Below are 64,078 nucleotides of genomic sequence, written 5' to 3'. Positions count from 1 at the left end.
CCCCTTCTAAACCCCACTCCTGTGTCTGCTTTGTAAGTGGTCCTCTTAGCAGGGTTCCCAAGCACCCCTATAGGGATATGCTAAAAGGGTCATCTATTCCTTGGCTTAGCACACTGTTAAAAAGTCCCTGTCTTCTACACTAAGATTAGGCCTGCCTGATTCAGGTTTCAGAAAACAATGCAGGAGATCCATAGCTTCATGAATGTGAGCATGTTAGCAAAAACTGGAGAATAACACTTTGCTGTATTAAAAACAGACCACCTCCTCTCTTGACCTTAGTTGGTGTTTCCTTTCTGCTTACTTATTTTTGGTGCATTTCAAGGTTGTGACACTCCTTTCCTCCTATTTATCCTTCCAGCTTTTTCAAGATAACCCCTCCTAAGAAAGAAGTTGGGAATTGATTCCAGGCGAGTAGACAGCATTGAACTTCCTAGCACTGACCACCAGATGGTGATGTTTCCATAGTCTTCATCTACCAACATAGTAAGGCATCATGTCAAAATAGGGAAGGGGAGAGAAGTCACTGGCGACTTTCTTTAGTTTACTGTGGTTGGGCCTGGTCAACTGGCTGAAATAGCAAGATTGATGCCCTCAGAAACACACTATCAAGTGTGTGTTTGAAAACATGCACTCACGGAGATACATGTGATACACTAGAGTTACCTTTTCCAGCAGAGCAGGAAATCCCCACCCAAAGATAAGAAAACCTCAGGTAAAACTAACAAAGAATGTCAAGTTGAAGTCAAGATATAGGATGTTTAGCATCTTTGATATGAAATCTTCTGGGAAGTGTTTCCTCAGAGTCAGCACACAGAAACTGTGTTCCAGAGGTGGCCAAGATTGTACCAGGCAGCTGAACTTGGTACTGTCAGAGCTAGTTAGGTTGTACTGTTTTTGAAGACATGGATAGAAGCTGATGCTGGGCACTGTGAGAGTCCAGGAGAGGCCATTGGTGACAGCCTCAGTGACAGTTAAAGGCCCAGGATGAAAGGGGTTATGCAGAGAAATTGAAGTTTGGCACCACGAAGATAGCCTATGAGAGGCTATTGGGAGAAAGTGCATCCAGTTGTAGCAGAAGTCTCCAGCAGTTTGAAGACACCAGTACCATGGGATGACCACCAAGATGAGCAGCAGCTATGGAGTGGAACCAGATAGAGCCTAGAAGACAAGCTGTGTGTGTTACACAGGGCAGAGCTAGAGAAGTGACTCAAGCCCCCTGGAGGAGCCCAGAAGATCATGAGTGAATCCCAGACATTGGACGTTGAGTTATTTACACTTTTGGCATATGTTTTTGTCCTAGTTCTTCCCTCTTGAAGTTAGAAAGTATTTAATTTAGTTTTGATTTTATAGGAGCTCACAGTTGGGAGACTTTGAATTTTTTTTTTTTAAAAATGGCTATTTTAAAGAGATTGAACTTTCAATGTGTTTAAATTTGTAAAGACTGTGGGATTTTTAATGTTATTCATATTTTTAATGTGAGATCTTGGGGATAATAAGAAAGGAAAGGTTGTGGCTTAAAGATGATGTGTTTTTGTGTCAAATTGACAAGGTGTCAATTGTGCTGGACAATTTTATGTCAACTTGACACAAGCTAAAGTCATCTTAGAAGAGGGAGCCTCAATTAAGAAAATGACTCCATCAGAACATGCCATAGGCAGGACTGTAAGGCATTTTCTTAATTAGTGATTGTTAGGGTGGTGCCATCCCTGGGCTGGTGGTCTTGGGTTCTATAACAAAGTAGGATGAGCAAGGCATGAGGAGCAAGCCAGTAAGCAGCACCCCTCCATGGTCTTTTCATCAGCTCCTGCCTCTAGGTTCCTGGCCTGTTTGAGTTCCTGTGCTAACTTCCTTCAAAAATTAACAGTGAGTAAATGAAAAAGGTCTCTGTAAAAGACTTATGTGCCAGTTCCAAGTTTCTGACTCCTAACTGCCAGGAGAGTTTTAAGCTGATTATTCTTTTAAACCAAAAGATAAAAAAGAGAGAAAATTGAAACTTTATGGGTTCCTCTAAATAAAATAATATTGACTTCTTACTTGCCAATCTTGTCTTGACATGGTTCAATGCACTGTTGTTTATTTTTCTTCCACTACTAAGTATCTTTAAAAATTCTTTGTGTTGTTATTAGCATCAAATTTATGAAATCCACATCACAGAATAGCTTTTTTTTAAATAAAAACTTTATTAACGCTATTTTCATTGCCTTTAGCTTAAAAACATTTTAGCTCAGATTCAGATATTACGATATCAGACAAAATGGTAAATGATGTTTGGGCAATAATACGTTCTACTTCCTAAGACAATTAGTATATGTTTAGAAATAGAATATGTACATTCTTGGGAATAAAGTATCTGAAATGTTGGTGTCTGCCATTTTTAAGTACAGGGATTTTGAGAAGACAACATTAAAATTTTGGCTTATTGCTCCTTCCACTGGGATTTTGGTGTGCTTACATGGTGACTGGTATTTATCAAGTGATCCACGAAGTTTTGAGGTAAGAAACCAGTGAGTTACATTTCAAGAAATACCTTTTGAAGGAGCTTATTTCACATGGTCCAAGCTTGCTATACAGTTTTGTTCACATATGGAATCAAAGTAATTTCATTTCACACATCAAAACATGTATAAAAGCCAAATCAAAGTGGATTAAAGATCTAAATATAATACCTAAAACTGTAAAACAGCTAGACAGCAACATGGGGAAAGCTCCCTGACAGTGGTCTCTGGGTAGTGTTTTGGGCAGGTATGAAAGTCAAAGAACAGAAACAAGAGTGAAATTGGGCAGCGTGATTCATTGTACTAAAGCATCTCAATAGCAAAGAAGAAAAAAGGCAAGAGGGTAAAAAGACAAACCAGCTACTTATAAAACATACATCTGCCAAGCAATTAATATCCACAACATATTAAGAGCTTAAACAATCCTATGAGCAAAAAATAACCTGAGTTTCATATGGGCAAAAAGGTGATGGAGATATATATTAGTTGGTGAAGTACTTGCCATGTCAAGAATAAGGACCTGAGTTTGGATTCCACATCTATGTAAAGATGGGTATGTTGAGTAAGTCTGTAAATGCATTAAGTAGAATTTCAAATATTTGCACCCCCATAGTTAGAAGATAGAAAGGTGTTTAACAGGGGCTGGAATATGGACAACATCTGTGGATATGTTGGTCAAAAGAAGTACAAAATTTCAGTAAGATAGGAAGAATATATTGAAGAGATTACCTCTGTACAATGTGGTGCCCATAGTTTATAAGAGTATATAGGATTTTGGAACTTGGTGACAGAATAGATATCACTGGAAAAAAGATAAGTGTGTGAGGTAATGAATATGCAAATTAGGGCACGAACCATTCTACAATGCATAAATAACTCAAAACATATTGTACATGATAATATATGCGATCTGTGTCAATTACAAATAGAAATGAAAGATATTAGCTGAGTTCCATTTTAAAAAGTATTGATAGATGTTAAATAGTGAACCAAAAGATAACAAATTAGACATTCCCTTTCTTTTACTTTTTTTTTTTTTTTTTTTAATTTTGCAATACAATTAAGTTCTACATACAGGCACAGATTCCCTTGTTCTCCCCCCTCACGCCCCCCTCACCTTCCCCCCAGCCCGCCTCCCATTCCAATCTCCTCCAGGGCAAAGCCTTCCCCACAGACTGAGATCAACCTGGTGGACTCAGTCCAGGTAGGTCCAGTCCCCTCCTCCCAGGCCGAGTCAAGCGACCCTGCATAGGCCCCAGGTTTCAAACAGCCGACTCATGCAATGAGCACAGGACCCAGTGCCAGTGCCTGGATGCCTCCCAAACAGATCAGGCCAATCAACTGTCTCACCCACTCAGAGGGCCTGATCCAGTTGGTGACCCCTCAGTCATTGGTTCATATTTCATGTGTTTCCGTTTGTTTGGCTATTTGTCTCTGTGCTTTATCCGACCTTGGTCTCAACAATTCTCTCTCATACAAACCCTCCTCATTCTCGCTAATTGGACTCCCAGAGATCCACCTGGGGCCTAGTCATGATCTCTGCATCCAGATCCCTCAGTAGTTGGATGAGGTTTCTAGTACGACAATTAGGGTGTTTGGCCATCCCATCACCAGAGTAGGTCAATTCGGACTGTCTCTCGACCATTGCCAGCAGTCTGTTGTGGGGGTATCTTTGTGGATTTCTGTGGGCCTCTCTAGCACTTTGTTTCTTCCTATTCTCATGTGGTCTTCATTTACCATGGTCTCCTATTCCTTGTTCTCCCTCTCTGTTGTTGATCCAGCTGGAATCTCCCACTCACCCAAGCTCTCTTTCCCTCGACCCTCACCCTTCACTACCCCCACTCATGTCCAGGCTGTTCATGTAGATCTCATTCCATTTCTCTGTCATTGGGCGATCCCTGTGTCTTTCTTGGGGTCCTGATTTCCAGGTAGCCTCCCTGGTGATGTGAGTAGCAGTCCAGTCATCCTTGTTCCACATCTAGTATCCTGTTATGAGTGAGTACATACCATGTTTGTCTTTCTGAGTCTGGGATACCTCACTCAGGATGATTTTTTCTAGGTCCATCCATTTGTCTGCAAACCTCATGATGTCATTGTTTTTCTCTGCTGAGTAGTATTCCATTGTGTATATGTACCACATTTTGTTTATCCATTCTTCAGTTGAAGGGCATCTAGGTTGTTTCCATGTTCTGGCTATTACAAACAATGCTGATATGAACATAGCTGAACAAGTGCTCTTGTGGTGTGGTTGAGCATTCCTTGGGTATATGCCCAAGAGTGGTATAGCTGGATCTTGGGGGAGATGGATTCCCAATTTTCTAAGAAATCACCATATTGATTTCCAAAGTGGTTGTACAAGCTTGCATTCCCACCAGCAGTGGAGGAGAGTTCCCCTAGCTCCACATCCTCTCCAGCATAAGGTGTCTTCAGTGTTTTTGATCTTAGCCATTCTGACAGGCGTAAGGTGGTATCTCAGAGTTGTTTTGATTTGCATTTCCCTGATGATTAGGGATGTTGAGCAATTCCTTAAATGTCTTTCAGCCATTTGAGTTTCCTCTGTTGAAAATTCTCTGTTTAGTTCTATAGCCCATTTCTTAATTGGACTGTTGGGCATTTTGATGTCTAATTTCTTGAGTTCCTTATATATTCTGGATATCAGTCCTCTGTCAGATGTGGGATTGGTGAATATCTTTTCCCATTCTGTAGGCTGTCGCTTTGCCTTGTTGACCGTATCCTTTGCCCTACAAAAGCTTCTCAGTTTCAAGAGGTCCCATTGATTGATTGTTTCTCTCAGTGTCTGTGCTACTGGTGTTCTATTTAGAAAGTGTTCTCCTATGCCAATGCGTTCAAGACTACTTCCTACTTTCTCTTCTAGCAGGTTCAGAGTAGCTGGGTTTATGTTGAGGTCCTTGATCCACTCAAAGCAATTCCACTAAAATCAGGAACGAGGCAAGGCTGTCCGCTCTCCCCATACTTATTCAATATAGTACTTGAAGTTCTAGCCAGAGCAATAAGACAACATAAGGAGATTAAGGGGATACAAATTGGAAAGGAAGAAGTCAAGCTTTCCCTATTTGCAGATGACATGATAGTATACTTGAGCAACCCCAAAGATTCCACCAAGGAACTGATACAACTTATAAACACCTTCAGCAACATAGCAGGATACAAGATCAACTCAAAAAAATCAGTAGCCCTCCTATATACAATGGACAAAAAAGCGGAGAAGGAAATCAGAGATACATCACCCTTTACTATAGCCACAAATGACATAAAATACCTTGGGGTAACACTAACCAAGCAAGTGAAGGACCTATATGACAAGAACTTTAAGTCCCTGAAAAAAGAAATTGAAGAAGATGTCAGAAAATGGAAAGATCTCCCATGCTCATGGATAGGCAGAACTAACATAGTAAAAATGGCAATCTTACCAAAAGCAATCTACAGATTCAATGCAATCCCCATCAAAATACCAACACAATTCTTCACAGACCTGGAAAGAATAATACTCAACTTCATATGGAAAAACAAAAAACCCAGAATAGCCAAAAGAATCCTGTACAATAAAACAACCTCTGGAGGCATCACGATCCCTGACTTCAAGCTCTACTATAGAGCTACAGTAATAAAAACAGCTTGGTACTGGCATAAAAACCGACATGTGGACCAATGGAATCGAATTGAAGACCCTGACATTAATCCGCACACCTATGAACAAATAATTTTTGACAAAGAAGCCAAAAGTGCACAATGGAAAAAAGAAAGCATCTTCAACAAATGGTGCTGGCAAAACTGGATATCAACATGTAGAAGGCTGCAAATAGATCCATATCTATCACCGTGCACAAATCTTTTACTTGTTTTTAAGGTCATTGAAAGTTTGGTAGTTATTTGAGTCTTTATTGTCTGTCATGTAACCTATTTTTTTTCCTATTCCATCATAGGCATAGAACAGGTGAGTGCAGAGGCAGGGGTCAATGTCATTAGGTGTCATACTTGTTACATCAGGCCGATTAAGTTGGTAGGCTGAGCGTGCATTGGCGAGGAACAAGAAAGATGGTCTGATGTAGAAAACAGTGACCTGTGCTTACAGTTTTGATTCTGATTCTATTTCCCTCATTGTACCTCCAATGTCTGATCACTTGGTACAGGTGACTGGTATGAACATGCTTGCAGATGAATCCAGAAATTTTAGCTTAGGAACCTGTCACTGACTGGTAGTTAGTTACTTTTAAATAGGAGAGATAAATTTGGAGCTTAGATGGGTTTACAGGCATTCTAAGGATAGATACTTAGCACCACAAAAACTCAGTAGTTGTCAGTATATAACTTTCATGAGGTCATACTACAGACTATCAATGACAGATGAGCCCACATTGTAATATGAATTTTAAAAGGTCTTATTAATGAAAAACCCAGAGCCATATATTGGGGTGAAAATTGAGAGATCAGAGGAATAGGACAAGCTACAGTCAACCTCATGTTACCAACTCCTCAGCTGATCTTGTTTCCTCAGACTGAAAGCCTCTGAGTCCCCACCCCAATGGATCTCAGCTGAACTGCTGATAAAAGGCACTAGTTCTTGGTTATCACACCTTAAGAGCACAAGTTCTTCTTTCCTCATGCCTTATATATCTTTCTGTGTCCTGCCATATTACTTCCTGGGATTAAAGGTGTGTGTCCTTTCCAAGCAAAGACTTGAGATCTCAAGTGCTTGAATTAAAGGTGTGTGCCACCACTGCCTGGTTCTGTTTCCAGTGTGGCCTTAAACTCACAGATATTCAGACAGATCTCTGCCTCCTGAATGATAGGATTAAAGGCGTGTGTGCCACTGCTGTCTGGCCTCTATGTCTAATCTAGTGGCTGTTCTGTTCTCTGATCCCCAGATAAGTTTTATTTGGTACAGCACAAATAAAATATCACTACACCACATAGTCTACTTCTTTCTCCCCACCAAGAGAAACTCATCTCTCTCTAGTATGGTTTATCTTTAATATATTTTTTCAAAAATTAGAATAGATTTCAATAATAACATATATTAAGCAGACAGCTCCATTAAAAGTAATTTATGGTGATTTGAGGTTTGCTATTGAAAAACATTTTGTCAACAATAATAACTGAAGTATTTGACTTACCCATCTGACCATTTAGAAGGGTCAGACACAAAGGAAAGAACACACATTATTTTGAAAAGCTGTCTGCATTCTCTAGGAGCTAACTTCAAGATCCTGTGGGTCATCCTTCTTGTTATAGATTGTAAAAAGGTATAAATAAAAGTTTGTAGCCACACCAGGTGTGGTCTCTCTTTTTTTTTTAAATTTTGTGACTTAAACCTTCAATGTTCTCTTCAAGTACTAGTGAAAAATGGCCATGATCCTTCTCTTCCATCTTTCAGGCAATAATTTTATTAAATATGAAACATTACTTACTGAAATTACCCCGAATTTACTCCTCAGCACATATGTGTTTGTTACCTCTTGGAGATGGGCTAAGCCAAGCCTTCCAACAAATAAGCAATCTTTTAAAACTCAAATTTCACTATACTCTGTACCTTTAAAGTTTTTTGAAAGTAACTTTGAAAAATTTCTGCCATATTGGAGAAATTATGATACAAAGCTCTCTTGTCCATTGGTGTCTTCAAGAGAACTTTTTTCTTTTCTGAGACAGCATTGAATTTTGTAGCCCAGGCTGGCCTTGAGCTAGAGCTCCTTCTGTATTATCTTCTGGCATGCTGTATTGATGGTTTTGTGTTACTATCTGTATAACCAAATCATATCTGCAATGATTGTTTTATAAATTGATCTCAATATTTCATTACAAAAGGCTTTAAAGCAAATAATGTCTTGGATAAGACTTTGTCCAATTAAATCTATAGAAACTAAATCTGAGTGATTAAATTTCTAAGAGTCACACTTTTTATGCCATACTCAACTCATCAGGACTAAAGAGAACACATAAGAAATAATTCTGAAAACAGCAGAACAATGACAGCTTGCATAGCCCTAAGTTCCCATTGAATTTTCAATCTGGAAAGAGAGTTTTACTACCAGAGAGTGTTTAAATGTAATACCAACTAAAATCAGGTAGTGCAATATGATGAGGGGAGAAACTGAATGACTGGTGAAACATGGGAGAGAAAGACAAGCATTGGTCAAAATTGAGCCTTTCTTTTAAGACCATGCTTGTGACACCAACGAAGAAATAAGTGTTACCACAGCCTATGAGGTTATGAGGGCAAGAGAAACACTGATTTTTATCATGAAAGAAAAATCAGAATGATGACAATACATGAGGCTGTGTGTGATAACTGCCTTGTAGTTTCAGAGCCTGAGAGAAAAGAAAGCCAGAGATCAGCCTGCATCTATGTTTACAAACTCACTTGTGAGGAGAATGATTTTGGCTCTGATTGTAGTTGGAAGGTTTCTCTGGTCCTGCCAGGCCTCTGCAGTCCACTTATAAAATAATTACTCAGAAGCTTATATTAATTATAGCTGCTTGGCCATTAGCTCAGGCTTATTACTGACTAGCTCTTACACTTAAATTAACCAATAATTCTTACCTATATTTAGCCATGTGACTTGGTCCTTTTCTCAGTTCTGCCTTGTCATCTTGCTTCCTCTGTGTCTGACTGGCGACTCCTGACTCAGCCCTTCCCCTTCTCAGCATTCTCCTTGTCTCTTTACTCCACCTACACTTCCTGCCTGGCTACTGGCCAATCAGTGTTTTATTTATCACCAATCAGAGCAACACATATTCACAGTATACAGAATGACATCCCATAGCACCTAATTGCCTATAGTACTATTCCAGAAGAATTTTGATAGGCTTTTTGTACCATTTGCAACTTTGGTTGTCACAAGGTTTACCAAGTTGAAAGTGTATACCCAGATGTTTATGTGCTAATCAGTAATTCAAAAGCTCTCCTCCCCTAAGGGGCAGCCTTTTTGAATCTCTTATCACTGACCCTTTCTCACCTAAAATGGCTAGCCAATGCCATGTCTCATAAAATAGGGTAGAGCCATCATTATAGTTATCATCTATCCCCTAATGCGTTTTTGAGACTTTACAGAGCTGATAAGCATCTGTCTAGATAATACTATCAGGTTTTATTAAATAGATGCTTTGTTATACCTGACATCAAAGCCAATAAATTGTTATAAGAAAGCAGACAATAATAATCATTGATGTTATATCTACTTTAAAATAATCTTTCTTCCTGGAATTATACATATGTAAATCATAATTTGGTACCTAAGAACTTCCCTTCTTCAGGGGCATTTTCCCAACATTCTGTCAATAATTCTTTGGAATGATCTTAAATTATGGTTATACTATAATTTTTTCTAAGAATATATTTATCTGTCCAAACTTTTCCTCCCAGGCACCAAAGAATCTTCTAACTTTCCCTTGTATAAACTGACATCAAGGAGATGCTAAAAAGACTTCTAGTTTCCAGCGCATAAAGATTCTGACAATATAGAGGTGTATCTTTTCTTAAAATTACTCATCATTCGATCATTCCTAGAATTCTGTTCTTTTTTAAAATTAGTTTCTTATACTCTCTCCAAACACCACTGAATATCATTACTTTATAACCTTCTTTAGTCAAAATGATGTTTTCATTGTCCTCTAATTTGCTTTGCATATCTTGTCTCAAGATCTACTACTATTATTCTGTGAAGTGGACATAATAATAATCTGCTAATAAAGTTCGTATCTTTATAATAGATTACTGAACCTCTCAATAATCATCAGAGAAGCATCTTTTAGCAGCAAATGGTGATTAATACAGAGACCCACGGCTGGACGTCATTCATATAAGAAGAGACTGTGGAGTTCTTGACTCTAAATGGGACATGTACATCACACTCATCTCCCCAAAGCTCAAAGATCATTGTAGGAGATGGACCAGAACGATTGTTAGAGCCAGAATTTGAGAATATTTGTAGTGAAAAAGTATTTGCCAGACATGACAGCATGGCTGCAAACATGGACCCACAGTGGCTGCATAAACAAGACCTGTACAAGATCAAAGCAGACAAAATTCCCAGGGTTATTAGCAGTTGATGTATACTGGGGGAGTAAAAGCCAGTTTCTTTAGGGATGCAGCCCCTGAAAGGCTGTATGTACTCCAGTAGATGATTCTACACCAATATACATGAGTCAGCACTAAATAGACACAATGAGTTTTTTAAAAAAGGACACATGAATTTGGGAGGGGAAAATGGTGAAAGAGATAGAGAAGAAATGTTTAGACACAGGGTATTTTATGTGATCCTGGATGTCCTGGTACTCACCCTTTAGTGCAGACTAGCTTTAAACTCATGACAAATCTTCTGACTTCTGAATTATATTCATACCCTACCATAACAGGCTCTTTGCGTGATATCATTTAAAGAGCTTTAAGTTCTACAGAAGACAAATCATATATTCAAATATTATATAATTATTATTTTGGGCTGTCCATTAAACTCTTTACTGTTCACAAACATTTTATTTAATATCTAAAAGTAGCTTTCAGAGAAAGCACTTGTGTGTTCATTTTACAAATTCAGAACCTGAAACTAAGGAATCCTTCCAATTTCCATTCCTAATAGGTAGTAAGAAGAGTTTGAACTTTAACAATTAGGTGGTTGTGAGTCTCCATAATATTGTCTTATTACTAGCTTCATACTTTATACCTTCAACTGGTTCACAAAAAGAAGCAATGAATCATCTACATGGCACTAACACAATTCCTGAGAACCAGAAGCAAGGATGGAGGCTGCTTCCAGCTGATATGATCAGGGAATTCATGTTGAAACCAACTGAGAAGGATGCTCAAAAGTGATAAGAAGTGGACATAGGAGAAACGTTCTCATTCTAGATATTCTCAACAAAAGGGTGAAGAAGACAGTGCTTTGGGCATGAAGATTTTGAAATGTGTGACTTATAGTAAAGGATTAGACGTCAAAGCAAAAAAATGTTAGTTGAGGTAAGATTGTGGAGTCATAAAAGAAAATGAGAACAACTATTGTTTATGAGCAGTGAGAAGCCAGTAATCTCATTCCACCAAAAATAGCTAGGGTGAACTTTCACAGTGATCATCTCTGAGAGCACTGATCATAGGGATAGAGACAGAGGGTCCTGAGAAGACAGACTCCAGGACTACTAGTGAAAAGGAATTGTAGATGTCAGTGGACAGTCAGTTGTGGAACTTAGAAGGGGATGATCAATCAATAAGGCTACTGTTAGCTGACCAGGAGAACTTCAAATCCATTTGCAGAGACATGGACATGAGGAAGAAGCTGGCTTAGAAGGGCTTAGAAGAACAAACCACCTAGACAGTGTCACCTACTGGACTCAAGGTCTGGTTGCCAGGTACATTATGTTGGATACTGAGAACAACTACATCCATGGATGTATCATAGAGAGAGGAGATAACTAGCCATAAAGGAACTGAGTAAAGCCTACTTCAGGGGTAGTGGACTGTGACAGAGTAAGTGGAACAGAAATGAGAAAATTAATCAAATGAAAGGACAAAACTAATATGAAGACAAAAAGAATAAGCTATAATCCCCTACTGTGTTACTTAAGGAACAAACTTACTTCCACAATAAGAAATTAATGACTTCAAAGAATAAATGCATATACATTTTAATGTTCCTGCACGATGAAGAATGAGTGAAAAATCAATTAGTTGCTTCACTATCTAAGGAGAGAGATAGCCTATTCTACATAGATCATCTTGATTTACTCAAGCTACTCCATTATTGAGCTTAAGAGTATGGTTCTTGAGCTTGAGTCCAATTTTTCTTCTAAGATGAGTTGCTTTGAAGAGGCTAAGATGAGTCCATGACCTGGATGAGGCAAAGACTCGTTGAGCTGTCTGGAAGAGACGGAACAACCGAGTTGCCTGGAAGAGACAGATCAACCAAGCTTCCTGGAAGAGGCAGAGAGCAGCTGAGCTGGATGAAAATGACACACCATCCATATTGCCTAGGAGAGGCTCAGGCTAACTGAGATGTCTGGAAAAGGCTTTCTCCAGTCTGTTGACCTGTCTGCAGGCTGTGCAGTGCACTCCAAGTCTCTAGATTTCATGAGCTATCACCCTTGCTGAGGTGCGGTTTGGGTGATGCTGCTGACTTTGAGTCATTTCTGCTTCTATAAGTAACCCCTCATCCATATTCCTATAAGTAATGTCAATAAAACTCATTGGTTAACCATGTTGGAATTTGGTGATATCTGTATTTTTGTCTGTTATCTGTTCCCTTATCTGGGGTTGGTAGACTTTTGTTCATATCTCCCCAGGAATAATGTCACACAACTTCATACAAGGAATGTGAGATAAATTTTCATACTTGGTTATCCTCTGTGTTTAAAGATTGGGACAGCTTAAAAAAATCAATGTGGGAAACAACCTAATGGTGTATAAAAAATAAATTCTGGTCCTCTTCCTCTGTCTAGCATGATAGATATAGTCTTTGCCCTTTATTAAGGAAACTTCTCTTTGAAGCAGACCTGAACCACTACAGAAAATCACAACCAATCAAAATGCAGAGGGGTTGGTCCCAGTTCTAGTTGATAAATGTACAAAGCATTCCAGCACACAAGGCTCAGGGAACATTGCAGAAGAAGGGGACAGAAAGGTTTTAAGTGCCAGGTGATGAGGGGGTTTCTGTGAGATTGTTTCTTCTAGTGATAATAGAAGCTATACCCATAAATTCTCACCAACATGACTGCCCAGACATGAACTGAACAGGGATGATGCTAATCAACACAACAATTTGGATGGGGAAAAGCCCATGAGGGCTCAATGTGACACAAAGAACTATAGGCAGCTGAGAAAAGCTGGGAGTGGGAGAGGTAGTCTTCACCAGGGGAGAGCACAACAACTGATTGTCCAGTGCCAAATGGTCGGTCCTGAAAACATCCATATAAATAACATCATAGGGGCTAAATAGGTTACATTTAGGAATATATGTATACCAATATATACATCTAATAACAATTAGTGAAGAAAAAGGCCACAAATTTGGGAAGTGGAGAGGGTTATAGAGGAGGGTTTAGAGGGAGAAAAGGGAAGGGAGAAATGTGATTAAATTATAATCTAAAAAAAAAAAGCTTTAAAAAATACTATCCAAACGTGATGGCCCATGCATTAATTATAACACTTGGAAGGTGGAAGAAAAATGATTAGAAATTTAAGGTCATGCCTGGTTACATAGCTAATTTGAGGCTAGCCTTGGAAGCATGAGACCCTACCTCAAAATAGATAAATAAATAAAAAAAAAACCCAAAAGCCAACGCTAACAAGAGGAGATAGCATACTGAGATATCAGCATAATGCCTTCTGCTCTGTGAAAGTATATTTAAATATATCGTTTTACTGAGTCTGAAAAATAGGTCTCCCCTGGGAGATGACAGAAGATATTACCATCTAACCTATACTCCTGATCAGTTAGCCAAAACAAGGATGAACACACACATCCCCAGTACCAAAAGTACTCTTTTTTTCCCCAAAGGATTCTTGATTACTCACCTCATTTTGTGTCTTTTTCCAAATAGTTAAAACAAGGAAAGCAACAGTACTACCTCATAGAGTTTGAATGGAGATTAATGAGCAAATGAATGTAAATCCTCAGAAAAATGTTTAGTACTTAGGTGTCAATATGCATTAGTAATCACTATTACTAAGTGTGGGCAAAGGGCTCAAACACACAGAAATCAGGTTTTACCAGCTTTGATTTTAACCAGATAGTAGCAATGGTTTCCAAAGTTCTTCTCTCCCAGAGGGATAGATTACTTCTAAGAATATCCTCGTCACTGACGTGTCTTCTAATTATTGCTTCACTCTAATACACAAGGTTATTATGTTAATCTCCCTCCCTTTGAAACTTTACCAGGAGACCTGTAGTTTCCTGATAATTCTATCATCCCCTGGGGACTTTCTTTGAAAGAGCTGTTCTCCCTCTTTTGTGTAGTAGGCTATGCCTACAAGTTGATGTGCCCAGCCTCAGCCAGGCTGGAGGCCTTCTATCCTGATAATACTGATTCTGCGCATATATTCACCTGATCAAAAATTTTCTCCAATTTATAAGAAGATCTTTACCAAGCAACAAATAATTTGTTCATTGTTGGATGCTAAGTATTTAGACACACCATACATTGTGAAAAACTTTTAGAAGCTACAATTCTGTAGTTTCAATACCCCTATGCCTGGAAATTCAGTGCATACTTACTGTGATGGACAGCATAGGCTAAACAATGTTCATAATGGTCTGAAACATGTAAATATTTTCCACTGGCTAATTAATCATGATTTTTCCATAAGAGAAATAGACAGGAAGCCCTTTAAGTTCTTACTTAAGCTGTGTTAGTAGAAACATTCCAGAACAAATTAATGAAAAATTACTCTGAATCATAGTATCAGAGAATCATGGCTTTTGAACAAATTTACAGAGAAGTCAATTTACAGATATAGAATCTTTTGAGTAAATGGGATTATGAGTACTATTGAGGAAGACTCTTGCTGCAATACTGAAAAAGTTTATGAATACTTTTTCTTTCTTCAGTCATCCTCTAATGGACTTACAGCCCCTTACTAGAATAACTGCGTTGGGGAAAATGAAATAATGACACATTTGGAACCTGCTAAATACTGATTCTGAACTGATAATGATTCAGGGCAATCCCCCAGTGCACTGTGGTCCTCCAGTTAAAGTGGAGGCTTGAAAAGGACAAATGACCAATGGAAATTTAGCTGAAGTATGACTCATAGCTAATCCAGTAGATTGCTAACCTTATCCTGTGGTTATTTTCCCAACTCAGAATTCATAATTGGGATAGATACATGTCAAAGTTGTAGAATTCCCACATTGATTACATAACCTGTGGAATGAAGGCTTTTATAGTTGGAAAAGCTAAAGAAAAGCCATCTAAGCTTCCTCTACCCAGTAAAATAGTGAGCCAAAATCAGTATTGCATCCACAGAGGGATTATATATTATTACCATCAAGGGCTGAAAGATGCAGAGTGCTAGTTACACTATATCTCCCCTTAAACTCTCCTATTAGACTCACACAGAAGACAGATTGGTTGGATATTACAAACTTAATAAGTAATGCTTCCAACTGCAGCTGCCGTACCAGATACAGTTTTCTTACTTAAGCTGATTAATAAATCTCCTGGCACCTGGTAGGTAGCTATTATTCTTACAGTTTTTTCTTGTTATCTGTTCACAAGAACCACCAGAAGCAATTTACTTTTTATCTGACAAGGTCAAAGAACACCTTCACCATTCAACCTCAATGGTATATTAATTTTCCAGGCTGTCTCTCCCCACCTCACCCCATAATTTAGTTCCTAGGGATCTTTATATCCTATCTCTTCCATAAGGGTATCACAATTGTTCATTACCGTGATGGCATTATGCTGATTGGGCCAAATGAGAAGGAGGTAGCAACCACTATAACCCTGTTGACAAAATATATTTGCATCAGAGGATGAAACAAATCCAACTAAAAATAAAGGGCCCCATTACTCAATAAAATCTCTAGTTACTGATGTGTGGCATGCAGATAAATTTCTCAATGTGACAGGTAAAGTGTTCCTGTACTCCTCCACCTTCAAGAAAGAAGCACAATGGTTAATATACCTATTAGATTTTGGAGGCAGCCCATTTCTTACTTGTGTGTGTTACTCGAGCTCACATACCAAGTGACTTGGAAAGCTGATAGTTTCGAATGAAGCCTAGAATAGGAGAAAGCTATTTAACAGACAGGTCCAGGCTGATACGCAGGCTGTTCTACCATTTGAGGCATCTGATTCCCAGGTGAAGGCAGGTAGGATAGCGACTAGACTTAGAGTTTCTATCTCTGGTGAAGAGTGCAAGATCCTATGGTCTGAAGGAATCTTTGTAAATAATGTCATTGACTGGTTCTTCAGAGTCCCTACCTGGAGTTCTGAGTTGAACTCCATATGGTGTGGTAGCAGTGTGGTGGGTAAGGTGGCACAGGCAGGCCGATGGGTGGCATGGATCTAGAGGACCTGCCTGGACTCCACAAGGTGTAGAAGGGGGTGGTGAGTAGGGTGACTTATAGATGGGTGGAGGGTGGAGTGAGTCTGAGGGGCTCGGTAGTGCCAGATTGGACTCTACAGGGTGTGGTATCAGTATATTGGGTAGAATGGCTGATAGACAGGCAAATGGGTAGGATGGGTCTGCCGTACCTGCTTGGAGCTCTCATCCATATCCTTTTCTGGAGACGGCTTAGTCAGAATTAAACCTCACATTCCATGTTTGCATTGGTTGCTGGGGCTTTTGGTTTCATACAAAAAATTCCACAGACCACGCTCATAGTTTTCCTTCCCTGATATTTTTTTTAACTCACTTGGTATATGGTACGCAGAATGAGTGCAATTTTATTATTTTTCATGTGACAAGATTATTTCTGGAAATGCCCAGGAGCCACATATTAAGCCGAAAGTTGTGTAGAAAGCCTGTCAATTGCCTATCTTTGTTAGTATTTAAAATATTAGTTATGCATCTTTCTTTCTCAACATATCCAGGAAACCTGAAACAATTTGTAGTTTGTGTCGGAGAGCAAGAAGTGGAGAATGGGGGGGGGGGGCTGAGGGGAGGGGGTGTGTGGGAGGAGGGAGGACAGGGGAATCCATGACTGATATGTAAAATTAAATTAAATTATAAAATAAAAAAAGAAGTGGAGAATACTAGAAAGCAAATACCACAAAACTCAAGAATCAGAAAGGCTTATTTTTAGTAGGTTTCTATTTATTTTAGTAGGCTTCTATTTTGTATAAAAAAACATTACTATGTAAGAATTTATAGATATACCAAAATATTCACATGTAGGACAATGAAGAATTCAGATAATTGCTGCCATCATTAATAGTACTGTCATGAGTACAGCTAAACAATTTTAAGCTGTGATTTCCAATGGAAAGTAATCTTCCATAGAAGGGAATCTCTTCAAATGTGGCCCATTGATTTATTGTGTCAAAACTAGGTGATTACTTGGTAAAAGTCAATCCATATATCAGTGTAACAGAATAATAATTTAGGGGAAGAGGAAATGAACATATAATTTTAATGTCCTCCCATAGTCCTTACAATTAATTCTTATGGAAACTGTAATTTTGTATCTATTGTTCCTAAGAAAACATGTGATCCCAGCTCAATGAGTTTATATGAATTGATGATGGTAGGTAGATAAAAGAGGAGAATATCATGTATTCTACATGGCCTCAGGAAAAGGACAAAGATGAGACCAATTTTGATTATTAAGAATAGAATAATTTTATGTGTGTGATGTATACTGAGAGGCAAACAAGTGGTGAGAGCAGAAAAATGGGTTAAGGCAAGTCCTGACAACAGGCAATGAGAAGTAAGTCTATGAGGCAGTGGAAGTAGTTAAACTGTATCACAAGCTCCATGGAATTTGAGCCATATATAGAATAGATTCAGAAAGCAGAGAAAGGTTAGAGCAAACTTTCAGAGTGGTCATCTTTGGTAGCAGCAGTGATCGGTGGTGGAAAAGAAGGTCTTCAGAACAGAGACTCCAGGAACAGAGAAAGGTCACTGCAGAAGTCACTCTCAGTGATGAATTAGTTGTGGAGAGCAGAAGGCAATGAACCAAATAGTGGATGGTGGTGGGATTTGAAGTGATGAGAAGTTTGGAGCCGTTCGTAGAGACCTGGGCATGAGGAAGAGGTATATGTCTAGAGAAAAGAACCACCTGGACAGCATCACAAGTGAACTTCAGAGTCTGTAGGACAGGTATATTTTGTAAGATGCTAAGATCAACTACAAGGGATGTCTGGGAGCAACTCCTGAACATAGAGGACAAAACAAAGACCACTTCAGGAATAGTAGGCTGGGACAAAGTAAGAAGAGTGGGAATAGGTACATTAATCAAATTAAATGAGATAGCAGTTTTGGAGACAAAACCCAATAGGCTTTAATCGTTACACTGCTGTTTAAGGATCTTGTTCTCATAATATGTAAATGGAATGACTCCAGGGAATGAGTGAATACAGTTAATCAGTAATTTTTTGGACAAAGAGTGAAAGAAATGGTCAATTTGTTGCTTTGCTATCCAATCTATCTATCTATCTATCTATCTATCTATCTATCTATCTATCTATCTATCTATCTCTACATATGTGTGTGTATATATAGTGATACACACTATATATACACGTATATATCATTGTATATAAATCACTTTAAATTATATAGACTACTCCATATCAGAGGTTACTAGTGTCCTTTCTGAGCTCTAGTCCAATATTTTCTTTTAGTAAACATGAAATCAAGGTAGTATTATTTCCCTACTGATAATGCATTCTCAGATGACATTTGTGAACATTGCCAAGTTTTACATTTTAGAGATAAGCTTGGTGAAGGATAATTTGACAAGACAAGATTGGAAGGGAAAGGTATGAAAGGTATGCTGGGGAGGGAGGGGAGGCCCTCCCAGAGGCACATGGTCAAACTGTTCCTTCTTACTAGTGAAGGAACAATTCAGCTCTGTGCCTGTGAACCATTGCTTACCCACATTTTTTTTGTCCCATTTAAACTTTCTTTTACCTTCAAATTCATCCTCAATAGGTTGACATTATTTGCTTTTGGCCACAGTGTGGAGACAAAAATTCCATCCTGGGTAATAAATATTAGTGTCTTGTAGTCTGCTCCATTCACCAAATCTCAATGGAATTGTAAATAGGACTGTAGTGGACTGGGCTTCTAGAAGAGTCCCTAAGGTTTTTGTCAACATGGACAGATTTGGAGCATGAAGAGAAAGTGTTTCTAGGAATGGAACACAGACAGTTGTTATTGCTATAGCAATGTCAGTCACTGGTCATAAATGCTGCTTTTGACACAGGTGTCTACATCAAAATCACAATTTTCCTTGTGTTTGCCACCTGTAGTTGATTCTTTTATTGGAAGCAGAAAATGTGTGAATTTTGGGGACAGATGTCCAGATTGTTCCTTTTTCAATTATCCATGATTTAAAACTTAACATGGACCTATATATTTGTACTCAAAGAAGGAATATTAATTACTTTCTTTTTAGAATAGCAATCATTTCAATTTAGAGGATTGAGACCATTATCACCCAAATACAAACAAACAAATAAATAAAAAGAAAGAAAGAAACTGACAAGTCTTTTTTAAAAAGTCAATAAAATGATTACTAATGAACTAGAGCCTAGTCCAATCATTAGAGAGGCTTCATCCAGCAACTGACGTCAGCAGATATAGAGAACCACATCAAAATAGTAAGTGGAGTTCAGAGAACCATGAGAAATATAGGGAGGAAGGATTGTAGGAGCCAGGGGGTTGAGGAAACCACAAAAACAGTGCCCACACAATCAACTATCTAAGACTTGTAGGGGCTCACAGACACTGAAGTGACAATTGGAAACCTGTATGGGTCTGAGCCAGGTCCTCTGAATGTATGTTGTGGTTGTGTAGCTTGGTGTTCTTGTGGCACTCCTAACAGTGGGAGTAGGGTTGTCTCTGACTCTTTTGTACACTTTTGGGACCTTTTTCTCCTACTGAGTTGCCTATTCCAGCCTTGATATGAGGGTGTGTACCTAGTCTTATTTTAACTTTTTTTTGCCATGTTCAGAGATCCCTGGGAGCCCTGCTCTTTTCTGAAGGGAAACAGGAGTGGATCTTGGGGAGAGTAGAGGTGGGGGAAAGGAAGTTGGAAGAGTGGGTGGATGGGAAACTGCAGTTGGGATGTAATATATGATAGAAAAGTAAGTAAAAGGTTAAGCTAGGTGTAGTGACACATGCTTGTTATCTCAGTGCTTGGATTTAGAGGCAGGAGAACCAGAACTTCAAGTTTATCATCAGCTACATTCTGAGTTTAAGAGTACATAAGACCCTGTTTCAAAAAAAAAAATTCTAACAGTAAGAAATGACAAGTATGTTTGCCTGTGCACTGTGAAAGCATGTTCAAATCTGTTGTCTTACTGAACCTGGAAAACATTTCCTTGATTAATGACAGAAGAGGTAACTTACAACCAGCTAGCCAGGGCAGTGATGAGACATACAATACGTCCCAAGTAACACAGAAATTCTTAACTCTTGATATAAAGTTTATTTACCTAATGGGAGAAAGACTCACTACAAGTGCTAAGTAAAACTATATCATAATCCATTCTCTGTCTCTTTTCAAATTAGAAAAGTGAGGAAAACCACAGTACCTACCTTGGATTGTTCAGGTGAAGATTAGAGAGCAGATGAATAAAAATTTCTAGGATAATATTTGTGATTTATGTGCTAAGTAAGCAGGAGTAAGTGCTATTATTAATGTGGACAGTGCCTCAACACAGAAATCAGGGTTTGGCAGCATTATGTTTGTGCCTTTAAAATATATTTTTAATTTTCATTTTATTGTATATACTTGTTTCTCTTACAGGTATGTCTGTGTACCATATGTGTGCAGTGACTGTAGAGGTCAGAAGTTGACATTGGATCCCTGGAATTGGAGTTATAGATGGCTACTTGCTGCTATGTCAGTGCTGGGAAATGATTCCCAGTGGAAGAACTTAACTACTACTGAGCTATCTCACCCATCCTACCCCCAAACATTTATGCTTGATTTAACCTAGAAGTAATGGCTTATGAAGCTCTTTACTTGACTCCTAGAGTTACAGATATCTCTAAGAGGATATTTATTAGTGCAGTACATATTGAATATCACTTTAATGCACTGCGTTCAATAATCACTGCAATGCACAAAGTCTTCATGTTAATCTCTTTAATTTCACAGCATCCAAGAAAAGTTCTTCAGAAATCTGTGGTTTCATAAATCTGTAAGTCCTTGAGAACATTCTCCATAATAGATGATCACTCCCTTCTACATTAGAGACTCTGCTTATCAGCTTATATGCTCATTAATTGCCAGGCTTGATGCCTTCAATGTCCATACCATTGAACCCTTCCTATGCACTGACCTTATTAGTGTCTTTTCAGAGACACAGAAAAAGATCTTGACCATTCAGAGAAATGTGACTCAGTGCAAGGCATTTGGTGGCCTGAAAAACACTTAAGTAATGGTAGAAATGCAGTTCAGATACAATAAGACACAAACTATCCCTATTTGTAGGTGAAATGATATTATATATAAAAGATCCCAAAAATTCTGCCAAAAAATTTCTAGAAATGACTAACAGTTTCAGCAAGTTGCAGAGTACAAAATAAACTTAGAAAAACCAGTACCCTTTCTATATACCACCAACAAACACACTGAGAAGAAGATCATGGTCACATAGCTCAGTTGTTAGAGCATGAGACTCTTAATCACAATCCCATCAAAGACAATAAAATATCCTGGAATAAACCTAACTAAGAAGTTAAAAGACCTCTACAATGACAACTTCAAATCTCTGAAGAAAGTATTAAGAGAGACATTAGAAAATGGAAAGACATCCCATCTTTATAGATCAGTAGGATTAATATTATGAAAATGAACATTCTAGCATTTTACAGATTCATTGGAAAGGCAATTGATAAATCCACACTATTCTTCACAGAAATAGAAAAAAATCCTAAAATTTTTATGGAATCAGAAAAGACTCTGGATAGACAAAGCAATTTTGAACAAAAAGAAAAATATTTGAGAAATTGCCATTTCAGACTTGAAGATTTATTATAGAGTCCTAGTAATAGAAACAATATAGTACTGGTACAAAATAGACATAGACCAATGGAAGAAAATCAAAGATCCAGACTGAGTTTACATAACTACTGCCATCTAATATTTAACAAAGTGGCCAAAATAATACAGCTGAAAAAAGATAGCATCTTCAATAAATGATGCTGGGAAACCTGTATATCCACATGCCAAAAAAAATAAAATTAGATCTGTATCTATCATCCTCCTCAAAAATTATCTCCAAGTGGGGATAAAAGATTCCAATTATAAGCCTGAAACTTCTGTGGGATATTCTGCATGCTGTGAATATGTTGCTCTGATTGGTTGATAAATAAAATGCTGATTGGCCAGTAGCCAGGAAGGAAGTATAGGCAGGATAAACAGACAAGGAGAATTCTGGGAAGTGGAAGGCTGAGTCAGTAGACGCCAGTTCACCATACAGGGAGCAGCATATAATGGCACATAGGTAAAGCCATGGAACACGTGGCAACATATAGATGAACAAAAATGGGCTGAGTTTAAATGTAAGAGCTAGTCAGTGGTAGGCCTGAGCTAATGGCCTAGCAGTTTTAATTAATATAAGCTTTTGAGTGATTATTTTATAGGCAGCTGTGGGGTCTGTGGGACTGGGCAGGACTGGAGAAATCTTCAGCTACATGAAACAAAACTAGATAAAATCATGGGTGGTACCCTACAAGGTATAGGTATAGGGTAGGAATTTTTGAGTTGGACTCCATCTGCCAACAAGGAATTAAGGTCAACAATTGACAAGTTGAATATCATAAAACTAAAATGCTTCTGTACAGCTAAGTGTAGCTAGAGTTTTCCTGCCTGGCCCACAGTCAGGGCAAATCTCTTTCACCTGCCAATCCCACAGCCTCTCAGACCCGACCAAGTAAACACAGAGACTTATGTTGCTTTCAAACTGTATGGCCGTGGCAGGCTTCTTGCTAACTGTTCTTATAGCTTAAATTAATCCATTTCCTTTAATCTATACCTTGCCACATGGCTCGTGGCTTACCGGCATCTTCACATGCTGGTTGTAATCGTGGCGGCTGGCAGTGTCTCTCTGACTCAGCCTTCCACTTCCCAGCTTTATTCTCCTCCTTGCCCCGCCTATACTTCCTGCCTAGCCAACGGCCAATCAGTGTTTTATTGATTAATTAGCAACACATTTGCCATACATCCCACAGCACTTCCCCCTTTTTTTTTTTCAAAAAGGAAGGTTTTAACCTTAACAAAGTAAAATTACATATAATTTGGGAATTTGGGCGTAGCTTCTCTTACTACTTCCTGCTGGAAGGGGGCGCTGTATCTTATGGGGAAACAAAGAAAATTTTAGAATTATGGAATAGTCCATGAGGCTGTATCGTCTGAGCCAGATGCCTTCAAACCATTCTGGATGTTGGATCATCTGGGCCATGGTGTCATCAGAGACTTCAGGGGGTCTTGGCTGGTCAAACCTGATGTATCTTAATCTTGAACAAATCCATAGCCTCTGGCTTTCTGTGGGAACAAAAGAGACTCTTTTCCAAAGCAACACATCCTTACATCCAAATTTTGAAGTCAAGATATCTTTAAAATATACATTTTGGCATAACTCAACAGCTTTTACAATCAAATGTTTTTCTGCAGTTAAAAGTCCCAAAGACAACACAATCCAGATTCTCTGTGTAATATCCATTTTTACGTGGCTTATTTTTTATACTACCTTTACTGTCTCTTTAATGACTTTATTTTTTAAAACTATGTATTTGTTTCTATAACTCTATATATCACCTTTTTTGTCTCGTTCAAGCCTACGTATCTTTTACACACATTGTAAACTATTACATCTGAATCTGTCTTATTGTGAATCTCTTGCCTTAAACTGCAGCAGCTGTGGCTGCTGGCTCCGCCCATCTCAGTTTCCCAGCATGGCTACGTTTACCGCCAGCTCTGGGAGCTATCGTGGGTCTATGCTTTTATCCAAGCAGCGTGTAGCCCAAAAACCTCTTTTTTTGTTTTGTACCTGCAAAGGCTAAATCCACCACGCAGCTTAATGTGCCACTTGCAGAGGCCTGATTCCCACCATACTGCAGGTTGAGCACGCAAGCTAGGAACCCACAAGTAGCTCAAACTGGCAGCTGCCACTCATTTGAGAGAGACAATTAGGAACTGTTTTTAGCTCCATTTTAGAATTTTTTTTCTCAGTTTTTAGGTGGAAACTCTTGCCCCCACGTTGGACGCCATTTGTAGCTAGAGTTTTCCTGCCTGGCCCACAGTCAGGGCAAATCTCTTTCACCTGCCAGTCCCACAGCCTCTCAGACCCGACCAAGTAAACACAGAGACTTATGTTGCTTTCAAACTGTATGGCCGTGGCAGGCTTCTTGCTAACTGTTCTTATAGCTTAAATTAATCCATTTCCTTTAATCTATACCTTGCCACATGGCTCGTGGCTTACCGGCATCTTCACAAGCTGTTTCTCATCGTGGCGGCTGGCAGTGTCTCTCTGACTCAGCCTTCCACTTCCCAGCTTTATTCTCCTCCTTGCCCCGCCTATACTTCCTGCCTAGCCAACGGCCAATCAGTGTTTTATTGATTAATTAGCAACACATTTGCCATACATCCCACAGCAGCTAAGGAAACAGTCACTTGATTAAAGAAAAAGAAAACACAGAATGTGAGTGAATCTTAGCCAGCTGTAATCTGATGAAGGATAAATATCCAGAATATACAAAGAACTGAAAAAAGAGAGAGTCAGGGAAATAAATGATCCAATTATAAAATAGGGCAAGGGATCTAAACTTTCAACTTGGATGCAACCTTCACACATGTCAAGTATCAAAGGGGTGATTCTATTTTAAATAAAATCTGAGTTAAATCTCACAGCTACTTTATATCTATCACTTGTGGTGATATTTTGTTTGTGCCTGGAGATCACAGTGCAGAACTAGCCACTAGTTAACCATAGAGACTAGGCAGTGGTGGCACACATCTTTAATCCCAGCATCTGGGAGGAAGAAGCAGGAAGATCAAGAGTTTAAGATCACCCTGGGCTAAATGAGATTGATCCAGTCTAAAAGAGAAACAGAGTCAGGTGGTGAAGGCTCATACATTTGATCCCAGCACTTGGGATCTCAGTACTTGAGAGGTACACACCTTTAATCCCAGCCTTAGGGAAGGGGAGACAGTAATACAAGGCAAGGGAAGACAGGAGCTAAGCCCTCTTTCCATCTGAGGATTTAGTAGAGGTAAGAAGTCTCTCTAGTGGATGGCTCCTTTACTTCTCTGATCTTTCAGCTTTTACCTCAATATCTGATTCTGGGCTTTTATTATTAAGACCAATTAGAATTCATGCTACATCTGGTGTCCAACTTTTGGGGCACAAATTCACACACAAAAAAGCCACTTGTATGTGGCTTTACAGCCCCCACACAGGCTGGAGCTGCATGCAGCAGGAGTAACTACTCCTCTGGCTAAGTTTTTGTTGCAGCCTCTTTGCAACAAACTCCATAGGTGTGAGCGCTCAATATACTGCTGGATTTAGCTCCTCATAACTGGTCAGCTCTGCCTTTTAGGTAGCTCCTGCTGCATGTTTCTTCCCAAAGATCTCCTGTGTGCATTTTTCAGACAGTAGGTTCCCTCTCCCAATGGGTTGCCAGCTTTCCCTGGACCCCCTCCTTGGGCTGCTGACAAAGTAGGTAGCCACCTTGAAAGTCCCTTGGGATTCAACTATTCTACATAGAGGCAGTCAGCCTCACATCTTCATTATCATTGTCAGCAGATTTGGTGAGAGAATTGGCAATTCTTAAAGGAAGGAAGTAGTTAAAAGAGAGACTTTTTTCCACATTAAAAAATGGGAAACAGTATCACAATGGAGGTAGTTATGTCTGTCTATGATAACATGCTAGACAGTTTGAAAATGGAACAATTTAATGAGAGGATAATTAATTTAGATGAGATTTATGTAATGTCAATTATAAACATTATTGGTTTTATCATTTTTGTTTTATCACTAAAAAGATGGTTAATATGAGTGCTAAGATACAAGTTTTAGGAAAAACTTATTAAAACAGATCATAGAAATATCCAGACCCAGACAGAGGAATTTAAAGGAGAACCAATCTCAGAGTTGCATTATAAGGTTAGAGGGGAACAGCCTAAGGTTTTCAAACAACCAACTTTATTTACCCAGTAACCTTACAGGAATTGCCAAATGATAGATATCCACAAGGCTGTGTAAAAGCTGAAGGGACTCCTGTGGAAATGTTAGATTTAAGGAGATTCAAAGAAGTGATAGTCTCATATGGCATACATTCACCTTTTGTGATGCATATGTTAAAGTTGTAGTCAGCTTGTAATAGAATTATCCCTCAAGACTGTAAAGATTTGGTTACAGCAGTTTTGGAGGCTGGTCCTCAATTACAATGAAGGTCTTGGAAAGTGAAGCTAAGACCACTGAACAATGTAGTAGGGCTAGAGGTATGGAAATCTCCCAAAAACAACTTCTTAGAGAGGAAGATTATGCTAATGTCCAGAGGCAATCTTCATATGATGACCACACCCTGGCTTTATGCCACACAGCAGCCTTGAATGCTTGGGACAGAATTGAAGAAGTAAGAAAGTAAACAGCCATTTACTAAAGTTATACAAGGCCCCAAAGAAACCTTCACTAATTTCTTACAAAAACTAATTTCAGCTGCAAATAGAATGATAACAAATTCAGAAGCTAGACAAATAATAATTGAATTTTTGGCTTTTGAAAATGCTAATGCATAATGCAAAAGGGTAATTAGGCCCTCAAAGGCAAGACCAGCACCCTTAGAGTAATGTGTTTGAGATACATTCAATATTGAATCTCATAACCTTGATGATGCTTGGATAGGAGAGGTGATTTCCAGAGGTTTGAAAAAAAATCAAAATGTCAGCTGTTTCAGTTGTGATAAACAAGGTCACCTAAAAAAGGATTATAAAGAGGGCATTCCTAGAAAAAATGTTTTTTCTAAGAATAGTCAAAACAGAATGCCCCTCTTTTCTGGATTATACAGAAGGTGTGGCAAAAGCAGATATTGGACTAATGAATGTAGATTAACAAGGGACAGTATGGTAATGCTTTGCCATTGGGAAACACCTGAAGGCCCTCTCATAGGCCCCCATGTCAAATTTGGTTTAGTCATTTCCTGTTATTGTGGAAGAAACTCCTTCTCAGAGCAATCAAGAACCTAATGCTTATTGTAAAAAACCATACTGCTCTGGATGAAAGAACAACTGTATAAAAGACAACAAAATTTCAGGAGATATCATAAATCAAATTTGATAAAGATCAGATTTAATCAAGAGAGACCTCTTGATTAGAAGAGGTGATAGTTCATCAAACACCATGACCACTCAAGCTAAACTAACTTATATGACTAACAAATGCTTCTCATTGATCAGATATAATTTGCCATAAGGGAACCTCCCCAAAATTAGGGTTGGGGAAGGGTTTTGTTTTTATTTTGTTTTTGTCAGGAGAACAAAGGTATCCAGCTAAGGAAACTGAAGACATTGAACAAATGAGACACATGAAGAAAAAGGACAAACCATCCAAACGTCTCAAGAAAAAGTGTAAACTGGCTTATTGGTATATCACATCTCCAATAGGATAAAATTTTATAAATATTCCAAAATATTTGTTTCTACTGTTCTCTGCAGACATATAACACAAATGGTCTTTTTGAAGTCCCAGTGCAACTAAAAATTAAAGCTAGTTTTGGAATTAGAGTGTGGTTCTCTCCTTCTCTAAACTCAAGCATACTTGTTAAAGTAAAATTCAAAATCTCTGTCTCATGTCAGAAGAACCACCTGATATGGGACAGAAGAAAAATCAAATTTAGGGACTATTCTATTGCCACTAATCTCATAATCTTTTGGTTTTATTTTGACTCTTTAACACTTTTCTTAAGGTATAAATATTGTCTCAAAATTTATAAGATACATGTATATATATTTTAAACTTTTTGTCGTGATATTAATGGTTCTATAGTGTACTAATTCTAGAAAAAGGCTTCATCTAGTGTCCTCTACATGATTTCTGGTTTGAGTCTCTGTCAGGCAACTGGGAATTAAAAATTTGTACTCTGAATGTAGATAACAAATTATGGTCTTTTGACCTCTTTAAGATCTACTGCATATGACATTTAAAATGCTTAAGTTTTCTGCAGTGAACCATCACCATGCCTAACAGTGACCTTTGAAGTCTCCAAAAGGAGGATAGGGCTCCACAGTGATGATTCCCCAAGGACTATGATAATACCACTAAGCTGCAACTTTAGTAGACATGAGTCCTTGCAACAACTGACTTTCCACATGTATTCCTCACCTCAATTTTATGATACAATGCTCAAGGTTCAGCCAACTGTTTATTGTTTAGGTCCTGAATTTCAATGTCACTCTCCATGATGTCTCTTACACTATGTGCTTCCTGCCTGCATGGCCAAGCACTGTCATGGTTACTCACTCAGTGGATGGTCAGCATGACTTTCCTAGCATGAGAGAAACTGTGTGATTTCTCATGGCTCTGTTTCTTATTGTTTACTCAAGAAATGTAATGTGACCCTCAAAATGCAACTCATATATTTGTACATATATTTGTACATATATTTCTGTTGGATAGAGAAGAGAAAGCTATGTAGAAGAAATATGTAGCTGTGTAGGGGATAACTATCCAAATATATGAGCTTATTCTCATCCAAACATCACAGATGGTAACTCTTCAAAAGCTATTACATGCCAGGTGTATACTGGTAATCACATAATTAAGGAAGCAGAGGAAGTCTTCTTCAGGTTAGAGGACACCATAGACTACATATTGAGATCCAGCCCAGTCAGGTCTTTACAACCAGGCCCTAGCTCAAAAAAACCAAAGGAAAGAAAGAGGAGATGCCTTTGAGATTAGATTTTTTTTTCAGTTTTTCAAAACAGGGCTTCTCTGTGTAGTCCTGGATCTTGCTCTGTAGACCAGGCTGGCCTCAAACTCACAGGGATCCACCTGGCTCTGCCTCCTGAGTGCTGGGATTAAAAGTGTGTGCCACCGCCCACCCAGCCTGAGAAGAGCTGTTTTAATCTATATGTCTGATATGTACTTGGGTCCAGAGTTTCCAAATTCAATAGGAAGTACTTCCTTAAGTGTAAAAGTAGCTAAAACTGATAGCCCTATTGACATAAAACCACAAATATTATGACTTACTTATTTGTACAAAAATGTGAATTTCAGTTGATACAATTCTGGCTGCTTGTGCCAACAATACTTGCTTTATACAACAGGAGGAAATGCCTCTGTTAATTTTACCTCAACTACAAACCTACCCTTTAAACACAAGGTGGCAATGAATCATAGATTTTAGAAGGTTGTCATGATGGAGGCAGCTAGATCGGGTCTTATATCTTGGATTTGCTGCTCAATAGCTGGTAGACTAACTTGCTTATCTGCAAACTTTGTATGTTAGTAGCAATTGTCTTTATTGGATAAAATAAATAGTTAAATAGAGCTTGCTGATGAGCATTCTGTTTTTTTCTTATTCACTTTACTTTCATTTTTCCATTCTGTAAGAAAGCATTTCTAGTATTATTGTCAGATTCTGTGAATAGGAACAAAACACTAAATACCTAATTATTATAGAATGAATGCTTTCATTTATAAATGTAATAAGTGGAAAAACCTGTCTAAACTCATAACTCTGTTAAGATAACAACATCTCATAATGGGCACTTGTACATCCATGTATTGAGTCTGGTTATCTTCACAGTTTAATACTGTATAAGCAGTACAGATCATATGTTTTAGAATACCTAAAGGAATTAAGAAGAATAGAAGATTGTGTGAAGGCAAAGAGAAGATCTGATATGGACTCTTAAGACTTGCTAAGGTTGATCATGGGGGATAATTGTTTTGATGTGTTCTTGGAGTCTGCCAGTATTTTATTGAGTATTTTTGCATCAATGTTCATGAGGGAGATTGGTCTGTAGTTCTCTTTCTTTGTTGCATCTTTGTTTGGCTTAGGAATCAGGGTAATTGTAGTCTCATAGAAGGAGTCTGGTAATGTTCCTTCTGTTTCTATTGTGTGGAACAATTTAGAGAGTATTGGTATTAACTCTTCTTTGAAGATCTGGTAGAATTCTGCACTGAAACCATCTGGTCCTGGGCTTTTTTTGGTTGGGAGACTTTTAATGACTGATTCTATTTCCTTAGGGGTTATGGACTATTTAAATAGTTTATCTGGTCTTGATTTAACTTAGGTATGTGGTACTATCCAGAAAATTATCCATTTCTTTTAGATTTTCCAGTTTTGTGGAGTAGAGGTTTTTGAAGTATGACCTGATGGTTCTCTGGATTTCCTCATTTTCTGTTGTTATGTCTTCCTTTTCATTTCTGATTTTGTTAATTTGGATGCTCTCTCTCTGACTTTTGGTTAGTTGGATAAGGACTTGTCTGTCTTGTTGATTTTTCATTGATTCTTTGTATTGTTCTCTTTGTTTCTATTTTATTGATTTCAGCTCTCAATTTGATTATTTCCTGGCATCTGTTCCTTCTGGGTGAGTTTGCTTCTTCTTGTTCTAGAGCTTACAGATGTGCTGTTAAGTCACTAGTGTGAGATTTCTCCAACTTCTTTATGTGGGCATTTAGTGCTATGAATTTCCCTCTTAGCACTGCTTTCATAGTGTCCCATAAGTTTGGGTATGTGGTGTCTTCATTTTCGTTGATCTCTAGGAAGTCTTTAATTTCCTTTCTCTATTTCTTCCTTAACCCATCGGTGATTCAGTTGAGCATTATTCAGTTTCTATGAGATTGAAAGAAATTGAAGAAGGTGTCAGAAAATGGAAAGATCTCCCATGTTCATGGATAGGCAAGATTAACATAGTAAAAATGGCAATCTTACCAAAAGCAATCTACAGATTCAATACAATCCCCATCAAAATACCAACACAATTCTTCACAGACCTGGAAAGAAAAATACTCAACTTCATATGGAAAAACAAAAAACCCAGGATTGCCAAAAGAATCTTGTACAATAAAACAACCTCTGGAGGCATCACGATCCCTGACTTCAAGCTCTACTATAGAGCTACAGTAATAAAAACAGCTTGGTACTGGTATAAAAAACCAACATGTGGACCAATGGAATCGAATTGAAGACCCTGACATTAATCCGCACACCTATGAACATATAATTTTTGACACAGAAGCCAAAACTGTACAATGGAAAAGAGAAAGCATCTTCAACAAATGGTGCTGGCATAACTAGATGTCAACATGTAGAAGGCTACAAATAGATCCATATCTGTCACCATGCACAAAGCTCAAGTCCAAATGGATCAAAGACCTCAACATAAATCCAGTTACTCTGAACCTGATAGAAGAGAAAGTAGGAAGTAGTCTTGAACAAATTGGCACCAGAGATTACTTCCTAAATATAACACCAGTAGCACAGACACTGAGAGAAACAATTAATCAATGGGACCTCTTGAAACTGAGAAGCTTTTGTACAGCAAAGGACATGGTCAACAAAACAAAGTGACAGCCTACAGAATGGGAAAAGTTCTTCACCAACCCCACATCTGACAGAGGACTGATATCCAGAATATATAAAGAACTCAAGAAATTAGACATCAAAATGCCCAACAGTCCAATTAAGAAATGGGCTATAGAGCTAAACAGAGAATTATCAACAGAGGAAGCTCAAATGGCTGAAAGACATTTAAGAAATTGCTCAACATCCCTAATCATCAGGGAAATGCAAATCAAAATGACTCTGAGATACCACCTTACACCAGTCAGAATGGCTAAGATCAAAAACACTGAAGACAGTTTATGCTGAAGAGGATGTGGAGTTAGGGGAACTCTACTTCACTGTTGGTGGGAATGCAAGCTTGTACAGACACTTTGGAAAGTGTCAATATGACACTTTCTTAGAAAATTGGGAATCAATCTTCCCCAAGACCCAGCTATACCACCCTTGGGCATATTCCCAAGGAATGCTCAATCATACCACAAGGGCACATGCTCAGCTATGTTCATATCAGCATTGTTTGTAATAGCCAGAACTTGGAAACAACCTAGATGCCCTTCAAATGAAGAATGGATAAATAAAATGTGGTACATGTACACAATGGAGTACTACTCAGCAGAGAAAAACAATGACATCATGAGGTTTGCAGGCAAATGGATGGATCTACAAAAAATCATCCCGAGTGCAGTAATCCAGACTCAGAAAGACAAACATGGTATGTACTCACTCTTAAGTGGATACTAAATGTAAAGCCAAGGATAATCAGACTGCAACTCACAACTCCAGGGAGGCTACCTAGTAAAGAGGACCCTAAGAAAGACACAGGGATCACCCAATGACAGAGAAATAGATGAGATCTACATGAGCAAACTGGATGTGAGGTGAGGGTAATGAAGGGCAAGGGTCAGGGGAAAGAGAGCTTAGGGGAGAGGGAGATCCCAGCTGGATCAAGAACAGAGAGGGAGAACAAGAAAAGGGAGACCATGATAAATGAAGACCCCATGGGAATAAGAAGAAGCAAAGTGCTAGGGAGGTCCACAGAAATCCACAAAGATACCTCCACAATAGACTACTGGCAATGGTCGAGAGAAAGCCCGAACTGACCTACTCTGGTGATAGGATGGCCAAACACCCTAACTTTCGTGGTAGAATTCTCATTCAATGACTGATGGAAGCAGATGCAGAGATTCATGGCCAGGCCCCAGGTGGAGCTCTGGGAGTCCAATCAGTGAGAAAGAGGAGGGATTGTATGAGTGAGAGTTGTTGAGATCATGATTGGAAAAAGCACAGGGACAAATAGCCAAACTAGTAGAAACACATGAACTATGAACAAATAGCTGAGGAGCCCCCAACTGGATCAGGCCCTCTGGATAAGTGAGACAGTTGATTAGCTTGAACTGTTTGGGAGGCTCCCAGGCAGTGGGACCAGGACCTGTCCTTACTGCATGAGCTGGCTTTTTGGAGCCTGGGGCCTATGCTGGGACACTTGGCTCAGCCTGGGTGAAGGAAGGAGGGGACTGGACCTGCCCCAACTAAATCTACCAGGCTGAGCTGAATCCCCAGGGGAGTCCTTGCCCTGGAGGAGATGGGAATGGGGGGTGGGCTGGGGGGAGGGCGGGAGGGAGGCGGGAGGAGAGAGGACAGGGGAATCCGTGGCTGATATGTAAAATTAAATTAAATTATAAAATTAACAAAAATAGAATTACTAAGATTGGAGAAGTGAGTAAGAATGGAAGAGTGGCATAACATTTTTAACAGGGAGATGCAGAATATTTAGGGACAGAAAATAGGTCATTTTTACTGAAGTAGAAATATGAAGTAATGGTACTAAATGGGGTGGAAAGAGCAGATAAGAATAGATTTTACACACAGAATTCTAGAAATGGCCAAGTAGCAATTTTTTATGGGAAGAGAGATACTTCTATTTCACTATTATCTTTACATTTTGAGAACTGGAAATCTATCTTAGGATCTCCTAGGTGCCAGACAACACTATGAAACAAGAGTTTCAGAGAGTACTAGAGGAAACATTTGGTGACTCATAGGTGAAATTATCTTATAATCACAGTTTAATATCATTCTAGACAAAGTGTGTACAAAATGTTTAGGAAGAGGACGCTAAGGGGAGAAAGTTCCTTATGTACTCATGAAGAATTATATGTGAAAAGTCTTTGGTGGTATTTGTCCCTCTGTGTTTCACTTTTCTATCCTACCCCCTCTTTCCAATCACAATTTATCTCTTTTTCCTCCAAAATTCCCCTAAAACTTTTTATACTTGTGGATTATATCTCTGCTGCCTTGAAATTCCCTTATGGTCATCATATAATACAAAGTACACTCATTTAACTTCAAAAATCTCCCATAGTTTTTAAGCACAGTTCAAAAGTTATAATTATTTCTGAGATTCAAGGAAATTCCTTAACTGTGAGCCCCAATAAAATCAAAATCAATATCAAAATTTTATACTGCCCATACATAATGGCGCAGAGTGTGACTTCCCATTTTAAAAGGAAAGAGTTGGAGCATAACAAGGAAATATTGGGACAATGCAAGAAAGGAAAGTCTATAGACCTTGAAAATTTGCTATCTGGCAAGATGACTATGACCTGTGATAACCAGTCAGAATGCTGTGATTTGAATGGGAAATATGTATTTGAAATGTATTTGAACACTTGGTCTCAATCTGGTGGTGCTTTTTTTGTGGATTGTGGAAACTTTAGTTGGTAGAGCTTGAGTGGAAGGTGTTTGCCACTGGATTAGGCTTTGAGGTTTATAGCCTGACTCTACTTCATGTCTGCTTTGCTTGCTGACATAATTCTAGGTGTTCTGCTGCCTCATGCTACTGCCGCCATTCCTTTCCTACCCTAATGGTTCTTCTTATCCCTCCCAAAGCCATAAGCCAAATTAAAGCTTCGTCTTTGAATTACTTTATCTCGGGTATTTGGTTACAATGAGAGAAGGAAGTAACTACACTATCTGGCTAAGTTTTTTGTGAATTCCAACTTTGTAGGGTTTCCTACCACTTGGATTTTTCCAGTGCTGGGATCTAATCCAGGGCCTCAAACTTGCTAATGATTTACTCTACCACTGAGTTAAATGCCTGCCCTCATTTTTTTTTTTTTGTTTTAAAAGACACTAGAATTAGTGTTTATAACTAAAATAGTTGGACATTGGAAGTACTTGTTCATATTTTTAAATGATTGATGTTATTAGAAAATAACATGTCTAATTATTTTTAAGAGGAAAATTTCAATTGAAGTTTCAATATTTAGCAATTATTTTTGCTTTATGATAAATTTTTATTGATGGATTCACTATTTTAAGAGCAAATTAAGCTGGCTTCAAAAACTGAATAACTAATCCAAGCAGTTATTTGGTGTTGTTTAGATTGAATAAAACCATTCTAAAAACAATTCAAATACATGTGATTAAAACACTTTAATTTGGAGTTAGGTTTTAGAATGCAAAGTTTTTGGTCTTGCATTATACCTTGAAATTTATGTAATGCTTGAACATATACACTCTAGAGACAAGCAAACTGCACATTTGAGTCCTTGTTCCAGCTTTCAATGGCTATTTGACTAAGCAAATTGCTTCATCTCTCTGGGACTCAGAGTCCTGTAGAGTAGAAGCCATAGAGATAAATACTTTACTCAAATGCTTAGTGTAAGGATTTTCATTTTTTGATAGTCACTCAAAATATTTCATTGATTACTACGACTATCTCTGTTTCTGACAACTATATATTTCAGAATATGCAGTTCTTGAAAATTATGGAATTAAGGAATCTCTTGAAATGACCCTGAAATTTCTATTCTGTATTAAAAGGAAGGATCAGATATAAACTTTAAAAAAACAGCAAAAGTAATGATCTAGATCTGGTGGTTTAGTGCTGTGATTGCAGACCCCCCACCCTGCAATCACAAGGATAACAAGTTCAAGGACTGTTTGGGAAATTAATGAGACCCTGCCTCAATAGCAATAGTAAAAGGAGGATTTACAACACAGCTCAGTGGGAACACATTTTTTATATCTTTTTTTTAATTAAGAAAATTTTTCATTCATTTTACACACCAAAGATCCCCCTCTTCCCTCCTCCCTCTCCCAACCCACGCCCCACTCCCACCCACAAGAAGGCAAGGCCTCCCATGGGGAGGCACATCCAGTAGAGGCAAGTCCAAGCCCTTCCCCCTGCCTCAAGGCTGCATGAGGTGTCCCATCATAGGTAGTGGGCTCCACAAAGCTGGCTCATGCCCCGAAGATAGATTCTGATCCTACCTCCAGGGGACCTCCCAAATAGATCAAGCTACACAATGGTCTCACCATGCAAAGGGCCAATCCAGTCTCATGTAGGCGTTGATCCAACTTTCATGAGTTCCCTCTAGTTTGGTTTGGTCATCCCTGCATGTTTCCCCATCATGATCCTGATGCACTTGCTCATAGAATCCCTCTTCTCTCTCTTTGACTGGACTTCTGGAGCTCTGTCGAGTGACTGACTGTGGATCTCTGCATCTGCTTCCATAAGTCATTGGAGAAAAGTTCTGTGATAACAGTTAGGGTATTCCCCAATCTGATCTCTGGGGCAAGCTAGTTCAGTTCAGGCACCCTCTCCACTACCCAGCTGTACCACTCTTGGGCATATACCCAAGGAATACTCAATCATACCACAAGGACACATGCTCAACTATGTTCATAGCAGCATTATTTGTAATAGCCAGAACTTGGAAACAACCTAGATGCCTCTCAACTGAAGAATGGATTAAAAAAATGTGGTACATATACACAATGGAATACTACTCAGCAGTAAAAAACAATGATGTCATGAAATTTGCAGACAAATGGATGGAACTAGAAAAAAATCATCCTGAGTTAGGTAACCCAGGCTCAGAAGGACAAACATGTTATGTATCCACTCATAAGTGGGTACTAGATACAAAGCAAAGGGTAATCAGGCAACAACCTGAAGGGAAGGGGAAATGGATGAGATCTCCATGAGTAAACTGGGGATGAGGGGTGGGCAATGGAGGGTAGGGGATAGGGGATGAGAACATAAGGGTATGGGGTGGTTGAGCTGGAACAGGGAGGGAGGGGAATGCAATGAAAGAGATACCATGATAGAGAGAGACATCATGGGGATAGAGAGAAACCTGGTGCTAGAGAAGTTGCCAGGAATCCCCAAAGAAGAACCCAGCCTGGGAAAGAATTTATTCAGCATGTGTGGGAACTAGGGTCAACTTCCAGTAACAAGAATAACAAAAAAAAAACAATAAAAGAAGAAACATTGTGGAAATTACAGTGTGGATTTGGGTTTTAACTCATATTTTCTTGTAAGAGATTTCAGTAATGAAAATTCAGCACTTATTTGAGATCCTTTGCCTCCTGATTTGCATCTTATTTTCATTTGATAAGTTATATTGTCTCTTTTTATGACTGATCTGAATTTTTATAACTCCTCTATGTATCCAGCTCCTCTAATGTATTTCTTCCCTGAATTGAATTTCTTACTTGCTTTGGTTTGTCACCTAGCACCTGAAGTCCTCTCTTCTCCTGCATTTGTGAAAACACTTCACAAACAGCCGATCATTTTGTACATACAATTTTCAGTTCACTCTTCCCCTAATTTTGTTGTAAATATTACTCCTTGTAATTTTGGTACTGAATATAGAACAAGGTTCTTTTGCATTTTTCTTTTTCTTTTTGGAAGGATATCTAGTTTTTTAATTACATGTGTTCTCAAATTTCTCTGTGTTTGCTAATATCTTCAAGTTGTTTCACATTTGAGAATGCCCACCTATTCTCACCAAACAAGAAAATTATACTTCAACTGTGTTATGTTTGGCAAGACAGAATACCCTGGAACCACAGTTCCTGTTCCTCAAAACTCTCTAAGTGTAGGCATAACTTGTTAACACCATTTCAAATTCTTATGCCTTTTTTCTCAGGTGAAATATCCTTCAGTAATGCTGTGGATCCACAATGTGGGAATCTGTAATACCAGGTCTCACAGCAGCCCACAAAACAAAGGAAATTCCTTATTTCTATAGTCTTTTAAAGTGAGAAGTCTCTGACAAGAAATAAGACCTTAGTGTAAGGAGCTTCTATGTGAAGGTACCAGACAGGATATAAGGCTGTAACTCAGGTTGCCTTGGGCATGGGAAAGAACCACAGAAGAGCATAACTACTCTCCTGTAATGTGGCTGCATCTAAGAATTAATATTCCACACTTTTTGCTTGTACATAAAAAAGAGTCAACTTTATGGAATGGAGTTTAGGAGGTAGAATATGAGGAATTTTTGGACATTGACTTCAGTTCTGGCTATTCATTACTGAGCTGGGGCATCACGGAGGGCTAAGGTTATTACTGTGCCAGTTAGTCAGTTGGTAATCCCTGAGTTAGGGGCTGCTGTCTGTATTCAGATAACAAAAGGATGTTATTTACTTGAGATCAACTGATATATTGGATGATCTGAATTAACAGATGGACTCTTGAACATGCAATAAGAATCAAAATGGTTAATACACAATAGACATGATGACCGGTATGACCCAGGGGATTCATGAGGAATTCTGAAACCATTTGTCTTGCTCCGATGACAGTTGTCTGATGCTACAGGCATGATCAACTTGTTCTTCACTGGGTATTTTAAGAGAGTGAACTACTTTACATAGACACAGCATTCCTTTTATAAAAAGAGGCAAAGCTACCCCTTTCTACTGTAAGGACACCTAAGCCTACTATATCTTGGAGTGTGACTGCTGTCAATGAGACTATTCATCAATGACCATGAATTTTTATTATGCTTTGAGAAGTTTTACTTTTATTATGATTTAAGAGGTTTTATTAATTGCCAAATAATTAAAAATTGTGTCTCTTTTTTATTTTGGAACAGAGTAAAATCTTTGGGCATGACTAAATCATCAAAGTAGCTAGAATAGTATGTGTGCTGATGCAGAAAGAGACACATAGCAAGCTATCAATCACCAGAATGATGGTAAAGTTACTTAGTATGTGGTGGACAAGATTAAGAGTGTGCTGTAAGTGATTAGAGATTAAAAACCTTTTTGATTGGAACTGAATAGGTAAAGTAAGGTAAGAAAAAATAGAACAGTAGGTGGATCTATCAATCAGAGATGGCTAGACTCGGAATCAATATAAAAATTTTAATTTCATATTGGGTAGAGTTCATGAGATCCTCTTGTCACCATTAGACACTGATAAATTCAAATGCTGCATCAATTTCATCTTTCTGGGGTTGGTCACTGGAGTGTATTCTGAGAGTTTTATCTGAAGAACTTCCTCCACAGACAGACAGAAAGTTGGGAAGAAGAAAGGGAAAGCTCTGATCCAATTATTTCTGAACTATAAGTTTGAAGTCCATATGAGGTCACAGGTGTAGGCAGAGTCAGGTGACAGGTGACTCAGAATGTTGCCCCATGAGGGTTAGATCAAAGGATCAGTCTCTGTCTGGTTTAAGTGTGAAGAGTGTTGTCCTTGAGGTCCATGAACTGGTTTTATTCTGGACAAATGAATCTAAAAACTGACAACCAAGAGTTTAGCATCAAGAATGGTGATGGAGAAGACTAGATAGGGTCCTAACAAGAAAGCTGGATGTTTTGGGGTTATTTTTGTAAGTAGACTAGTCTGAGGTGGATCAGAAGAGATGGTGAATTGGGGCAGGTTTTGGTAGGATAATGAGTAGTATATAAAGAGCTGATATATACAGTAGCCCAGGAGCTTGCCTGTAATGTTTGAAACTTTGTTCTAATGATTTTAGTCATTGGCTCTAAAATGATGAAGTTAATGATGACTTTCATCTTTGGTTAAGAAAACAAGTAACAGTTGGTGAGGAATCACCCAATAAATGACAAAGGAAGGCAGATAATGGAGCTAATCACAGAAGATTAGGGGACTTCAAGTCTCAAGATGATGATGTTCTCAGCATTTTATCCAATTTCTTTGAGATAGTAGGTAAACTAGTAGGGTAGAAATGGATGTCTGCTATCATCAAATATTAGAATCTCTTCACTTGGTAAATTAAGTAAATTCACTTTCCATTTGGATATAACCTTCACATTTGTAAAGCATTTAAGTTGCTAATTCTATTATATCATTATTTATAAATAATATATTACTTACATATTTATGTTATTTATATATCCAATGTAATGCCATGACCACATTATATATTATATTACACATGGAGGAGCAAGAGAATGCTGACGCAATTGTCTTAAATACAAGTTGCTTAAGTCTGATATTTACTTCCAACTGGCAATATTACTAGATTGCTTGCCCGACATTATTAATGCCATGAATAAAGTCATTCCAAGGAACAACCAGTCTGTTAGAAACTAAGATTGAACATAGTATGGCAGCTAGTTGTACACAGTAATTCAGGGACCCAGTACTGTCACTGTGCCTATTGGATTTTCTCTTGTGTGGAATCAAGGTTCTGTCATGTTGTGAATATGATTATACATCCTGGGTAGTACAAATTAAATTCTCCAACCATTCCATGATCTTGTAAATAGAAAGTTGTTTGTGAGATGTCTTACCTATGGGATTGACTCATATATGAGAAAAATGCCATGGACACTTGTGGAAGAATCAAAAGTTCCTTGCTAGGCACAAGGCACTGTCAGAAACCAAGGAAAGAAAATTCTCACTATCTTATATTTGCACCACCTACACAGGAAAATTATTACTCAGATTATCCCAGTTTCTTAACTCAACTAACTCAGACAATATAGGTCCTTAAATTAATCTTCTTGGGATTATGAACCATTATTGAGAATTGAAAATAATTCCATATTGGATGTAATTCAAGAACTCCAAGTGACTTCTCTGCTGCCTTATATTTCTATACTTCTAGCATATTGCAATGAATTATATGACTAAGTGTCTGTCAATATTATCTATCAGTGAAGAATCTTAGGTTCTAAAGAGGATTAAGGAATGAAGGAGCAATTTTCTTACTTCCTGGTCACACAGGCGCTATGCTGAAGCGGACATTGGACAAATGTTGAACTTGTTTTTGGCCTTTGCACAATAGCTCCCAGTGATGGTCTTGTGTGATTTCTTATAGTGTTTATACATCAAAGGGAGACCGTTTGAAGACTGACTGGTGCTATGTACACATGCCACTTTCTTGTGGAATCTGTTTATTATATTTAGACTATAAATATCTTTTGGTGCAATTGTTACAGTATATTCTTATAGTAATTTTATTTCTATAGAATGGGTTGTAATAAATATATTTTATTTTTATTCAAGTAATTCGCCACTCTCTCTTTCTTTGTCTATCTGCCTCTGGGTTCATATGTGTTTTCAGTATTTTCAAAGAAACAATTTCTGATCTCATTTTTTCTTCTTAACTGTCTTTGCTTCCCTAAATTTTCACCTCAACTTCCTAACCTTTGAAATTCGTATTCCTGGGAGTATTCCTGGGTAGCATTAGATAGATGAAGCCATACTCCTCAGCATGACTATTCTGCCAATATGGGAACTATAGAAGCTGTTATTGTTCCTTCAGTTTTTCCTGGGACAGCCATCTTGTTTGTGGTCAAAGAAGCAACAGAGATTATGATGATGTTCTGTGAGTGACCACAACTGTTCTTTCTCAGTTGTTCATTCAACATTCATAACTTGTCTTCTTCATGTGAAGTATTTAGAAATCATATGAGTCAGATATTGATTCTAGCCTCAAGGATCTTGTACTGACATAGAAATAGTATACAACTGGCAACATTTGACATTATGGGCACACAGCCTCTCTCTCTCTCTCTCTCTCTCTCTCTCTCTCTCTCTCTCTCTCTCTCTCTCCTCCCTTCCTTCTATTCTTCATTACTTTCATCCTTCATTTTGGAGACAAGGTATTACTGTAGTCCAAGTTACCCTGGAACTCACTATGTAGTCCATGTTTGACTCAAACTCATAGAAATCCTCCTGCCCAAGTCTCCCATTGCTGGAGTTATAGGTGTGATTACCTCATTATCTGGAAAACTTCTTTCACAGAATAAGGTCATCACTTTGTTTGTCCTTTTCTATTTCTTTAATGCTCATCAGTTCTTTAGTCTATTTCTCATCTTTCTGATATTTAAACATGGCATGGCTCCTGGGCTTAGTCTAGCTAATTATTTTGTTTTCATCCTGGCTTAGCTTATTTACAAAGTCATCCTTAAATGTTTTTAAACATAATTTTTATTTTTATGACTTCTAAGTTTCTATTTCTCACTCATCCTTCTCCTCTCTACTTCAAATTCGTATGTCCAAGTGCCAGGTAAGTATCTGAAATTTGACATCTTAAGCCACAGTCTGAGGTCGTCCCTTTGCCCCTTGGCCCTCCATATAGCTATTATTCTTTGAAATTTTAAATACTCCAAATCTTGCCCATTCCAAAGAATAATTGTGGATAGAATGTTGAGAAAGTGACACCTCAATAGGGAAAGGGAAGGTTTTTAGGTATGACCATATAAATTACATGTGAATAATTCCAGGGACAAACACAATTTAATCAGAGCTAATAACTTCCAAAGGTTTTTGTTGTTTATCTGCCAATAGAAACATGCTTTGATGCCAGGCATGAAAATTCTGTGAAATAAAACCTGATTGCTGTATCTTAACAGATGTTTACCAGCCTTAGGATGTGGGGAAAAGGTTATTAAGCATGGGAGTACTTTGTGTAAATGTGGACTCTACCTCCTGCTAAGAGGCATGGTATTAAAAGCAGAATCAGTAGTAGAGAGCTGTTGATTTACCAATTAGCCACATATGTAGACTAGTAAACATTTGCTATTTGAAAAAATTTGTGATTACCAGTGACAAAAATGCTACATAAAACTAATCAAGACTGTGCTGGATCAGTACTGAAGGCAACCATGTCCAAACTCATTCTCATCATTGGTGAGTATATAATCAGATATAGAGACTTCTTCTTACCTGGTTTCTTCATTATTATTTTTAAATGATATTAGTATGCATATGATGTTTGGGCTGACTGCTTGTTATTGGATTACCAATTTTAGAACTTTCCCGTGGGAAAACTATTTTCTCTTATTCTCAGCATTTGTTAGTTGGCTGTAGTTCTTTGTGTAAGGTTGAGACCAGGTAAAATTACCCCCTTTTATGTTAGCATTTATATTGGTGCCCCTTTTTTGGGTAGCCATGTGGATGAAACTTAATGGATGTAGTTAATTTGACATTTATAGAAGAGGAAATCTCACAGAAATCTTCATGTTCTTCTGACTCTTACAATTTTTCTACCCCATCTTCTACTATAATCCTTGAGACCTGGATACAAGAGTTATATTATAGATGCATCAGATAGGGCTGGGCACCATACGGTCAACTGTTCTCTGCCTTTTGATTAATTACCAGTTGTGGTTTTCTATAATGGTCTCAATCTGCTGCAAGAAAATATTTATTTAATGAGAGGTAAGAACCACACTTAGCTGTGGGTAGAAGGATAATATAATGTATTTAGAAAACATGCTGGTTTAGTAAAGTGGAAGCTGGATGTTTTCCTCCAAGGTCCAGGATTCACTAGCCCTGATTAGTTGGCTATGTTTCCAGGCATGGTTTCCCTCTGTTGATTGAACTAGGTTTCTTTCTTTCTAGTTTTATATTTATTTACTTGATTATGTCTGTAGAATAGCTTTGTCTAAGATGAAGATCAGAAGTACTGTGGCCAAACTGTGTAAGCAGTTACTCAGAATTATTCCTTAATTATCCTGTATAGTTTTCCTGAGTCAGTGACGACATAAAGTGTAACTCTTAGGAATTTAGTCATTTATACAGCATGATTTTATAGATATTTTAGGTAATTCCAAAATGTATTAGCTGCACTAAATCTGTAGTTTCCAAACTTTGCTGAAATTCAGAACTTTAAAAAAAATGAAACATCAACCTTAGTCTGTAAAATAGTCAGAGTAATAGTGGTCTTCTCAGCTTGATGATGGTCCAAGCCTATAATTCCAGGACTCAAGATGCTGAGGCAGAAGAAACTCTAGGACACAGCCAGCCTAAGTTCTAAAGTGAGAGCCTGTCATTAGAAAATGTATTGTGTTAAAGCTGAGCAGCAGCATCTTGAGTCTTACTGCTATCATTGCTACTCTGGCATCATTCCAGAGGGTTTTGCAAGAGCCTTCATATGAATCATCTCAAAACTCCAGGAGAAATCTAATTTTCTGCTTTAGATGATGCTTTGTATGTTGGAAGGCTAAACTCATCCAACCTTTGGAATAAGAGGCAGATTTGAACATGTGGTCCCTGAGTAGAGTGAATTTGTATTTTCTTTTCATTAAAAAAATAATTTCAATGTTTATGAAAACCCAATTAATGACATTTAAAGAAGAAACATAGTTATATTTACACTTTAAATAATGCATTAATCTAGAACATCATGGAGAGAGAAGGAGACATTGAAGGCTAATTTAGAACTAGGCTCAGTAAGCAGACTCAGAAAGACAAACATGGTATGTACTCACTCATAACAGGATACTAGATGTGGAACAAGGATGACTGGACTGCTACTCACATCACCAGGCAGGCTACCTGGAAAACAGGACCCCAAGAAAGACACAGGGATCGCCCAACGACAGAGAAATGGAATGAGATCTACATGAACAGCCTGGACAGGAGTGGGGGTAGTGAAGGGCGAGGGTCGAGGGAAAGAGAGCTTGGGTGAGTGGGAGATCCCAGCTGGATCAAAAACAGAGAGGGAGAACAAGGAATAGGAGACCATGGTAAATGAAGACCACATGAGAATAGGAAGAAACAAAGTGCTAGAGAGGCCCACAGAAATCCACAAAGATACCCCCACAACAGACTGCTGGCAATGGTCGAGAGACAATCCGAACTGACCTACTCTGGTGATGGGATGGCCAAACACCCTAATTGTCGTGCTAGAAACCTCATCCAACTACTGATGGATCTGGAGGCAGAGATCCATGACTAGGCCCCAGGTGGATCTCTGGGAGTCCAATTAGCGAGAATGAGGAGGGTTTATATGAGAGAGAATTGTTGAGACCAAGGTCGGATAAAGCACAGAGACAAATAGCCAAACAAACGGAAACACATGAAATATGAACCAATGGCTGAGGGGTCACCAACTGGATCAGGCCCTCTGAGTGGGTGAGACAGTTGATTGGCCTGATCTGTTTGGGAGGCATCCAGGCAGTGGGACCGGGTCCTGTGCTCATTGCATGAGTTGGCTGTTTGAAACCTGGGGCCTATGCAGGGTCCCTTGGCTCAGCATGGGAGGAGGGGACTGGACCTACCTGGACTGAGTCCACCAGGTTGATCTCAGTCTGTGGGGAAGGCTTTGCCCTGGAGGAGATTGGAATGGGGGGGCGGGCTGGGGGGAAGGTGAGGGGGGCGGGAGGGGGGAGAACAAGGGAATCTGTGGCTAATATGTAGAACTGAATTGTATTGCAAAATAAAAATTAAAAAAAAAATGTGAAGGCATTCCTCTTTCCATAGCAAAAATGACAATAAATAAATAAATAATATATAAATAAAGTCAGAAGATTTTAGTCACACACAGACATAAGTAAACTACATCTGTTATTGTAAATTAGCAATTAACTCACTTTATTTACCAGTTTAAAAGGAAACAAAATTATAAAAAGTAACTAAATAATTTCAAATTTCCTGTATTAAAAACAAAGCAAACAGCCCCCAAAAAAAAAATATTCTCAGATTGAAGTAATAAACATAATAATAGTTTTCTAGTAGAAGTCTCAAGACATGTTAGAGAATTGTTAAAGAGTTATGGGTTGTATTATTTAGGGTTTTTATTGCTGTGAGAAGACACTATGATCACTGCAACTCTCATAAAGTAAAACTTTTAATTGGGGCAGCTTGCTTACAGATCCAGAGGTTCAGTCCATTATCATCTGTGGAGAGTATGGTGGTATGTAGGCAGATATGGTGCTGGAGATGAGTGTGCTACATCTTGTAGGCAACAGGAAGTCAACTGAGACACTGGGTGGTATCCTAAGCCTAGGAAACCTGAAAGCCTGCCCCCACAGTGACACATCTCCTCCAATAAGGCCATACCCACTCCAACAAAGTCATAATGCCACTCCCTCTGAGATTGTGGGGACCAATTACATTCAAACTACCATATGGGTGAAATTCTAAAAAAATTCTAGAGGAAGCCCAAAAAAGAATTTAAATGTACTGTGTAAAGTATACAGCTAAAACTGATTTAGCAAATAATAACGCAGAACAGAGCAAGAGAGGAACAGTCACATGCATTTTAGGTATTTTTCTGAAGGCCAAGGACATACTTCTGTCTAAATATTGAGATGGTTTCTTTTCTTAAAACTGTCTTCTTGCTTTCTGGCTAAGTACTCACTAATTGTCATATGAATATATTTGATGCTTCATTTCTTACTGTATTTTCAGCCAGCCCATCTTCTAGAGCCCTTATATTCAACAAGAAGTATTACATGGAAGATGGAATACAGGTTTATGGCTAGTTCTGAGTAGTGAAAGAATAGGTTGGAGGGTGTATTTGCTAAAAGGATCACCACTTGGCACAGCTCAAAACTATTACTGAGGATGTAACAATCTATAATAAGCAGAACAGCCCACAAGTTTCTGAGTTAGATCCTAGTGAATAGCAGGTAAATGTGTTCTGTGTTTCTAGGTCTCAACCTCCTACTGAATGTCCAGCTGGGTAAGTCATTGACTGTATATTCTATTATTAACAAAGCCTCAGATCTCCATAAATTACTTATAATCCAATATTATTCTTAATATAGGTGATTATTAAATTACATTCTAATATTTATTTTTGAAAAACACCTTACCAAGAAATAACATATACTGGGAAATGAAATGGATTTACTTAGCAGAGAGTGTACTGTTTCAGTTCTGTTGTCCCTGCTATCATGTACAGCATGGCCACCAGAGAGCTATAAATTGGTCATCACATAGCTCCACATGACAACTTGACCCTAATTATTACAAGTCTAAGTAAACCAAATCCCCCAGTGAGATTTCCCAAATTGAACATAAGCTACTTTAAATCAGTTACTGTTCCTAAATTGGAGTTATGGGTTAGTCTGTGAGAGTTTTCACAATCACTTCTACCCAGAGATCAGGCATCTGAGTTACAGGAAAGAAAGGAAGCAAGGGAAAACTATGAACACAGGTTATCAGCATTAACAAAAGGCTGTTATCCTTATTCCTCACCTTTCACAGGCTCTGCCTACCAGCTGATGTGTTACTTCAACACCTGGGCTCAGTATCAGTCAGATGTGGAAGGTATTAAGCCTAATGACATTGACCCCTGCCTATGTACTCACCTAATTTATTCCTTTGCTGGGATGTGGAAAAACAGTATCACCACGACCAAATTGAAAGCCTTGGATGACTACAAAGACTTTAATGACTTGAAAAAAAGGTAAGAGAAAGAGAAGGTGTGTAATTTGTTGTCTTCGGGGTCAATAGTTATCACATGTCAATGCTCTTTAATAGTGCAGAGTTGATGAATTTGAGATAGAGACTCAGTTGCTCAGTTGATGCCTTTCATTTCCACAAAATGACACATATTATGACTAAAACCATAGTATTTTGAAACATTTATATATTGTGAAATTGTTCTCCAGTTAATTAATGTATATATTATCTTGAGCACATGTGTAAAATTTTATTACATTTATTTATTGTGTCTGTAGATACGAATAAATGTTCACAGGCATGCCACAGCACATATGTGGAGGTCAGTGGACAACTTGCAGGAGTCAGCTCTCTTCTTTCGCATGTGGGCACTGAGAATTGAACTAAGGTCATCAGGCTTGATGGCAAGCACATTTACCCACTGAGACATCTTGCCGGCCCTTAAACACTTCTATTTTTAATATTAAAATCTGTTTAAAGTTTCCAAAATGCTGCTTATTATTATATACTATAAGCACCATGTGGTATAAATGTGGCATATTGAAGTTATATTTCCTAAATCAATGAGATTTTGTACTTCTTGCACATATTCCTAATGTAATTCTCTTTCCCCTGACCAGGCCCTGATAAGTACCAATCTGTTCTACATTGAGTTTAAATATTCAAGAGTTCACTCATGCACTGATTGTCTTTCTGTGTGTCACCTATTTTGTGCATCAGCATGTCCTCCATGTTTACACTTGCTGTTATAAATGACATATTTCATTCTTTCTATGGTTTAATTTCAAAGCTTATATGTAGCATGTATTTTCTGTCTGCTTATTCACCAGAAGACACACTAGGCAACTTCATATCTTACATATTGTGAATTTTATAGTATCAGCACCATCTCTTCAACACACTTATTTCATATCCTTTGGAAAGAACCCAACTTGTCAACTTTCTGGATTTAATGACAATTCTATTAGTAACACTTAAAGGATTATTTATATTATTTCCCTATTGGCTACATTAAATCTGTACCAATAGCAACTAAGTGTTTTCTTTTTAGATTTCTTTGACAATATAGTTATGTTTTTTTATTTTTATTATAGTCATTCTAGCAGGCGAAGGCAATATTTCAATATGGTTTTAATCAAATTATCTCTGATTTGTACGGTCTTAAGTTACTTTTTCCATACACTTATCAGTGTTTTGTTTTGTTTTAAAAAAATGTCCAGTCACGATTTTAACCCATTTTTCACTCAGGTTGTTTATTCTCAGAGGCTTTGATTCCTGTTATATACCTTCCTGATATTCCTGAATATTAACCCTTTACCAGATAAATGGTTTCCAAATATTTTCTCTTGTGCTCTAGTCTGTCTCCTTAGTCTGTTGATTGTGTCTCCTTTGCTGTGAGAAGATGCAGTATGAAGTAGCCCCACTGAACATCTTTCCTTCTCTTGCTGGTGTCCTGGGGATCTTTCTAAAAAGTCACTGTTTTGGCCACAGTTGTGCAGATTTACTCCCTTTCAGGTAGTGTGATAGTTTCACAACTTATGTTTGTGTCTTTAATCTATTTTGGCTTGGTATTTGCATATGATGTGAAGTAGTAGTCCAATTTCATAATTCTACCTGCAGATAAGTATGTGCATAATGTGTATCACCTACTCTGCTTAGTATTTTAAAAATTAGCTATTTTATTCCTTTCTTTGTGTTTTTAATCAGTCAAAAACTCCATGATCTAAGTTAATTACATCAGAAAGGAAGAGGTTGAACAAACTATAAATTAGACATGAAATAACTCAACAATCAGAAGAGTTTTCTGGATTTTAATAGAATCATCTTAATGAAAAATGAAACAATTCCTGGTATCTTGAGATTTACAGATCTGTTCAGTATATTCACATGTAAGACAAGGAAGACTGGCAACTACTATCATGATTAATGGCATTATCATGCATACAGCTAGAATTTTACATACATGCGTACAGCTAGAATTTAAGCTATTATTTATAATGGTAATATGTAGCTAGAGTTTTCCTGCCTTGCCCACAGTCAGGACAAATCTTTATCACCCGCCAGTCCCACAGCCGCTCAGACCCAACCAAGTAAACACAGAGACTTATATTGCTTACAAACTGTATGGCCATGGCAGGCTTCTTGCTAATTGTTCTTATAGCTTAAGTTAATCCATTTCCATAAATCTATACCTTGCCACGTGGCTCATGGCTTACCGGCATCTTTACATGCTGTTTCTCATCATGGCGGCTGGCAGTGTCTCTGACTCAGCCTTCCACTTCCCAGCTTTATTCTCCTCCTTGTCCTGCCTATACTTCCTGCCTGGCCACTGGCCAATCAGTGATTTATTTATTGACCAATCAACAACACTCTTGACATACAGACCATCCCACAGCAGCTGTAGTTTTTTCTTTGCATCACCTACTGTGAGGATCTCCTCTTTCTGAACTTGTAGTAGACTTCAGATCTGATTCTTAACCCTCCTTGTTTACTTTTCTACTTGGCAGCCTGGACTGGCATCTTCACATGCTGCTTGTCCTGGTGGCGCCTGGCAGTGACTCCCTCCGCCTTTCTGTTTTCTCCATTCTCTCTTCTCTGTTAGTCCCTTCTATACTTCCTGACTGGCCACTGGCCAATTAGTGTTTTATTTATTGACCAATCAGAGCAATTTGACATACAGACCATCCCACAGCAGGAATAACCTCTTTTAGATTTCTTGCAGCACAGATTACCCCATAATATGTGAGTCCTTATTCCAGCACAACAGACTCAGAATCCTGAGGAGGATGAGGCAATGCACCTAAAACTTTAGTGTTGTCTTCTCATGAAACTTGCACTTTGGAAATTGATATTTTAGAACCACTATTCCCAAGAATGTGTGTATTTCCAACCCACTGAATTTGCATTAATTGTCATTGATACTGATTACATAAACATATATCTCAAATGAGATCTACCATTTTATTTCATTGAACAAGATTTGAGCTAATTGTGCTGTTAAGTTGTAAGCAGTAGAAATATTGTCCAGTCCTTTCTTTGCATGAATTGTGGAGGACAAGAATGGGAGGAATTGGAGTGGGGAGAGGAACAGATGGGAGAGATGTAGACACAGTGCTCATGTATTACATTCTTAAAAAAACTATTTAGACATACATATATATATATATATACACACATACATATATGTGTATACAATAGCAATTAGTGAAAAAGGAAGACATGAATTTGAAGAATAGGGAGGTGTATATGGGAGGATTTGGAAAGAGGAAAGAGAAGGGAACATATTTATATTATAATCTCAAAAATAAAAGTATTAAATTATAAAAGTCTGTACTTTAGGATAGATTTGTGCAAGTGGCATTGGTGCTATTTAGGATAATGGCAATGCAAAAAAGTTTTGTAACAAAAGTTCAAGTAGTGGGAAAAATTGTTTGCAAGTTTATTTTATCATACCATGACAAGAACAAGTAAGATGAACAGGTCCAATATTACAAACAGTGCCATTTTAAATCGAAGGACCAATGGAATTTGAATTTTCTCTTTTCTGTTGTTTTAAAGGAACAACCAGCTGAAAACACTTCTGTCCATTGGATGCTGGAACTTTGGAGCTGCCCCGTAAGTCCTCTGCAGAGAGATTCTCATTCATTTATTGTTGAAGACAAGCTAGTACTGCATGCTCTCTGTCTTCTTACACTTTCCAATATTACATAGAGTATTAAGGATATCTACTAAATGAATATGTTAACTAGATAAATTATTATACTGGAACCTCAATACTAACTAAAAGACATTGGAAAGAATAGTGTGTATTTCACGTTTAAATTTGAATGGATATTCTGGTACTCCATCCCCTAAGCTTTAGTCACCAGTGTGCTCACAAACCTCCTTCTTAAAGTATCTTAGAATATAAAGCCAGAGGAACAACTGGCATACTTTTGCTCTTTATTTCCAAAAGAAGGAAAAAGAAATGAGGATGCATAAATAATAAGACTTTTTTGAGAGCACATGAACTTGGGAACTATTTAAAGGCCAAACATGCTGAACTTTGTTAGCTGCTTTCAAGACAATAAGATCATTGATAATTGTTTTGTTATATGTAATTTTACTATGTTAAAGTTAAAACCTTCCTTTTTGAAAAAAAGAAAAGGGGAAGTGCTGTGGATGATTGATTGATAAATAAAACGCTGATTGGCTGGTAGCCAGGCAGGAAGTATAGGCAGGACAAAGAGCGAGGGGAACCTGGGAGGTGGAAGGCTGAGGCAGGGAGATGCTGCTAGCCACCACAAGGAGAAGCATGATGTAAGATACCAGTAAGCCACAAGCCATGTGGCAAGTATAGATTTATAGAAATGGGTTAATTTAAGACATAAGAACAGATAGTAAGCAGCCTGCCACAGACATACAGTTTACAAATAATATAAGTGTCTCTGTGTGTTTACCTGGGGGACACAAGTGGGAGAGATTTGTCCTAACTGTGGACCAGGCAGGACCAGGAAAACTTCAGCTTCAAATTCCAAAGAAATTTAGAATCAGTAATAATAAAATAATTTGAAACTCTTCCAAAAGCAGGGATTATACCAGGATGCCAAGAGAAACCCAGAGAATTGATTTAATCTGCAGGAAGGTCATGGTGAAGGTCTCAGAGGCAGATATTAATCAATCAAACATTTGTATTCTAGTGTGTTCAGATTCCTGATGCCTTATTATGATTACTCTGGGTCTTCCTTAGTTTTATCACCATGGTCTCTACTCCTGAGAGCCGCCAGTCTTTCATTACTTCAGTAATCAAATTCCTGAGAAAGTATGGATTTGATGGACTGAACTTATCTTGGCAGTACCCTGGCTGTCATGGAAGCCCTCCTAGGAACAAGCATCTCTTTACTGTTCTTATACAGGTAAGTAAAGCAAAAATAACTTTTTTCACTTCTAGAAAATTCAAAGCTATCTCTCTCCAAAGAACTCACACCTGCCTATGTCAATGAGGCTAAGAACCTGAGTCATGGCCCCTAAGGGACAACTGACTATAATCATTTTACTAAACAAACATAGTAACAAAGTGACTCCTAACAACACTCTGCTATAGCCATAGAGTGTGCATCACACACACACACACACACACACACACACACACACACACACACACAGAGAGAGAGAGAGAGAGAGAGAGAGAGAGAGAGAGAGAGAGAGAGAACCCCACCACATACATGAAGTGGGGTTACCATATAATGGAGGTGTACAATACAACGACCCACCTAAGATCGTATGCTACCAAATACAAGCCTCCAATACCAGAAATGAGAAACATCTTTTTGAGTTGTTGCCCAATGGTTCCCATAAACTTCCCAAACATTGCAGTCTATTGCCAATACTATTGGTTACACTTCACAACTTTATGGTAAAACCCTATTGGTGAAGTTACCACATACTTGAGTCATACATCATTGAGAATTCTAGGTGGTACTCAGACGGGACATTCATTCCTGCTGGCTAGTATTCATAGTTCTTGAACGTGCTATATAAACCCTCAGATGAAATAATTAATCATTAATCTCACCCAGCTATGAACCATGCAAGTGACAGTAATAACCTGTCCTCAAGATATCCCCACTGATACAATAGTGACATGAATGTTATGTGAGTAACAAACCAATTTTTGATTGAATTTAAGACCTGATTCATGAGAAATAGCCCAAATTAGACAATGTCAAAGAGGCCAAGAACCTGAGTAAATAGGTCATGGCCCCTAAAGGATAACCGACTACAATTATTTCACTAAATGAACATAGTAACAAAGTGATTCCTAATGACACACTGCTATATCCATAGAGTGTGCATCCCTTAACCCTCATAAGGGAAGCTTCTATTTGGAGTAAATGGTAATTAACATAGAAACCCAAAACTGAAGGAGGCATATTTATTCTAAAAGCCATAGGTGGTGGATGATTTTGAGGAAACAGTTTTATGGACACAAGGCTGATATACATATGAACTTTCAGAGACTGTGACAGCATGTCCAAGAACTGCAAAAGCTCAAGCCAGACAAAATTCTAGCAGAGAAGACATGAAGTGGGCATAAAATAACATTCCTAGCTAAGGAGCCATATACAATTCACAGGTACTAAAAGAGAGAAAGTCAATTTTCTTTAATGTGACATTGGGTATATCAACCACATTCTAGAGCAGGCTCTGTGTTCAAGAATAGTTAGCCCATACAAACTGGACTCTATGGTTTGTTTTGTTTAGAGTGAAAGAAAACATGAATATGGATAAACAGGAAGGTGTAGGAGGATCTGGGAGAAGTGGAGAGAGTTGAATGAATATGTTTAAAAGATATTGCATGAAATTCTCAAGGAATCAATAAAAATTATTAAAACATAATAATTGCAGAATATTTTGATAAATGACATGATAAAGAAATATAAGGCACAATAAATAACATACAGTTACCTAAATGTTCATGGAAAGATTAAAAAGGGCTTTTCTAGGTATTATTTATTTTCTGTTGCTGTGATAAAATGGTAAAATACCATGACAAAGGTTTTTTATTCCTTACAGATTCAGAGAGTTAGAGTCCATAAAGTGTGGACAGCATGGCAGTAGGCAGCAGGCATGGTGGCAGGAAAGAAGAGTGTTATGAGAGCTTACATCTTGAACCATAGCATGGAGCAGAGGGTGAAAATTTGAAGTAGACATGGCTTTTAATCTGAAAGTCCAGCCCAATGACTTTCTTCTATCAAGGCTGTACCATCTTAACATCTCAAAACAGATCACTGACTAGGGACCTGTTCAAATGCCTAAGACTATGCCACTATACTACATACAATAGTTTATCTCAGTGATGAAAATAGCCTGATGTCATTAAATTAATAATACATGGGGATTGCATGTACGTGTACAGACAAATCTGTGAGAACATGTAAGACTCAAGCATGTGGGACTGAAGAGGTGAAAAGAATAAAATCATGTGGAAACTTGAATATTAGGCCAAGAAATTTGAAATTTATCCTCAAGACAATGGAGGAATTTTAGGACTTGGCACAGTATATAAATATGATGAAAATTTCTTTTTGCAAGAATGGTCTGACATTCAAGCAGGGAAGAAAATTAGAGCTGAAGAGGTAAATAAATTATTGGGAAGTTTTGGATGAAATCAAACAAGAGGTGATCAGGGCCCCAACAATGGCTCTTAACACTGAAGGCAGAATATGAACAGAAATATAAACAGAATAAAAATAATCAAGAATGATCAATTATTTTGAAATCTAAACTATGGAGGAGTCTCAAGTTTCTGGCATTGAAGAATAAATTGGATGTTGCTAAGTAACATGACAAATGGAGAAAGAGAAGTGGATTGTAAATAAAAACTGTCTCTGAACATGAGTATGATATATCTGGAATAGTCTAAAGGCATAGGATGGATACCTACCTGGAGTTCATGACAAAGTATTTGACTAGACACACTACTGATGTCATCAGCTAAGGTAGGTTATCACCAAGGGGGAAAAATAAATGGAATGATAAAAGTCAAGATAGCCATGTAGATTTTATGGTTACTCTTTGAAGACAGATTCACATTTTTATATTAGTCCAAACACAAGATCATCAGCCAGGTTCTGAATATGTTACATGGTAGTCAGGCACCATGGGAAAAGCCAGCTTACTCTTTCTTTCCCCTTTGGCTTTTCTTGTTTTTATTGGTTCCCTGAGAATTTCATATAGTGTGTTTTAAATCATATTTGGCTATCTTGTAACTCCTCTAAGATCCACCTTCCATTCCTACCCAACTAACTTTATGTCCAAATTTTAAAAAATCCCACTCAGTCCAATTGGTTCTGCCTACATATTCTTGGATGTGTGGCCTTTCGTTGGAGCATGATCAATCTACTAGGATCTACACTCTTAAAGGAAACTGACTATCCTCATCCTGGTGGCTATCATCTGCCAATAGAACCTTAGCTAGGGTTTTGACTTTGTGTCTAGCTCCTCTCTATGCTGGAATTTTGTCTAGCTTGTGCTTATATAGGTCCTATGCATGTTGTCACAATCTCTGTGAAATAATATGTGTATTTGCCCTTCTTGTGCAGAAAACAGTGTTTCCTTGTGGTCATTCACCATCTCAAGTTCACAGACTTTTTCTGACCCTACTTCTGGAAAGGTCTCTGAACTGTTAGGGAGGGGCTGTGATGACCCGCTTAAGGTTAAGCATTCCACAGTTTCTTCTTTGCACTTTGGTCTAGTGTGGTTCTCTGTGTTAAACCATCTACTGTATATAGTAGCTTCTCTGATGAGGGCTGGGAGATGTATTAACTATGGGTCTAACAATAGGTTATTTAGAGTTGGTTTAATAGTATGTCCATTTAGCAGAATAATAGTAGATTCTTCCCAAGTGTCTATGACCTGTCTAGCTACAAGTTTTTTTTTTTGTTTTATTTTTGTCTTAATAATGATGGTGAGTGTGAATTTTGTTTCTTATGGAACGGGCCCTAAATCCAATTAGAAAGTGTATCAGTGGGCATGTCAGGCATGCCTTATCCATTTTGTCATTACTGTAAGTCTCAGAGTTCACAGCTGGGTTAGAGTGGTAATTATTTTTTCACTTTAGTATATTGATAACACCTTCTAGTGTCACAAAACTATCTAGCAGGGATGAAGCTTACTAGCTTGATTTCTCCATGTTCTTGATTTCTCCACATGACATAATTATGTAGTGTGTTCTGGAATGAGGTCTTACCAAAAGTGTAAGTGGGAGGGCAGCCAATCTGTTGGAACTCATTAGCCAACAACCCCCAAAGAGATAACTTATTCCTGACATTTTGCTTTTAATTTGTTATCTTGTGGTATCTAGTAGGGGGATTATTGCTCCCTACAGGGTGAGTCCATTTTAACTATTTTTATATGTGTGCATGTGTATATTTTAAGAAGGTTCTAAAGTAGCAATTTAAATTTTATGGAACAGTTTTAATTATCAAAAAAAAAATCTGGACTCTTAGGTAAAAGAGGACTCCAGTCATATTTATAATTTCCAGACATTGGTTATATTTTTCCACCATTGACACAATGGAGAATAAAACAATGCATTCTGAAATGTTCAGGTTCAATATTTGAAGATACTAAAGCACCATGCTTATAATGCTTCTCCCAGTTAAAGGTCCTAGTCACTTTAACTACTATCTCCATGACAATATTCTGAGCCCTTCTATTAAAATAACTTCTGATACTCTGAAATAATGTTGTAATAAGTGTAAAACCTAATAGTCTAAATAGTATTTGAATCACAGAACATGCCAAGGAATTATCATCTGGTAGTGAAAGTGATCTGTCTTCCAGCTGTTTTCCCTTTTGGAAGGGCTATCAGTCTCATGAAATAGGTCTCCTGTTGAATAATTTGAATGAGTTGTCTTCACAACTGAAAGCTGGATCTAGGGTATAAAAGCAAGTGTAGTTCCAGAGCATGATGATGCAGGGAATGCATTGATTGATATTTAAGACCTTTATCTTGGTTTTGAATGACGACTAACTTTCTGTGTGACTTTGTGTGAAATCTCTATTATCTGTGAATATTAGACATTTGAAAAGTTTATTAACATCATCTACCCTAATGACTTTATTGAGATTTCACATACTAAAATAAGGTAAAATATGTAAAAGCACTTCAACATGTATTTAAGGAGCTAAACTAATCCCAGTAATATCATCTTATACCTTGTTACTCTGTAGGAAATACGGAAAGCATTTGAGAAGGAGGTGAGTAAGAATAAAAGGCCTAGGCTGTTGGTTACTGCCTCAGTTGCTGGTGTCGTCTCCACAATCAAATCCGGCTATGAGATCCCCCAACTGTCACAGTGAGTGATGCACATTGTACTACTAGAGTGTGAGTAGAGTTTTCTCATCTTTGGAATGTCTTACTGCCCAAAGACTTTGTTCGGAGGTTTATAAAGGGTGTTTTTCTGCCATAAGTTTGGGGAATAGCCATAAGAAATGATGATAAGAACTTTTCCCCCTTACCCAGGTCCTTGGACTATATTCAACTCATGACCTATGACCTCCATGGATCTTGGGAAGGCTACACTGGAGAAAACAGTCCCCTTTACAAATCTCCAACTGAAACTGGCATCAAGGCCTTCTACAACATAGTAAGATACTGCACAGACAAGTGAAGAGACAAATCATGTGGAGATTTAGGTACAAAATCAACACAGTTAATGCAAACGTCATCTTCTTAGTCACCAATCATGTCTAATTCACCATATATTCATAGTCATCAAAATATTTTAGAAGAAATGACCTCATCTCCTTTAAGTTAACACAGAGAAATTTGAACTGACAGAATGAAGAGCCAGAATAACTAATCATAGGTTGTCAGTGGCTTGGGCCCTGTAGCTAACTTTTGTCCCTGCAGAAATACATCATGGAAAATTGGAAGAAAAAAGGGGCAGCACCTGAGAAGCTCATTGTTGGATTCCCAGCATATGGACACACCTTTATCCTGAGTGACTCTTCTAAAACTGGAATTGGTGCTCCTAGCAATCGTGGTGGTCATCCAGGACCCTACACAAAGAAAACTGGACTCTGGGCCTACCATGAGGTCAGTAGGTGGCTATACAGTGCTCTATGGATTTCATGCACCTATGCTGAAAAAAATGCTGACTCTGAATTTTCATTTTATCTCCTACTTACACTAAGCAGACTATTATTTCAAGGACTTACCTTTTTATACCATTATTTCTAAGTAACCAGAAATAATAAGCAGTTAGTAACACACTGTCTTTTCAAGTTGCACACCATATTCTTAAGTACATTTGTATATTTCCATAAATAAATACACAAACAACCAAAAGTCTCAGATTTCCATGGATTACAGAACCAAAGGCTGAAAATATGGACCATCTGTGAACATTTAAAAAATAGCTTAAGATAGAGATATATCTCAGTTGTTCATCTCTTGCCTAGGACATATGTAGCCCTAGCTACAGTTTCTAGTATCACAGAAATAAAAATGAGCTCATGCTGTACAGTGATATATTACTAATATATTTGGCAGGCATGGGGCCTCACACCCATTATTTAATAGACAGAGGTGGGAGTGTCAGCATTTTGAAGTGAGTCTAAGCTATATGATCCCCTCTCAAACCAAAAAAGAACTGGAGATGTCGATCAATGGTAAAGAACTTACCATTGGCAAGGCCTTGGGTGTGATATCCAGTACACAAAATAAAACACATCTGAATCTTCTTAACTACAAATGTAATCAATTAGAAAATTGGGGAAAACTTTGTGGAGATAATAAAAGGAAGGAAATCAACTATGTATACACATTTTTTCTTACATGGAATTAATATTTAAAGATCTGAAATTCTTACTTTTTAAGATTTGCACATTCCTGAAAAATGGAGCCACTCAGGTCTGGAATGCTGCTCAACAAGTTCCCTATGCCTACCATGGTAATGAATGGGTTGGCTATGACAATATCAAGAGCTTTCATATCAAGGTAAAGTCAGTCCCTTGGATGCTCTGGGCTCTGACTCTGAGTCCCAGGAAACCAAGTGACTCCTGCTGTTCTTTTTCCTTAACCAGGCTCAGTGGCTTAAGAAGAACAGCTTTGGAGGTGCTATGATCTGGGCTATTGATATGGATGACTTCAATGGCTCTTTCTGTGATCAGGGTAGATTCCCCCTGACCTCCACCTTGAAGAAAGTACTCAAAGTACACAGTGCAAGTAAGTGACAGTAATAGCATGAGGGTGTCTAAGTATTCCTTCATCAACTCAGAGGAAGCCTTGACATTCCCATACTCTTTCCCAGTGATATTCTATTTTCTCCAACTGCTCATCACCATGCCACAAGTTTTATACTCTACAAGAAATCAGGACTACTTAGTTTTTTTGTTTGCTTATTAGTTTCTAGATCAGCTAAGCACCTTGGGAAGATTTAGCAGGAAGTACTAGCCAGTAATCTCATAAACTAATCTATCATTCATGGGAATTACCAATGCCTATATTAATTATATATTTTTTTCTTAAAGTGCATTTGTTTATTACTTATATCCACATCCTCCAGAAAGGTTTTGTATACACTAGGTGGTCAGTGGGTATTCCTTGGATGTCTTATATGGGAAATGTCTTAGTTAGAGTTACTGTTGTTGTGATGAAACACCATGACTAAAAGCAACTTGGGGATGAAAGTTTTTATTTGATTTAGACTTCCACATCACTGTTGGTCACAGAATCTAGGGCAGAAACTCATGATGGACAGGAATCTGGAGGCAGGAGCTGATACAGAGGCTATGGAGAAATGTGTCTTTTTTTTTTTTTTTTTTTTTTTTGGTTTTTCGAGACAGGGTTTCTCTGTGTAGCTTTGCGCCTTTCTTGGGACTCACTTGGTAGCCCAGGCTGGCCTCGAACTCACAGAGATCCGCCTGGCTCTGCCTCCCGAGTGCTGGGATTAAAGGTGTGCGCCACCACCGCCCGGCAGAGAAATGTGTCTTATTGACTTGCTCCCCATGTCTTGCTCTGCATGCTTTCTTATAGAATGCAGGAGCACAAACCCAGGGATGGCACCACCCACAATGAGCTGGGCCATTCCCCATAAATCACTAATTAAGAATATACACTGTAGGCTTGCCCACAGCCCCATCTTGTGGAAGCATTTTCTTAATTGAGATTCCCTCCTCTCAGATGACTTTAGCTTAAGTCAAGTTGGCATTAAACTATCTAGTAAAGGGAGATGACATTTTAAATTGTGAGGTGAGGAGGCTTGATATAACTGCTTGAAATTTCTGATCTTATATGAGGGATCCTTGAGTTAATTTAATCCACACTCCAGCACCCCTATGCCCAGTTCTCTTGTCTAAGAGCAGCCAGCCTCCTCACAGGAACTCATGGATCTATGTGGTTTTTATTTGTTATTATGCTATATGTTTTAGGTTGCGAAGTTACTGATATTCCAGCCAGTAGGGTTGGGAGACGGAACAGCAGCTCTCGGGTCTTGGAGCCTTTGTTGCTACTCAGTAGCAAATAAAAGAATACCATTTGGAGCTTCCTGAGTGAAATCCTTGTCCAGAACTGCCAGGAAGAATCTGTCTTCAAGACCATTCAACAGTGCTGAGCTAGACTTAAACACTATCTGCTACCTTTTCCCAGAGCTGTAAACAGTCTTTTTTGCCCTTTTCTAGGACCATCTTAATTCTACACAGTGTACTAAAATAAAGTCAGCAGTCATAACACGAGTACCTTTGGTTATTTGATAATTCAACACAAGCTCATATTTATTTATTCTTTTAAAAGTATTTTTATTTTTATTGGATAATTACACAGATCTATACAATTCATTTTGATCTCATCCATATCATACTGCTTGCCTCTTTATGTCTTCTTTTCCTAATATTGCTATTATTTTAGTGCTCCTGTTTACAATTAGCTCTGATCCTATGCACATAGGTATTATACTATGCCCTGTGAGATGAGCAACCTCCCAGCAGCCATAGCCCTTAAGAAAGTGACTCTCTGTCAGTTAGCAGCCATAAACTACTGATAGCTCCTCCACCAAAAGTGGGGCCTCCATACACCTTCTTCCATCCACATGAAAGTTTGATTAGCTTGATCTTTTGCAGGTCTGGTACAGGCAACCATAGCTGCTGTTAATAGATGTGTTCCACATCATATCTAAAAGTCAGCATGTCACAGCTATCTTACATTCTTTTTACCTACTCTTCCACAAAGTTTTCAGAGTCTTGAATGCAGGTATGTTGAGATCGATATCCAATCTACAGCTAAGCACTTACAGTCACACTGATCCTCAGCACCTTGGCCAGTTAATGCATCTCTGCATTTATCCGACCAAGGTTGAAACTAGGACAAATATCTGTGTATCAACATAAATATTAAGGCAGTTTGATAATATGTCTAGTGAAACAACTCCAGTAGGATCCCTCTTGTGTCTATGATTGTCCTAATGATGGGTTTCTGATAAGATCTACAATGCCAGGCATAAAATCCCTATTGTGTATAGGCCACAAATCCAGTCAGAAAGTGGTTTGTTACACCAGAACAATTATGCTTCTATTGCATCAGTGGGCACAACTTGCCTGGCAGGTTGATATTGTAGCATGCAGGGTCCAGCACTGGGTAGGAACACTGATGTATTTTCTTTACAGCAGCCTGATTAGTATCTTCCATCACTATGAGAGCTAGCTAGCAGGGAGAGAGTTTCCTGATCAGTTTTAGATAGATTTCATGATGCCATACAACCAAAGTGGGTATCTTTGCCAAAGGATCTAACCATTTAGTTATGGTGAGAAACCAAAAGCAATTGTAATAGCCTATAATGTTTTAGGTGCTTTGGTGCACCCCTGACCAGTAACTCATAGAAAGGGATCCCATGACTGCTACTGAGATTTTCATTAAATAACTCATGCCTTCTGGGATGAGTATAGTTCACTCATGTCGATCAAACTATCTTTTAATATTGGGAAAACAAACTAGTGGTTTCTTCATTTATCTTTAGTTTTGGTGAACTCATTCCCAACCCTATACCTTACGTTTCTGGGAGGCAGACCAACCCAAGGCTTTCTCTGGGGCCCTGCTGAAATTATGAAGGGACCACTAGTTTTGTGCCCATACCTAGGGTCAGATTTGGCAAGGTCTGGTGTGCAACTGGTGCCAGGGCCTTCAAGTAGTTAAGGTTTCTGTCCCTGGGAATCCCTCTATGAATGGCTGTGTTTTTCTTGTTTATCTTTTGCATTAACATTTTCAAAAGCCAACGATTCAATTACTATTTGTCTAGCTTCTGAATTTGGTTTCTATTTACTGCTGAAGTCAGAGCTGGCTGGAGGTGAGGGGCTAACTCTGGCAACATATTGAGCCCATACACCTGTGGAGTTTGTTGCAAAGGCTGCAGCAGAAAAAAAAATCCCAAACTCCCTCAGAGGCTTAGGAAAAAAAGAGAGGAAAACCTAGCCAGCGGGGTAGTGATTCCAGCCATGTGTGGCTCTGGCCTGTGCAGGTGGCTGCAAAGCCACAGGCAAGAAGCTTTTTCATGAATTTGTGCCTCAAAGTTGGAAACCAGATGTAGCATCAATGTTAATTGGCCTTATTAATAAACACCTAGAATCGGATATCGGCGTAAATGCTGAAAGATCAGAGAAGTAAATGAGCCAGCCACTAGAGAGACTTCTTACCTCTACCAAATCCTCAGACGAAAAGGGGGCTGAGCTCCTGTTTCCTCCTGCCTTATATTCCTGTCTCCACCTCCCTGGGTGTGTGCTGGGATTAAAGGTGTGTGCCTCCCAAGTACTGGGATCAAAGGCATGAGATCCAAAGTGCTGAGATCAAAGGTGTGAGCCTCCACCACCTGGCTCTATTTCTCTTTTAGACTGAATCAATCTCATGTAGCACAGGGTTACCTTGAACTCCTGATCTTCTTGCTTCCTCATCCCAAGTGCTGAGATTAAAGGTGTGTGCCACCACTGCCTGGCCTCTATGGTTAACTAGCAGCTAGCTCTGCACTCTGGTCTCCAGGCAAGCTTTATTTGTTTGTTAGAGCATAAACAAAATATCAGCACACTTTGCCACTTACATAGGATTGTGGTATTGGGGCCTTTGATATGGCTGTGGCCACGTCTAATAATCCACATTTACTCAGAACTTCACTCACTGTGTACGTGTGTGTGTGTGTGTGTGTGTGTGTGTGTGTGTGTGTGTGTATGTTAATGGTATTACCCAACACAGAGTAGTAGTATTTCCTACAAGAGTCAAGGACTATGTAACAAAAACTTCAGTGCTAAGCATGGCAAACATCCCTTCAAGTTATTATTTGGGGAAATACAAGAGGATCCCCCAAAATATAGTTGATGGCCATCACCTTTAATTGCCTGCCAGAACTTGAAGGTAATACCCCGTTACTAAGACACAGAAAACTTTGGACACAGAATTTGGAGGAAATAACCTGAAACTGACCTGGAAGGCTCCTTCCTGAGGTCTATCTCTCATAGGTTTGGAGGGTGCTATGCAACCTGCCTAGGGAGAAGAGTAATCAATAGTTCTTTTGTACTGAGTACAGGACCTGGTCCCACTGCCTGGATGCCTCCCAAACAGATCAAGCTAATCAACTGTCTCACTTATCCAGAGGGCCTGATCCAGTTGGGGGCTCCTCAGCTATTTGTTCATAGTTCATGTGTTTCTACTAGTTTGGCTATTTGTCCCTGTGCTTTATCCAACCTTGGTCTCAACAATTCTTGCTCATACAATCCCTCCTCTTCCTCGCCAATTGGACTTCTGGAGCTCCACCTGGGGCCTGGCCATGGATCTCTGCATCCGGTTCCCTCAGTCATTGCATGGGGTTTCTAGCACGATGATTAGGGTGTTTGAAACCTGGGCCTTATACAGGGACACTTGACTCAGCCTGGGAGGAGGGGACTGGACCTGCCTGGACTGAATCTACCAGGTTGAACTCAATCCTCAGGGGAGTCTTTGCCCTGGAGGAGATGGGAATGGGGGGGAGGGCTGGGGGGAAGGCGGGGGGGGGGGGGAGGGGGGAGAACAAGGGAATCCGTGGCTGATATGTAAAATTAAATTATAAAATTAAAAAAAAATAAATAAATAGTTCTTTTGTAAGGCTTACGAGCTACAATAATGATGGGCCCAGAAATATATTTTCTTTTTTTTTTTTTTTTTTTTTTTTTTTGGTTTTTCGAGGCAGGGTTTCTCTGTGTAGCTTTGCGCCTTTCCTGGAACTCGCTTTGGAGACCAGGCTGGCCTCGAACTCACAGAGATCTGCCTGGCTCTGCCTCCCGAGTGCTGGGATTAAAGGCGTGCGCCACCACCGCCCGGCTAGAAATATATTTTCAATAGTGGCACATTAGCTTTGGTGATAACTTTCACTGATGACTTTTGACTCATAGCTAGATTATTTAGCCCATGTATATTTCATGTAATTACTGATATTTTATGTGCCTTTCCTAAAGCCATCAGCAAAGTAG

General features: G+C 38.4%; 1 protein-coding gene across 1 annotated transcript; it reads left to right on the top strand.

Annotated features, from left to right (window-relative positions):
- The first annotated feature begins 42,522 nt into the window (after positions 1-42,522).
- Positions 42,523-60,120, top strand: LOC131912627 (chitinase-like protein 3). The gene is made up of 11 exons (XM_059264941.1): positions 42,523-42,598; positions 46,350-46,379; positions 46,907-47,108; positions 50,663-50,719; positions 51,834-51,999; positions 56,822-56,946; positions 57,114-57,237; positions 57,504-57,689; positions 58,473-58,592; positions 58,679-58,820; positions 60,026-60,120. The coding sequence occupies exons 1-11, from the start codon at positions 42,523-42,525 to the stop codon at positions 60,118-60,120; spliced, it is 1,323 nt and encodes a 440-aa protein (XP_059120924.1).
- Positions 60,121-64,078: the final 3,958 nt, after the last annotated feature.

This window comes from Peromyscus eremicus, chromosome 6, assembly GCF_949786415.1.
Source record: "Peromyscus eremicus chromosome 6, PerEre_H2_v1, whole genome shotgun sequence".
Classification (NCBI taxonomy): domain Eukaryota; kingdom Metazoa; phylum Chordata; class Mammalia; order Rodentia; family Cricetidae; genus Peromyscus; species Peromyscus eremicus.
The sequence above is the reverse complement of the archived record's forward strand: the minus strand, read 5'-3'. Positions and strand labels throughout refer to the sequence as shown.

Bases quoted from the DNA above. Each gene is read 5' to 3' on its own strand.
- LOC131912627 (XM_059264941.1), top strand. From the start codon at position 42,523: ATGCTACATAAAACTAATCAAGACTGTGCTGGATCAGTACTGAAGGCA. The intron at 42,599-46,349 runs GTGAGTATATAA...CTGTGTTTCTAG, and splicing joins CAAACTCATTCTCATCATTG to GTCTCAACCTCCTACTGAAT. The intron at 57,690-58,472 runs GTCAGTAGGTGG...TTACTTTTTAAG, and splicing joins GACTCTGGGCCTACCATGAG to ATTTGCACATTCCTGAAAAA.